Consider the following 55887-nt stretch of genomic DNA (forward strand, 5'->3'; position numbering starts at 1 on the left):
GAGGAGGAAGTCAATTTTGGGCCAAGTGATCGTTTGCCACAGTGTTTGGGAAATACATGGGGCTATGTACGTCACTGCAACAGAAGAACTGGCACAACGGACCTGCATTTAAAAAAAGACTCATTCCTGTTTCCATCTGTCACCTTATGCCTAACAGCACATTATATATTTCATATTTTCACATGATTAAGATCCCAAAGGCGTCACATATTTTAGACACTGTTTGCATCACACTGTTTAATAGCATTGTGCAGAATCCAACCCAGTATTAGCACTGGTGACACAGTGTGCAGGTTGGTGATACAAAGACTGACTGAATATAATTTCTTATCTTGAAGCTTTCTATTAAATTCCACAAAAAAAGAAGGGGAAAAAAATGTATCCCATAATCCATAATTCATAACCGAACCCTCGCAAGAGGCAACACTTGTCAAACATGATTAACTACGTCTGTATCTTACACAAATTTAATTCCTCTCTGTGTCTCTGCCTGTAAATCAGCAAACAATCACTAGCGAGCGAGCTCATAAGATTTGTGGCTGATGTTTTTCAGGTGTTTGAATGTCACAGATGGGATTTTAGGGTAAAAAAACAAAAAAAACCAAAAAACTTTCAGGGATGCAAACAACTTTGAAAAGCTGCAGAACAGTTTACATGCTCTTGTTAAAATCTGGGCAGATGTTATTGCCATCTACTGTCTGCAAAAGACAAAAGAAACCCTCAAAGCACTCTCTCACACATACACACACACAGCGAGGAAATTACTATGAACAGGTATTAAAAATAAACATGCTGGCATGAAGATAAATATAATGCTCCATATTAGAGTGTGTTGAATACTAATAATCTTTGCCTAGAATTATGCAAGAACAAAAAATAGACCCAAGAGTAGATCACTTTTAATGTAATCGAGCTTTAATGTGAACTTTATATTGTATGCATGATGCATGATTCATCCAGCTGAGAACGAAAGATGAACTGAGGTCAGGGAGAGAGAAAAAAGTGACTTTTCTTAAGATAGTTTGAGTGTATGAATGTGAGCACTCTTGACATAAGAATGTTTCTCCTATCGAATAACTGTCACCTACATGATCATATATGTTTTATACACACACGTTAGATATCTGAGTGTAACATTCATCCTAATAGGCGTCACCAACTCTTTTCAACAAAACCCGCTGAGGCAGATTAACGTTCTCAGATGACATTATAGTCATTCAATCATGCAAGGTAGAGTCTTCTCCTCAGTACCCACCCGCCCATGCGTGCCCCTTTTTCTTGATACTTAACCCCCATCCACCCATCCACCCACCCACCTTACTTCCTTCCACCCGTCCTTTACACTGACATACATCTGAGCAAGGACCCTGCACCTTTTGTCTTGGTCTCCCTCTTTTGTTAGCAGCTGGTGGACAGAGCAGCAGCCTGCAGCAGCAGCAGCAGCATCATGTATACTTTAGAGTAACGACAGCACACTGCAACATTAATACTCTTTGGGGGGGAAATGTTTTATTTGAATAAAGATGATAAATCTTTGAGGGGGAGTGTGTGATCATTGGATGGGACTGGGGACTTTTATACATATGTTTTATTATGAATGTATTATGATATATTTATTATTATATTTCATTTTTTATTTATATAAATTGATCTATCTATCTATCTATCTATCTATCTATCTATCTATCTATCTATCTATCTATCTATCTATCTATGTATGTTGTCTGTCTGGTTGAAGTGTGAAGCAGTATCATCACCACCAAAGTGAACTGCAGATAACCCCATGACGTGGCAGACACAGTATGGAAAGCGTATATAAAATTCACAGAGCCCTGCGTGTATCTGGTGGTGGTCTGAGCCGCTGATAAGGCTTTGCGGGGCTATCTGACTTCAGTCTAGATGAAGGATGAGCTTCTCAGACATAGACGTTGTCCATCCTGCTGATGCTCCCTCGTCTCATCGTAAACTCTTGTGCACCCTCTGGTGCTTGCTAGTCTCCCAAACTTCTTTGTGTAGCCTGCTTTGCAGATTGTCTTCCTTGTCTGTGTGGTTGCTCATTATTCAGAGACAGACGGATCTCAGGTCATCTGCAGCTGCAGCAAAGGAGAAGCAGGAAAGATGGCGATCATCCATTAGACCGACCGGGCGCACGCATGAAATACGAGGACAACTTTTGGGAGGATCGCTTGAGGAGAAGATTGTACCAGTGAGTTTTTTTCCCCTCACTCTTGCACTATATTTCCAGTTTCGCCAAGATTTCGGCTTTGGGCTTTCAAGGTCTGCGAGAACGTCGGTATGGTAGATCATGGGATATAATTTGGAGAGCGCCTCGTGAATGACCTGGAAAGAGCTGACCCCCCTCCACCGTTTCTCCTTTTTTTTTTTAATAGTCCAGGTCCAGCAGACTTGGGAGAGGAAGCCGGGGCGAGATTTTTTTTTTTTTTTAGTCGGGTGGGCGCTCCGGCTGGCACCCATGCAGCCAAAGTCAAGTGGGTCTTCTCGCTTCCCAGTTAATATCCTAACCAACCTTACCTCGCTTCCTCGCTATGTCGCCTGTCGGTTTGTTGTCAAAGTGACACAAGGAAATGGACGCGGTGGTGTAATGTATAAAAAGAGAGAGAAGGGGGTCGCCTTGCGTGTTTCAGCAGCACCGGATCGGAGGAGTGTTTTGTTATTCTGACATGTCTGGTCAGGGGAATTGCTTTTTTGGCCCCGGTCTGTTGTGCGTCCCCGTCCCCCCCCCTCTCTTCTCCTCTCTCCGGCCGTGCGTGTTGTTGCGCGTTAGCTTCATGGAGAAGCCATTGCACGGATTGCTCTCCTCTCTCCAAACCAGCCTCCATTAGCGACACAGAGGAGCTGGCATAGCCGCTGGGTCCAGTCATACATACACACACTATGCAAAGCCATGTCCAGTGTGTGGAAGCTATATGTGCAACCTCTCTCTCCCACCACCACCAACACCACCTCTCCACACACACCCCCTCTCCACAGCTTCTTTTTTTTATTTTTTATAAAACCTTATCTGGTGGCGATTTTGAGTCGGTTCTCCACAGGGTTGGAGGTAGATATCTCTTGGTGGTGACATGAATGTAAGCGCAGTGTGGACTTGATCTGCTTTATTTTTTATTTTTTTTTTATTATTATTACTATGTTTTTGGTGCTTTTTTTTTTTTTTTTTTTTTTTTTTGGTGTGTGCCTACATTGTTTAACCCTGCACTGTTTGGATGCCTTGTTTGCTGTCACTGGTCTCAAAGTCAGGTATGTCATTACTAGTCTAAAGGGCTTCACCATAAAATGGAGGAAAGCAGATGAGTCTCCAAGGAGAGCCCTGGAGTCAGACAGACAGGATCTCACGCCAGAACAAAGGTTGTGTTCAAGAAAATAATCGGCCACAACCACCTCCTCCTCCTCCTCCTCCTCCTCTTCCTTCTTCTCTTCCACCACCTCCTCCTTCTTCTTCTTCTTCTCCTTCTTCTTCTTCTTCTTCTTCTGCTGCTGCTGCTGCTTCCTCTTCTTCTGTTGCTTTTTTTTCTTCTGTGTTTTCAGCTCGGAAGTTTAGTCATCTAGAGGAAGCAGAAGAACTCTGCAAAGTGAGGTTAGGTCCCTTTAGTTGGGCTTTCAAGGTTAACTCGAGTGTTTTAACTCCCATCAACTTGCTGCTTTTTTTATTTTTTAAATTTCCGCACAGTTAAAAACAGCATTTGTCATGTGAATATATATAATTTAAACATTTTTGTAATCTATTTTGATGTATTGCAGGTGACACTTTTGGGACAGTGTTGTGTTTGTAATGATGGCTGAGCGGACACATGAATGAGAGAGGAATTTAAATGCTGAATGATGCGGTGTGTGTGTGTGTGTGTGTGTGTGTGTGTGTGTGTGGGGTGGTCATGCAGGTAGTTAATGTTCAACAAAGTGGTCTCAGCATGCACACACACACACATGTGCACACACACTTCTGTGTGACTGTTGCAGATAGTTTCTTTAAGGAAGTTCTCAAGATGATTCTCAGATGAGTTTCCTTCTTTCTCTTGTTTGTCTGCACACACTGTGACGGCTTTGAGTCCGAAAAGCAAAGTGTTATGTTTGATATTCTTACTCATGTATGTATGTAGTCATTATTTATGAAATGACTAGTGGACCCACTTGTGTTTATTTGGCTGCACACGTGCCTGTTTTTGCAGGATTACTTGCCGTTTCAAGTACTTTAAAAGTTATTCAATAGATCAGCTCGTTGGTTATCTATTAACTAGTTCAATGTTGTAATGCACTCTGTATCCACCTGGTGACTTTTCACACATTATATCCTTAAGGTGTTTGTTGACCAGCCTGTCAGGAGAGTGAAGGAGGTGCAAGCTGTAGTGTGCTCCTCTGTGTTTGTGTGTGTGTGTGTGTGTGTGTGGCTGTGCTACGCTCTGCAGTTCCCCTGGCCACTGTGTGAAATCTTGCTGACAAGGAGACTGTGAGCTTGACACACTGTGCTGCGACAATGCTGGGGCTGAGAAGAGCAATCAAAATGGTGGCGATGCTCCTTCTCTCTGGCATGGCAGCAGGGCAAACAGGTTCTCAAGGAGGGAGCTGATAGAGGACAGGCCGGACAGGAATCTGCTGCGGTCGACACATTTGTCTCGCGGGCGGGTGCGGTGGCTGTAGTCTAGTGGATGTTCTGCAAATGTGCCCAGTGATTGGGATGTTTCTTTATTGTGGAGAAAGCTCTCAGATTGTTTCAGCGATACTGACACCGTGCGCCTGTGTTTCTTTGAGCTTTAAGTTTCTGTAGTAACTTTCACCAGTCTTCAACACATTCTCGACTCTTTTCTCAATTGTGAAGCTTATTCAAGCTCCACCAGAAGCTAATCTGTCTCTGCACAGGTTTTCACTTTAGCTCAACCAGCTAAGGTCATGCAGGTCAGGGATGTTTGCTTTTGCTGTGGGTGAGATGGTATTTCCAGTAGTTTGTGTTTATAGTCAAGCAAGGCTGGATTACTGACAGGGCAAAGTGTGCATCTGACCCAGGGGTCCCAGACTCTCAAGAGGACCCCAAAGTTTATCAGAGCGGCAATTACTTTGTTGTAATTTGATTATTTAGATAATTACCTGGTAATATACACCACTAATGTCAATGTAAAAAATGTAAAAACACAGGGCCCTTGGGTCCAATCAATGGTTTGATAGACAGAAAATGAATCTGCAACTATTTTGACTATTGATTTATCATTTAATTCATTTTTTAAGTAAGAAAACCAGTTCCAGTTACTCCAATATGAGGACTTTATGCTTTTATCTGTTTGTAAACTGATATAATTGTACACAGTTGCTCTTATTTTTCATATTGTATCTTAGTAAATTGAATACCTTAATATTTTGTTACTGTGAATCAGACAAAACAAGACATACAAACCTGTGGCCTTGGGGCAGTTCTCACTTTTTCTTCCAGTTTTTTGAGACAAATATATTAAGAGAGGAAAAGAATAATCATCATTTGCAGCCAGACTAACTCAATTGGATTTAATATCATGAGCATTTTAATAATATTCTGCTTACATTGTGCTGTTTTAAATCATTTTATCACCACCTAACCGGGGCTGGATTGGAGTTTATCTGGCTCTTCATGTTTTTGAAGTTTCTGTAATTTCTTAAACAGCCCATTTATAATATATTAACACAGCATCAATCTATTAAGTGGATAACATAGCATCATGGTGCTTGTAGTTTTAACTGTAATTTCATGGTTTATATGTGTGACTGACTAAACATTGTTTGGGGTGGTTTTGCGTTAAATCTTTAACACACATCATCGCTGGAGTTCAGCTTTAAGGTGACAACAGGTCAGAACCAAACTATGGTGGATAGTTTTAGAAAAAAAAAATTACATAACTAGATTTTTGCGAGGTTTTTTCAGGATTACGCCTAAAAAGCTTGCCGGAGAGAGAGAGAGAGAGAGAGCACAGAACACAGGATTAAACAAGAGAGACTTCTGTGATGGTTTGAATGCTGGAAGGAAGTGGTTGTGAAGCTCATCACTCACCCTGATATTCTTTCTGTGCCTCTTGCAAACACACACACACATACATACACATACACACCCTCCCTCCTTCTCTCTCATTCACTCACTCACATTGGGTGATGCACTCCTCCATTCTTCTCTACCTGGGGCAGTGAAGAAGGCTAGGGAGACACACAAAAGCAAATTGAAATGCTCCAGTGAGTGCTTTCTTGACATGATGCATGGCTCATGAGATGCAGCTTGGCCCTGCTGCTACACTTGTAAGTGTGCTGAGACACACACAGGTCTCCAGATCCAAAAAAACATAGTCTTTACAATGGCAGCATGAAAACACTACGCATTTCTACCAACCTTCCTCATTCCGTATACAGGTTTTTTTCTTGATTTGGATATAAAAGTGGCGTTACAGTCGAGTAGTTGAATACTGTGTAACTAAACGCTGATGTGAAAAACTAAAAAGCAACATCATGTCAGAGTTTAAATGGAACAAGGAAGTGGCTTGCTAGAGGTGTCATTCCAGTTTCTGTTGTCTGTTGCCACGTCACATCGCTGCAAAACTGGTTCCTCCTCTCTGCTTTCCATCAGAACATCAACAATTCAAACGACACCTTCCCCCCTCCCGAAAAAAGAATGTGTGTAGCTCAATGTAGCTCCCAGGTAGATCTTTTCCAGTCCTTTCAGCACATATGTTAAGCATGTAGAGGGTTAGATTGATAGAAAAGTATGTCTTCAGGTATAAAGTGGCCATGCTGATGAGACAGTGTGTCCAGTGAGATAAATTAAGCCATCATGGCATGCTCAAGTTTCCAGCCTAAATTCAGGATTTATGTCCTTCTCTACGAAGACACAGTGAACCGACTCTGTCAGCCTTGAGCTGCCTGTGGTGGAAAAAAATCCTGAATTCTTTGGAGACGCCCGTTCCTTGGGCAGTGTGGTGCCACCGGACAAGGCCTTCATTGAGCAGGAACAGGAGTGGTCTTGTAGAAGGGATCCACACTGGCTCGGCCTACGAAGCAACAGAGCTGTCCAAGGACGATTAAATATTTAAGAGCTTGGAAAGGAGGTCTCAGTGGTAAGTTAATATTGATGGGTCTCTCATCTTTCCCTTCTCAAACTTGTTGCCTCAAGAGGTCGGTTTGGTGAACCTGGAGAGGTTCTCTTCTTGGATAGACTCAGCTTTAAAAAGCTGTCCAGAAAAAAACCCTGTCTATCCTCCATGTTAGTTCTACGTTTACTGCAAATAAACCAGGCATGAGTTTGACTTTTCAACTCTTTTTTTATTGCTTCACATGTCCTCTATTGGTCACTCTGAAATACTCCATCCTGACTAGCTTGTAACCTCACCCACTCCCTGTAACTGAAGTAACTGCCATGTCAGGCTTACAAGGAAGTCAGCATTGCAGTGTTTTCTGGCAGTTGTCCACTGAGCACCACTTACAAGAATGCCTTCAGTGCATCTCGCTGCCTTTCCTTGTCATCTTTTGTTGTTGTTGTTCTTCTTCTTCTTCTCATTTTTTGGTGAATTGCTGGAATTGGATACTGCCGAAGGCATTTTAATAGATATAAACAGGATGGAAAATAGTAATGAATGAAGGCGTTAAACTGTTGATTGAGATGAGATAAGGGTCCTTCCATGGAAGATTGTTTTGTTCGTAGCAAGGAGGAAGTGGCATCATACATACAAATCATAGTTTTACTTAATTACTACCCTTGAGTTTGCTACCTAGAGAGCTGAACGGTGTAGTTTGTTGCCAGTTATCCATATATGTTGTCTGAGATAATACAGGGTTTATTTGAGATGGCAACAGATTGATTTACATCAGGAAATGGTTTCCTAGGAGAGATAGACTACAAGGCTGTGTGGAATGTAAGGTTTCCTGGAGTAATTGTCTTTGTGGAAAAACACTTCCTGGTTTCTCTCCAAGATCTGTCCTTGGACATCCTTCACTTGCCCTCGACTCTTCAGTGGTGTTTATATAGCCCATGATCCTAGTTTTAGGACATCTGAATAGAGCATATTTTGTGAACACGTATGGTTTAAAGACTTGTGTGTTGTGTTTGGAGTGGTAAAAACATGTTTTATTTTGCTGCAGTCTACTTGTGTACAGTACTTGATAGAATTCCTTTTCTGAGAGTTTTTCTCTTCAAGCTCGAGGGAAGAAACCTCTTGAGAAAACCAAATATATCTACCTATTCCTTCCCATATAAAACTGTAAAAATAATCACGCCTAAGGCTATTAATTAAATTGTGCACTTAATAATTTTTGGATGGAATATTTAATCATGTTGCTGAGGGTTGCCCCAAGTTTTTATCTTTTATGCTTTTCAGTCTAGAAGAAAAAGAGATTTTACCTCTCTCATAGAAGCACTGACTGCACCTGCATCTGATCATGTTATCTACTGAAGATTACACAGGTATGTCTTCTTAGTGTTTAGTAAGGCAGGGTTAGTAAAAGCTCCACATTTAGAGGCGCAGTCCTCAGATCTCTTTAGGACGTTGCCTTCAGCTTGTGAAGAACAGCGGAGCCGCACTCTAGGTGGCCATCTTTGCAGTGAACAAAACCACACATCTCTCTTCTGCTTTTGCTGACTGCCATGACAGTCTGCAGAGGAACAGACAGGAGGGGAAGCTGGTCCGTGCTCTTAAAGTTAAACACTTCCATCTGTGTAACAAGATAGCAGAAGCAAGCAGAGGCAGCTCCACACAGCTGAGCTGAGAGGACAGTCAAAGACCTTGAGGAGCGCAAAATGGTGGATGGCCGTGCCACTGATACTCCTGCATGATTGGCTGTGTCTCCTTGGCCACAGTGGGGCCGGCTGTGTGAAATGGAGTCCTCTGTGTGGAGCGCTGGCCCAGCCTCAGCTCTGATGCAGAAGATAATTCTGTCAGCCCCGTGAGAGAGAGACGAGAGAGCAGCCAAGTGAGGTGACTATACTAAGGGGAGGTTGAGCTGTAGACATCTAGAGAATTCAAACTCATGCGTCTTATCCCAGTGACTTGATGTCTTATGGTCTGACTTATGTTATTAACTGCATTTTTCATGTGGCGCTTTTTGCATTAGCTGACACGCGGTGGCTACAAAAAAAAAAAGAAGAACAGCTCAGATAAAAAGATTCATTTTTGGTTTTGTTAACAGGAATGAAGAGAGAACTATGTAAGGGTATTCATTATCTAACCTTCACACCCAGCAGGCTTTAGCAGAGGGATTTACCAGCCCCCTGTTTTGTTGCTTTGTGAGAATTTCAGGCTTGAAGGTCACATAACTATCTCTCGTGATTAAAACGTAAATGCAGAAGATGCAAAACACTGTAAGTGCTAGAATTTTGAATGGAGTAGGGTTTTTTTTTCTTCTTCTTTTGAGGGGGGGGCGTGAGTGAGTTTTCACCATGACAACCTGAAGATAGTAGCCAAATGGAAGATGGCCATTAATGCTTGTCTCCTTCTAATCTGCTTGGTCATTATCTTCTGTGCAAAAGAGGTTAAATGTTGCTATCGAGTGCTCTGGGTTGCAGCCGTCCTCCTTTTCAGACAGAACAATCCGAGCCCTTTGCCGAAGACAAAGGCTACCCTTGGAGCAAGGTTACTTGTACCATGATGGCCAGCTTCTTTCTTTCTTTCTTTCTTTCTTTTTGGTGCAGCTTTAGAGAGAGAAACATATAATTAGCAAGTTGGATATCTTTGATTGAGAGAAGAAATGTCTAGGTTTGCAAAGGAAGAATATCCATGAGAGAGCGAGTGCGGTGATATTAAGTATTAAAGGCTGTCTGACTGGGTGGTTGATGTCAGGTAACCATCTGTCAGAGAGAGACAGGCTGACACAAGCACTGTCTGACCTTGTAGTATGGACGACACGCACATAAAATAGAAAAATTATCTTCCCTTACTAGGATTAGCGTGGTATTGCAATTCGGAGCCATGCTAATGGCATTCCTCCTTCTCTCTTTCAGCTCCTGTCTCTCTATTTGATGTGAGTGCTTGCTTGAAGGCCTCAGTCAGCAGAATACTTTGAGGTCCAAAGATCAAAATCCTCCAGTCCTCGAGACTCTGCTCGTTGTCCTTTATTACAGAGGTGGCACATGTTCCTATCATGAAACGCATTAACTCTGATGTTTGAATCAGATGACATCCCATGTATGATTTTGATAAATAAACCAGTTTTAGGGGCAGCGAAATTGTTCAAACACCCATTCAGTGATACAAGAAAAAAAAAAAGGATTCAGTTCTGCATCTCTAGCTTCATTTTGTTCCATTAAACCTCCTTCAGTCAACTTAATAGGATGGTGGTAAGCCTACATGATCTTCTCCTTTACCCAGAATCCTTAAGGGTCGCCTGGGCCTGCAGCAGTGAGGTGTTTCTTTTTAACGCCCTCTGAATGTGACAGCAGTGAAGGTCAGGCTGCAGACAGATCAGCAAAGCTTGCTGGATTGCAGCGTCTGAAAGGCTCTGCACCTGTATTTACCAGTCCTCTGAGACAATGTGGGATTACTGAGTTGGTTTCCTGAATGTTCACCAGAAATCCAGACTTTTTTTGGTCTCCTTCATTCTGTTAAAGTAACCAGTAAAACACAAAAGGCTGCTGTTTGTCGTCCCTTTGTGCTAAGAATGGGTAAATATTTTAACTGCATAAGTAGGCGCATATGTCATTAATTCATGGTCGTAATTGTGTTAAGATTGTGTTTCTCGCATTGGAAATCAAGAAGTGAGCTATTTTTTCTTAAATTCAGTGAAGGGATTCCAATTAGATCAAATAAAACTAGATTTTCAGTGAAGGTCAAAGCGTACAGAGATTAGCGGGGCAGCAAGGAGCCAACACAACATGTTTGAGATGTTACCGCTGCAAGATTCAGATTTGGAAACAGACAGAAAATCTGATTTAAGAATCTTTTTCTGCAACAAAGTGAAGACAAACTCAAAGACCTGGAGAAAATATGGCACCATCAGGACTTTATCTAGATCAGGTCGTGTTTCTGTGATGGATGGTCATGTAAAGAGGAAGCTGTAAAGGAAGAACTACCAAGAGGCCAACAGCAAGCTAAAAATAACCCAAGGACTGTATAGCAGAGTCGATCCACAACCTGCACTTAGAAAGAGTTTTATGTGTTCTTCTGAGCTGAGGGACAACAAAATGAAGAGTACTTCTCACCAAAAACCACATGTTAATTTTGCAAGCATGTGCCTTGTTCCCATGACAGGAAGTGGAACTTGCGATCAGATGAAGCGTTTTGATCTTATTTCCTAAATATAGAGCGAAGACACATGGAGTACAGGTCATCACCTTAAGGACAATGCTTACTGAAACACACGCCCTAATACTGCACAGCTGTTGTGTTGGCTCGAAGGAGAAGTCAGTTTAAGACACCAATATGTTTCCCTATTAAGTTAAGTTAAATGGAGTTTCATATTTTATTGTGGCTGAAAAGAAAATCCACACATGCAGCAAAGCAGAAGATGTTTCTCCTTTTTGATGTAATAACTGAGAAGTTGAGGACTTCTTCTGCAATAATCATGCCACTGCTCAGCCTTAGTACATGGGGCAGATGCTCTACCAACTGAGCTAATCGACACCCCCTTTAGCTTCATTTAAAGTGATCCTAGATGTAGGTTTGGCTGAACGGCAGCTGTGGCAAAACATAGCTATTATGGGATGATGCTAAAATGTAGATTAACACTAGCACAAGCAGAGAAGAATCATAAGGTTGGAGTCATTTACAGAGCAAATGTCTGCTCACATTAGTCACCATAAGCTACTGGCCATACCAGACCAAGTCAGGCTGTAGCAGCAAAGCAAAGTGTACTGATCTGGGCTAGGGTGTGTTTTATTTTTATTTATTTGAAGAATGTGTTATTACTCATTTGATAAATTACATAAGATTGCTTTTATATTTTTTGCTCTACATGAGATATTTCAGCTTGAGATGAAGGAGTGCTAGGAAAGCTGTTTCTGGTCAAGGCCTGTTAGATGGTTAATGGTTGACCTACTTTTTTGAATACCATATGCTTCCTGAAACAGATTTGTAGACAGATTAATACACAGTTTTTCGTCAGGTTCATTATTTCTCATGATAATGTTGATGATTTGGGATGATTTAATGTAAAACTTCATAGCTGGTGAAAGATGATGCCACATTCCATATTTATTCAGCACCTTCAGACCTCAGAATCAAAACCGAAAGAGAATCTATGAAAAAGACGATTAGGGAAGTACAGTAACATTCGGATGTAAGCTTAAAATGTTCAAAATAAAAATATCATACCATAGAAATGTAAGCTGACAGTGTATAGGGGGTTGTGTGGTGACATTGCTGTTGTATTTTCAGCTCTATTCTGCCTTTTTTCTGCTGTTCTTATCCCTTTCATCCCATTCCACCAGATATCTGATGAATGTTATGACAAAACGTTCATACCGAACATTATTGATTCCTCACATCTCATGAGAAAAGGTCTGGTCCATTGATCGGCCAGGTGGGATCGATGTCTCATCTCTGTGTATTCAGACTTCCTTAAATGAGCAGCACCATGTGATCACATCATTTAAGGAAGCTCTCTGCTCTGATCACAGTCAAAGAGTAGTGAGGTCGCTGTCCAGCTCACTGTTGTTCTTATCACCAGACAGCTGAAAAGATTTTGTAATGAAACAGATATACTCATCAAGACTACAGTAACAAGATATCATTCTGTCTGATTCAGGTAGTTAGATTGTGGTATTGTAAATTAATTCCAAAGTCAAAGTCTATTGGATTACCTATTAGATTAAAGTGGATTATTATTACATGTTTATGCCTATAGAAAGTAACACAACTACATACGTATGGGGTTCCAGCCATGTAAATCTGGTGACACGTTATTATTTAACATCATTAATGTATGTATTATATATCTTATTATCACTCTTGTGTAGTACTAGAACTGTTTCTCGATTAATCAATGAGTTGATCGACAGAAAAAATTATTAAAGATTTCAATAATCAGGAAAATCCATCTGTCTTAGTTTAGCTTGTTAGCATGTCAACATAGTAGAACAAGTGGCACTAAACATGGGAAAGTCATTAGCTTTGAAAGTGTTTGGTTATAAACCAATGTAAATTTTGACCTGTTGGTGGAGCTAGATGAAAAAAATCAAGGGATCAAACCATGACCAAAGTCATTAGTATTCATTGCAATCCATCCAGTAGTTGTTGAGCTATTGTAGTCCAGAACCAAAGTTGTAGTCAGACTGAGTGACTGATCATAACATGGCAACACAATTGCTGGTTTGAGCTCCTTAAATGTGAGGATTTATTGCTTTTCTTAGTTTTATATTGTTGTAAACTCTAATCTTTGGGGTTTTGGGCTATTTGTTGGCTCAGAATGTGTGATTTGAACACATCACATTGGGTTCTTGGAAACTGAGATTGAGATTTGTCACTAATTTTTGACATTTTATATAAATAATCAATAGACTAATAATGAAACACTTGTTGTAGCCCCACTCTCTCAAAATAAGCATCTAATTTGCATTTTTGTCACGGACATGGACTGCGTTTACTGTAAACTTGTCACAGGAAACTCAACCCTTCGCACCCAGAAAGATAACAAGCAAAGATACATTAAAATTGATCAGCTTTTTCATAGAAATCTGTAAAACCCTAAAACGAGGATACCCAGCACCTATGTATATAATCTCCACTTTACATGCTTACTATTACAATATGAGACTACCATGCAGTGTTGTGGTTGTATCTGTCAATATGTTACTCTTCTATGAAGGGATTATTGGAATATGAAGGTCATTGAAGTCGGACCAGCTTTTCTCTTTTGAACTAGTGTTGTTATCTGCTACAGTGCCGACAGATAAAAGCCTAACTGCGAGCCAACAAGAGCATAAGCTGCAAGCAGGCCAAAGAATCGCTAAAAACCAGACGCTGCTATTTTGGCTGGCTTGCATTTGAGGGCACCATTCCTAATCTGAACCAAAATAACTTCCAAAGTGTGTAGTACGAAATTCCTGGGAGATCCTTTCTAGGGAATAATGCTCTGTGACATATTCAGAACCAACTCCTTTTATGACTTTTAAGACCTTCAGGTGTGAAGAATCCAAAACAAGTTGACACTGGAATTTAGATCTTTGTGTGTGTTTGAGGCAGTGATGGTGCTGGGTAACTGTGGGCATGGGTGTGTATTTGTGTTCCACAAGAATATTGTGCATCGTTGGCTGAGAGAATGAAGGTGCACACACATATGGTTGCATGTAAGCCAACAGTCTAACTGTCCAAACATTAATTATGCTTCCTGGTTACCCGTTGGCTGTGGTTTCAGCACTCTTAGTAGCACTGTGTCTGTCCACCATAAATAATACAGAACGGATGTGCCGAAAATTATGACATAAACACTGTTACAATGTCATGTTATTGTACATTTTCATTTGTCTGATTTTTTAGGAACACAATCCTGGCGTGTGATCACATTTTAAGTTGATATGGTTGATGTATATTTTTTTTTACACATCCAGAAGTTATGAAGCAAGATAATAATTTTGTTGGAGTTATTTCTGGCCAGCTGATGAATGTAAGTCCAGCAGTCATCCTCTTTTAGCTCTGTCTTTGGTTTCTAACACCTTCTGTGGAAAATATCTGGCTGTATATAAGCTGTTAAATACTTCACTGCATAACTGGATCTGTCTTGTGCTGAGCAGGTACGGTGGGTTTTTAAAGGTGCCTGCTGTTGCCGAAAACAATGCCACGAGAACAGTGAAAGTGCTTGAAGCCACTTTAAAGTGTGTGTAATGTTGACGGAATAGATCATAAAGGTTAGCAAACTGAAAATGAAAGTTATGCCAGACAAATTATACTGCAAGCAGTATTATTTAATAAGAACTAAGAGAGGACTTTTTAATGCTGTAAAAAGGCGAATTCAACTTGTTATTCATACGAAGAAGTTCTTTCTTCTTTCTATCTTAGATTTTGTGTTTGAATTGAGGATTAGCCGCTTTTATTTGTCGTGTATGTCAGTGAACTGTTTATCTTTGGCTTTTGGATCAATGGTCAAATAAAACCATGAATTTTAAGATGCCACCTCAGGCTGGGAAATTATAATAGGCTCCTTTTTTGGATGTTTTATAGACAAAACAAATAATCAGTCATTGCTTCATGCTTTAAATTCAGTTAACTATTGTGATTTCCATGAATACGGGCATTGAGAACCTTGAGTAATCGTTTCATTAACCTGTTTTATATACAGAGCTGGGACGAAATTGAATGTGCGGTCGCTACAGATCAAACTTTTTTGTGGTTAAAAAGGATGCTAAGGTTAAGTGAGTTCGCTAAAGCTCAAACAGAGATGGTGTGTTAAGATTTCCCACAGATGTGGAAGGAGTGACTCAGTTGTCCTGATCCTCTAGTCAGCGTCTGTGGTGGCTTTATTTGCAACTCAGGGCAGTCCGGATGATGGTGGCAGTCACCAAGTCTGAACTGTTTTGCTGCTCCATCCGAGTAAGCATGTTTCCATCGTTTTGAGAGTTATGCCTAATATAGTTAGAACCCTGTCAGGAGTCACATACTGTCCTCTTTGAAAAGATTAAGTGCTCCCTTCAGCGTGCTGGAATTTTCTTGAAGATGTCACGTTTTGTACTGAAATGCAGCTTGCACATCGTTTAGGTGTCTGTTACAGTCAAAGTGGAAAACTTGTGGTGGAAAATGTTTCTCAAGTAGCTCTAAAAAGACAGACAAATATTTTCTGTGATAAGTGCGGCACATAAAAAGGAATCTGCTTTTGAAGTTTGAAATACTTCTGTTTTCAGGCAGAGAACACACACGCTCACACACCCACACGCTAATCAGTCATCTGCTCTAGAGCTGACTACGATTAATAACTATTGGTTATCATTGTCATCTATTAATCTGGTGATTATATTATATCTCAGTTGTGTAATTGTTCTCCGTACAATGTCAGAAAATAATGAAAAATGTCCATCACAGTTGTCTCGAGTCAGAGATGATAACTGCAAGTCACTTGTTTAGCTCAGGCAGCTGTTCAAAACTCAAAAATATTCAATTTATGATCATAGAACGCAAAGAAAATTTACAGTTGAGAAGCTGAAAAATTATCCTATTATAAAAATGTTAAACGATTTTCTGCCAAACGTCTACTATCACACCACAAAACACTTTAATATTGTGACATATTTACTGTATTTTCGCAAATGCAAGTCTAATTGTTTATGTAACCCGGCATATCTAACAGACAGGCTCCAACGCTCACTCTGAATCTTACACCTAATGATGCAGTCACCAGGTGTAGGATGAACAACACACACACACACACACACACACACACACACAAAAACATTGCCTTTGAAACTAAACCCTTACTTCAGTTTTTTGGTTTCAAAGTCCCTCAGTTGTGTCTGGTAAAGAGAATGATTTAAAGGTTTGGTGCCAAAATAAATATTTCTTGCTGCTGCTTGACTTGGCCCATACTTGCATCAGCAGATGTTGGATTTCATGAGACGATGATTTGAGCGTTCAGATACTACAAAAAGCTAAAGAAAGGCTGAACTGAGGTTTGTCAACAAAAGATGACCCTTAATGTCCATAAATCAGTTTTTATTTCTTGCACGAAGAAAGTCGATAACCATTGACCTTTAAGAAATGTTTAACTACCTAATAAAGTTGTGTGTGGTGTGAGAGGCCACGTGTAATGGAAAACATATTTAAAAATTAGTGTAATGGTGATTCAGAGACACATAGGCAGAGTTTGCACATTCAGGAAAAGCAGGTTGTACCATTAAATGTTTGCTAAACTTAAGACAAAAAGTGTGATAACAAGGGTTGGTGAGGAGGCTTGCACACAGCGTGGGAAGACAATATCCCAGGAAAATAAATATGCATCAACAACTTTATAATAAGGAGTGAACTGATCAATATTCACCCACGAATTAAGTTTAGATTGAACACAAGTGCCGTTAGTACTACATCTGGTGTAACACTTGCACTCTCTTAGGTAAGGTCCAACTGTGTAAAAAAAAAAAAAGATTACTGCGATGAGCATCACAGTCAACACATGTCCCCCTTCTCTCTCAGAATAAACTAGAATTTAAAAAGATTGATAGGTAACAAGGAAGTCAGGATATTAAGTAATAAAACCACACAAAGGTGTAAACATGTACGCTTCAGTGTAGCACTGAAATGACTAATTGATGAGTGAGTGAATTGAAACTCAGTTGGCAACACATTTTATAATCGATTAATCAACCTTTTGAGTCATTTTGCAGCACAGATGCCAAAAAAAGTTTGATGGAATATTAAAAAAGTTTTGAAATTAAGAAGATTAATTGATTCAATTAAGAATTAATCAAAAAAAGCCCTTCATTGCTGCTGACATTATATAATATAATGCATGTAATCAATAGTAATGCATATTGTTATAAAAGTCACGCATTTAGCTGCTCATGCTCAAATTCATTTTTTGACCACATGTATCGCAGACTTATCCTGTCGCTAGTTGACATATTTTTTTTGCAGAAAGTGTGTTAAAGTGAAATAATGTTCCCAAATGACAGGTTCATATTATTACTGCGAGGGAGATGTTGGGGAGTGGAATAGTGAGAAAAGGGATTTGGCACTGATGAGATTGTCACAGAATCTGAATGTTACTTATTTACACAGAGAGCCGGCGTGCCAGCTTGCAGAAGCTGCTGCTTATGAACCTCGTGTCTTGTGTCTGCGATGGATGTACGATAAAATAATCACAGCAAAGAGCCAAATTCATGTAAACAAATCTCCCTCACACGAACCTTGTATCAGGGAGGTGTCCTGTTCTCGAGATCCAATACTTGATTTCGGAGCCAAGTTTTTAGACATTGAAGCCAAGTTTTGCTGTTTTTGGATATTACCTTCTAACATTTACAGATCTAATACACGTTGCCTATGGAACAGAGATGATGAATTTTCTATTTGGTGTTTTTTTCTAATCTAATCATCAGAAGTTTCATTTTCTGTTTATAGTTTTTGGAGCATTCTTAATGAAAATGTGAGCTAAATGCAAAAATCATGTGTAGTTTCACCACAGATAACACATTTATTTGTGAAATTTAAACATCTTTTAAAGTTGATTTTGTCATACAGCTTCACATATGTCCATATAGAGCAGGTGGACATTTGAACATCTGCGCTATAGCAACCAGTATTCTGGTTTGGCCATAGATTTTGCAGTGAAATGTATTGCCCTGCACTTTGCTGTGTGCTATTTGTGTATTTGCAAGTGTGAAGCACACTATCAGATCCGGTGTGTTGAGTTCTCATGTTGGTCCTGATGACATCAGAGGAAAGGAGTAACCATCTTGATGCCCAGCTCTCAATCTCCTGTTTGTGCAAGAAGCCAAATTCTTGCCAGTGCTCTGACGCAATGTTTTCTGCTCTCCTGCAGACGCAGCGAGATCTTTCAGGAAACCTGGTGGAGACTGCAGGCTCAAGAGATCAAAACTTGAAGCATTATAACGTTTACCTTTGCACCTTGCTCCCTCTCTCTTTTCATAACTTTCTTGAAGCAAAAAAAATATATCGATTTTTCTCTGATGTTGTCATCTCTGCAAAAAAATAAAAAAAAATAAAAAATCAATTTCCATGGATCTGGTTACCTGCTCTTATTGCCACTGTATTTTCCATTTAAAAAGCAGCCAAAAGTCATTTTCAATCAATGGGTCATTAATTATTGAGTATGTGCAGGTTGACAAGATGCACGTCTTGTCTTGTTTGCCAGACGAATTATCTGTAGCCAGGATGCTTGCCGTATAATAATATAACCAACACGTCAGTGGATTTTTCTCTCCCTGACAGCATGAGATGGTAGCACTAACCAACAGTTAAGGACAAAACCTCTGTACTCCTAATCAGCTTAATGCTGGCTTATTCAAAGGCCCTCTTTCAGACAGAGCAGCTGCTGTCAGCCAGTTTGAGTAGAGGGTGTGACTGCTGGCAGAGCTCGCCGATGCAGAGAGACCGGTTGGTGATTAACAAATGTCAGTAGACTTTGAAATCTGGGGAGCCCAGTCGGATGGCTTTGTCCTCTGTTACTTACTGCTGAAGGTCTTCCAGGTGGCTCTGTCATGCTCTCTCGCTGCCTCCCTTCTCCTCCCACCCTTCCCCTTCAGGGCCCTGCTCTCTCCCCTTCTGCTTCTCTCTGCCCTCTTCTCTTCTTCTCCTCGAGGGCTCAGGGTTTACAGAGCTCTGAGATAAAGAAGTTCAGACATGCCTCACATTTTTAGACCCCCCTTGTGGAAACGTAGTTGGCAGCTTCTCCACAAAGTGTTGGTGCATGCCGCTTGCGCTGACCTATTCTGTCTTTCTTTGGAACGCGGATTGTTGTAGCATTTCCTTGAAAAATCTCTTGATGTGAGAGATAATGTCACTGAGAAATGAAAGGACGAGGCAAAGTCAGCCTAGCAAGAGTGCGAGATGTTTTCTGCTGAGCTGTGTGGGCAGAGGCCTTGGGTACAGAACATGTACATCTGGCAGATAGATTTCTGTCAGCAGCTCTCCAGTGTCAGGCTGCCTGCCTTTGAGGAAGAGGATCAGATCTGTGGGTCCATGTTGTGTGCTGGCTGAACACCTAAGCGCACATAGTCAGCTCCTAAAATGGCTGCCCTTGAAGCTCGGCTCAGAGGAGGATCTGAGCAGCTCAGTCGCTGCCTGTTAGAGCCCCAGCTGACTAGATGAAAGCAGTTACACAATCTCACCCATTAACTTGGTGTGGTACAGGGACTGACTGGCTGAAAAGACACAGCCAACTCTAAGGCAGATGGTGGTTGTGTAGGAGGCTTTTTTTTTTCTTCCTTTTTTTTTTCCTTCCCCGGGCATTCCTCTCCCCTTCTCTCCCTCCGAAAGGATTCTCTTGATATCCATGTCAAGGAACCTGGCATTAGGAGGCAACTTTGTTCAAAACAGCAGTGAACTGCCAAGAGAGTAGGGTGGGGCCCCGTGGTGAGGCTGTAACCTGACCCTGAACAACAATGGATCCCCTGGTTGCTCAGGGACATACTGGCAGCTTGGCCGGCTCACATGGAGCTCTCCATGGCCGGCCAGTTGGGTGTGGGAAGGCAGGGCGGGATTCCCAACTGTCTCTGGCTTGATCTCTCTTAAAATTTCTCGGTTTCAGTATCCAGATCAGTGGATTGAATTTGATCAAGGCGCTAAAGCGACGTTACGTTGCAGCTCTGTTAAAATCAGCTGACTTTGTAACACTGTACAGTGACAGACAGTTTCTATTTTTTTTTACCAGCATTGCATAATTTGTTGTTTGATTGTTTTTTCCTGAAAACAAATATTTTGAAATGTGGATTCGTCAGATCAGTGTCAACACCTCACATTTGGAGTTACTTTGTAAATATGCTCGCAAATACTAATCATTGAAAGCATGTAATTAGTGGACAGAGCTTCAGGGTCAGTGACGCGAAGTCAACATAGAAGTGTCTTTGAAGACCTTTCTACACTGAGGTCCGATTGTATTGAGTTTCATGGGGAAATTACCTTAATTCTCAGTAAACAGTCTCCTCATGAGTTTAGTTCTCAATCACTAGTTTCAGTATGATGTTCATATTGTACATAATGGTCACTGGAAAAGTTACAGTACAACACACCAGGCTCACATAACTCAAACTAGGCAGTGCTGATCAAATATGAATCAAGATTTTGTCACTGCATTGCCCATTCCACGCCCCACATGTTTTTAGAACCATTTTTTTGTTACTGTTTAGCTGTAATACAAGAAGTTCTGTGACCGAGCAGGCCATTATTTTTTTCTCCTGCTTGAAAAAGCGGTCAAAACCAAGTGCAGCCCAACTTGCAGTACGCCATCCCACAGCTCAACAATCTCATCCAAATATAGACACTTTTGGCTATAAAAAAAGCAAGATGGCAACGGCCATAGCCAAAGCCTTGCATTTTCTATAACTCTGCAAATTCATGTCAAATACAGCAGTGTTTTTGTTTCAAGTCTGTATTTCCATGAGACAGTAGTAGTCTACTACTAGTCAGTGGTAGTAGTCAGTCTACTACTGACTTGTGTGGACAAAGGGCAATGCGAAAGGAATGTTTGCTTATTAATGACAAGAAGACATAGCAGACATTAAAACAGTACTGCACCGCTTTATACTATAATAATGCTGCTCTTGCATATTAATGTAGTAGGTTTTGTTTATGATCGTGATTTTTTAAAGTTTTTAGTCATTGATAAAATCCTCATTCTGTGGAATTTCTGCGAGAACGGATGGTCATAGTTGTATTCCAGACACGAGCCATGGCTTATTGTGATGTAGACCTTTGTCACTGAAAAGAATGGATCGACAAAGGTCCGTGTTTGCTGTGTGAACCATTAATCCTCTTTGAATACATGCAAAATAGCTGTCTTTGCCTAATAGAAAAGATGGAACGAATTCAGGTTCTGAAGTAGTAGTACTAAGAAGTTGTGACTGTCAGCTTTTAACAACACATGTTTTTAGTTTGAAAAGTGCAGCTACATTTAATTTCGTTTAAATGAAAGAGTCTTCTTGGGATGTTAGGATGGATGATAATGTGTCCAGTGTTTGAGTCATTTGAGTCATGCCATGTCATCCGCCCTCTTTCTTAACTTATTTGTGTATGTACATTTAAGTACACATCCTAGTGTGTGCACAACTTTCCATGTGTAAACTTCATTGTTGTTCTAGTCTTGTATTTCACCTATTTGCTCCATCGTTGACGTACGGGGGAAAACACCTGGCTTTATATCAAGGAGTTAATGAAAAGAACGGCCACCTGCATCTTGAAATGTTGTAACAGAAGGCGTAGCTCTGTGCTCGTTGTAATATGTTCATACCTGAAAGGTGTCCACATGAAAGCCTGCTGATTTGGGGATGTTTGTACCACACACATCTGATCCTGTAAAAAGCTATTGGCCATTTTGCATCTATAGAGAGGAATCCACATCCCTAATGAATCACACAGCTGACACATACTCACAGTATAATTAACAGCCATACAACAGTAATATGATTCAACTTCATTACTGCAAAGTTAGTCAGTTTCCATGTGGTGTATGAGCAACTTTGTCTGAAACACTCCCAATACGATATGTTCCTTTCCTCCAAAAGAATGCCAGTGTACACCTATTGTATTAATATGTTCACAGAAACAAGTAACTATTAGTTGTTATTTTCCTTCAATTTATGTGTTATTGTGTTCAAAAGAAAGTGTGAAAAAAATGATATTGATTGGGTTTTGTAAAGCCCCTTAAATACTCATCTCAGAACTGGTGTCATATTAGATAGTTTTCTAGACAAAATGACAGTTGATTAGAAAGCCATGATGAAAGAGCTGTGAAATGATGGCCACATCATCAACATCAATTTTTCTGGCCAAGTCCAAACTGCAAAGCAGCCCAGAGACACAAAGCCTTCATCTCTCAGTTGATTCATTCAATCTTATTTCAGAGCAGTTGATACAATCTGATGGAATAGTCTGCTCTAAATACTGAGCTTGTGGAGCTGCTCTCCAGCTGTTGCTTATCCCAAGGTAATAAAAATGGGACAAATCAGCCCATAATCCCTCCTCAGTCCCTCCATTGTTCTTGGAATGATGCTATGCTAAAAAATGGGACCTTCTTAGTATTCTGAGTAACATCAGCATCTGCTGAATTCTCCTTTGTTATGTTTTTGTGAGGCTTTCTATGAGAGTTTGTGGACAGCTCTAGGCAAAAATATTTTCATTTTTTTTTTATGTATTTGCGACTCTTCCATGTATCAGTGTGGTTTTGCCTTCATAATGAGACAATAGAAATGTGTTGCAGTTGTGTGCAATTGGACAAATATCTCTTCTTTATTTAATTAAAAAAAATATGAGCTCAATAATTTCAATTTGCATGGAGTTGGTGGTTTAGATTTTATTAAAATTTTGCAAACTTCAGCCTTTGGTTTACCATATCATCACTTCCACAGTTATTCAATATCAAAGCAATTATAAGGAAAGAAATGCTCATCATGTTGTCTTAATTAATCCTTACTGAAATTACAGTCACACAGTGTAATCCAAAAAACATTTTTTACCCCAGTGCCAAATTGACAGCATTTTGGAAACGGCTCTATAAAAGGAGCAAATGACACTCTGTTTTAGAAGGATGTCTTTTGAGCACATAATCATGAACATTTGAAAGCATTATATCTTTCGCTGGCCACTGTCTGACTTGTTAGTGGAAACGATGTGTCATCCATCCTGCTCTTGATTATTCTTTGTTCACAGCAGGAACATTGATAATCATGCTGAACCATCACAAAGCTTATTTTTGTGGAAGGGATTGTTCACTGTACACTGAATATGGAATTATTACAGGACAATATTAGTCCTGAAGTCCTGTTGACCCTTACTTGCACTTTAAATGGAAGTTCACCAGTGGATTCAAATATTTTAACATGATTCTCACAAATTACTTTTTTTTAGAGAACTACTGAAAGTCTGTGTAAAGTACAAAATAAATATGTGTTTTGAGTTTGTCAGACTAAAGAAGAAAGTGTTATTAACCACCAAGCCAAATTTGAATGCTTAGTTTATGAAATTAGGTGTCAAAATCAGGTAAAAATGGGAAGTACTCTCAGCTCCAGGACTGTGGGGTCATGTCCACTGAACCGTCTTTCTTTCTCTGTCTAAATGTACATAAGTCATGTATCTCAGTGAAACGCTGTCTGTCGTCACTTTGCGGTTATTGGTCTATTGCGGTTTTTTCATGAAGCGAGGGGGGAGATCACCGGCAGCACGGCACACCCAGCAGGTGGTCAGACCCAGGCAGGTGTCTCTCATCCGTGTGCGCCGTTACCGACAAACGTAAACTCAGATCTGACTACATATATTCCCTGTCATAGCTACAAGCTACTGTTGCATATACATCCCGTGTCCCGTTACCGGTGTTACATTAACTGACATTAGATAACACACATGAAAATGATGAGAAACCTTAGCGTGATTATGTTAATACACGATATAAAATCACATTACTGTGCACCACGTCACCTAACGTTACCGTAATTACTGTATTATTTTCACGTCTCCATCAATATGGCCCTTCACAATCCACTTCTTCTTCATCACTTAGTTGTTGTTTTTTAAATTAAAATGAAGTAATGGAGCTGTTTCATGTTGATGTTGAGGGCATAGCTAGCTGTACGTATAAGTGTTGCAATTCAAAAATATTCCATCATGTTTCCAACATTTATTGTGTTTTGAAAGAAAACATGGAATTGCATTTACACAGACATAGACATCTATTCTACCGTGTACTCTTTTGCTGCTAGCCCTCCTGATTACTTTCTCTGTCTGTTTCTTTGTAGGTTTCCCTGATTTTCCAGGGAGTGCTCCCCTTTTTTAGTGATGGAGGTATTGCAGTGTGATGGCTGTGACTTCCGTGCCGAGTCATATGATGACTTGAAGACCCACATTCAGGAAGTGCACACTGTTTTCCTCCAGCCTGCAGATGCAGATGAGTCTGACTCTCTGAAAGATGAGGAGGAAGAGGAGGAGGAAGAGGAGGAATATGAGGATAAGCTTGACAAGGATTATGCGCCTTCTAAAGCTGGAATAAGTATGCCTACCACATGAATTCAGATGTTACAGTTAATTTGTTCAGGATTAGAAAATATTTCTTTTTCTGTTTCATAGAACTCTTCACAGTCACATAGTTGCATATTTTATTAAGTAGCATGAAATGTTTGATGCTGGTTTTATTGAAAGTCTAAATAATAGTAGTCAAATGAACTGACTTACTGATGAACCATTCTGAGCTGGCATCTCGCTTACTTTCTCTTCTTCTCTTCTTCTTTAGGCCCCAACTCTACTGACAATTCCAGCCAAACATCACAAAAGCAGACAGCTGAAACCCATCTGCCGTTTTACCAGTGCAAGTTCTGTGTCCGTTACTTCAGATCGAAATCATTCTTAAGAAACCACACCAAAAAAGTGCATAATGTTATAGAGGAGGATTCAGATGCAAGTATCTCCTCACAGACAGCTAAGCAGCCCAGCTACACCGTTATAATGCACAATGACCATTCAAAAGTGTATTCCTGTCAGTATTGCACATACAAGTCTCCACGCAAAGCAAGGATAGTCAAACACCAACTAATGTATCATAACAAAGTTCCCATAGAGTGTGCTGATCCTTCCACAGAGGCTGGAGATGAATCTGACTCAGCCGGTGGACTCATGAAGGGAACATTTGCCTGTGAATGGTGTGACTATCAGACTGACCAGAAGGACAGCTGGACTAATCACGTGGTGAAAGAACACAGCGACAAGGTCAAGATAGTTTCCTGCATTGCGGAACTGGAAGGGGAGGCAAGTGCAAGCTCACCCAAACCAGATTCTCCCTCTGCTTCTCAAAGTCCAACTAGTTTAAAGATGAGTTTAACTGGAAATGAAGAGTCAGCAGGAATAACAGCAGAAAACACATCGGAAAAACCACTCCCTGAGATCTCATCCTTTGAATATGCACAGATGAGTGCAGTAACACCAAACAGCACAGGTTCCTCGATTTTGTCCAAGAGGTTTGCTTCAACTGATGTCTCCAACAGTGTCATAGAGATGGATGCCAACTTACTCAATGAGGAAGACTCTAGGAGCAGCTTAGAAGATGACGATGACGACGAAGAGCTGGGTGACATGGATGATCCCAGCTATACTGGGACTCTGTCAGCAGATGCAAAGCAGCTTTTAACTGATGATGATAATAAATTACTGGAGACTAAAGGAATACCATTCAGAAAGTACATGAACCGATTTCAGTGCCCTTTCTGCTCCTTCCTCACCATGCACAGGCGGAGCATCTCCCGCCATATTGAAAACATTCACCTTTCTGGTAAAACCACAGTGTATAAATGTGATGAATGCCCGTTTATTTGCACCAGCCCTCTTAAACTCGGCACGCACAAACAGAGCCACAATTCCACAGATTTAGAGACCATGGACCTAACAAGTGATAGCCCAGATCCTCAGAATGACAGTGCTGCAGAGCCAGTTAATGGAGGTAATGTAAGTTCCAAAGTCAATGGAAAAAAGATAACCAGCACACCGAATGACCAGCAGAATCCTCATCGCTGCACCCTCTGCAGCTTCTCTACCACCACTCTGAAAGGTCTGAGGGTTCACCAGCAGCATAAGCATTCCTACTGTGATGACCTAGATGCAACTGTCTTTGAAAGCCAGCTGACTGACCAGCCAGACTCTGAAGTGGACGCTTCTCCAATCTTTCTACAAAAAACCCAGACCTCCATTTTAGGACTTGCCACCAAAAAGCCCTTAGTAACAGGGAAAAGAGCCAGGAAGTCCATTAATGACTTACCTTTGGATTTGTCCTCAGTTAAGAAGAGAACTAGAATTGATGAAATTGCCAGTAACCTTCAAAGTAAGATAAGCCAAAGCCAACAGGACATGATCATAAACCTAGATGACATGGATGATGAAGATGCAGGAGAAAACCATGCCACTGCTGATAAAGAGGATAAAGACCATGACAATAAAAACCCTGTCTTCACCTATAACACTCAACATCATCATGCAAGAGAATCAATGATCTCTCAAGAGGGAGGCAGGATAGGAAAAAGAAAAAGCAACCCTAAGTCAAAACCTAGAAACATTCCTATATCCCTGACCCTCTCAGATGATAGCGAAAACATCTCTGTTGACCCAAGTGACAGTACTATCCAAGAGAACGCTGATTATTCAGAGGAACCAGGAACTACACGTTTCTACTGCAAGCACTGTGATTACCACAACAAATCAGCTCGTAGCGTCAGCACCCACTACCAGAGGATGCACCCTTACATCAAGTTCAGCTTTAAGTACATTTTAGACCCAGAGGACCAGAGTGCAGTCTTTCGCTGCTTAGAGTGCTACATTGAATACACAAATTACAACGATCTACACCAACACTACATGGATCACCACCCCGAAGCAAGTAATGTGCTCAACTTCAACCAACCAAATCTGGTATACATGTGTCGCTTTTGTTCGTACACAAGCCCCAATGTCAGGAGCCTCATGCCCCATTACCAAAGAATGCATCCTACAGTGAAAATTAACAATGCTATGATCTTCTCCAGCTATGTAGTGGAGCAGTCCCACAAGACAGGTGAATCACAAACCCTGAGGGAAATATTAAATTCTGGCCCCAAAAATTTTAACTCAGCTACATCAACCCCCAGGTCATCCTCCAGCCCAGTGTTGAAAACAGTCTCCAAGACCCCTGAAGCCACTCCTGAGACAGACCCTCTGAAAGAATCTGTGGGTGGCAATGTTGTTGTCTATGATTGTGATGTGTGCTCTTTTGCCAGTCCCAACATGCACTCTGTTCTAGTCCACTATCAGAAGAAACACCCAGAGCAAAAGGCGTCTTACTTCCGTATACAGAAAACCATGAAAGTCATCTCAGTGGATCAGTCACAGTCTGTTGGAAACTCTTCATATAATCTCAGCATGTCTACACCTCCGAAACAACCAAGCGCAGCACTGTATGGATCAGATGAAGAGATGTACTACTGTAAACACTGCGTGTACAGCAACAGATCTGTTGTTGGGGTATTGGTCCATTATCAGAAGAGACACCCAGAAGTAAAAGTGACAGCAAAATACATCAAACATGGTGCCCCCACCCCTGGTCTGATGAAATTAATGGATGAATTGCAAATTGCAACTCCCAAACATTTTCTGAAGCAGTTTCAAAACAACGGTCACGATGGAGCTAACAACTCAAGTCCTAAACCAGGCAGTGGTGAGAAAGGTGAGGATGAGCTGTTCTTTTGTCAGCACTGTGATTATGGCAACCGCACTGTAAAAGGAGTGCTTATTCATTACCAGAAAAAGCATAGGGAAACCAAGGCCAATGCAGACCTTGTACGTCGCCACACTGCCGTTGTCCGGAGTCAGCGTGAGCGTGCACAGATGGTTCAGTCGAGCAGTGTATCTTCTGCCATGACTCCAGCCCCTCCAGACTCTGAAAACGCTACATTGCTGCGTTCCCTTAAGTGCAGACACTGTTCCTACACATCTCCTTATGTCTATGCCCTAAAGAAGCATCTGAAGAAAGAGCACCCCACTGTGAAAGCCACAGCCATGACCATTTTACACTGGGCTTACCAAGATGGCATTCTGGAGGCTGGCTACCACTGTGAGTGGTGCATTTACTCCCACGCTGAACCCCAAGGCCTGCTGCTTCATTACCAAAGACGCCATCCTGAGCATAATGTTGATTACACCTACATGGCCAGCAAGCTATGGGCTGGTCCAGAGACCACCCAACAAGGGGGAAATATGGAAGCTAAACATTATAAATGCAAAGACTGTGCCTTTGAGGCCTGTACAATATGGGACATCACTAGTCACTATCAGGCAGTCCACCCATGGGCCATTAAAGGGGATGAATCTGTGCTTTTGGATATCATCAAAGGAAATGGCTCAGCTGAAAATATACACCAGCAGGTTGTCAAAGAACATGTGTCTTTGGATTGCCAGCCTATTGAAGATGATGGAGCATTGGTCATTGCTACCCCACCTCAAGAAAGCAATCCCCATCCTTTGCATCCACGTCTTTCCATCTCTAACAATCCTTATCAGTGTACTGTATGTCTGTCAGAGTACAACAGTCTCCATGGCCTCCTAACCCACTATGGAAAGAAACACCCAGGCATGAAAGTAAAAGCTGCAGATTTTGCACAGGAGGCAGACATCAATCCCAGTTCGGTGTATAAATGTCGTCACTGTCCTTATGTCAATTCCCGGATCCATGGTGTCCTAACTCACTATCAGAAAAGACACCCATTAGTGAAAGTCACTGCAGAAGACTTTGCAGATGATATAGAGCAAATTGCTGACTTAAATGAAGGAGATGACAAGTGCAAAACCCAAAGGCAGGGCTATGGCGCTTACAGATGCAAAATGTGCCCGTACACACATGGGACACTGGAGAAACTCAAAATCCATTATGAGAAATATCACAATCAGTCAGCCTCTGATATGTTCGCTCCCTCTATGTGTTTCTCTCCCAGTAAAGAAACAGAGCCAGTAGCTGAATGCAGTGCTAGTAATATATCAAGTGCAGCAAAAGTCCAGGAGGTCAGTGAATTGGACCTTGCCCTCTCTCAGTTACCCATCAATAAGACTGAGAAACATGCTATATTCAAGTGTCAGCTCTGCAAATACTTTTGCTCCACCAGGAAAGGCATCGCTCGACACTATCGTATCAAGCACAACAATGTCCGTGCTCAGCCAGAGGGTAAAAACAATGTTTTCAAATGCGCTCTGTGCTCGTACACAAACCCTATACGCAAAGGCCTGGCAGCACACTACCAGAAACGGCATGATATCGATGCCTATTACACCCATTGTCTGGCTGCTTCCAAGACCATGACTGAAAAGCCTAACAAAGTGGTGGCAACCCCACCATCAGAAGGGGAGAATTCAGAAATGAGTGAGGACTTGCGTTTAGCTGTGGAGAGACGAAGGTGTTCTCTTTGTGCCTTCCAGGCCTTCAGCAGAAAGAGCATTGTCTCACACTATATTAAACGCCACCCAGGTGTCTTCCCCAAAAAGCAGCATGCTAGCAAGCTTGGTCGCTACTTCACTGTTATCTATGCCAAAGAACCTGAGAAGACTGCTGTCAGTGCAGCGGCAGAGGAAGACAAGGAAATGCTGGAGGTTCCGCTTGAACCTGAGCAGGACAGCGAGGTTGATTGGCTGCCATTCAAGTGTCTAAAATGCTTCCGGATGTCCTTCAGCACAAGTGAGCTGCTCTCTTTGCACTACAACGACCACCATAGCATTGACTTGAAGAGAGACTTTGTGGTATCACCCGGTCCCGGCGATGAAGACTCTGAGTTGTACCAGTGTTCTCACTGTGAGCTGAAGTTCTTGGCTCTCCCAATTCTCGCTAAGCATCTATTGAACCACAATGAGGAGTTTCAGAAGAGGGCCATGAGACAGGAGAGGAGGAGGCAGCTTCTCAGCAAACAGAAGACCACAGAACTACCTGAGATCAAACCTGAGAAGGTGAGCAGGGATATAGGTCTCCATTAAACCTTGTAAATGTAAAAATCGAATTTTTCTTTTACATCAATGTCTGATAACATACTCTGAATCTTTTGATGTCATACAACTACCAGTGTCTATCATACTAAAGGTGTTCCTGACCTCTTTGAAGTCTTAGGCTCCCATGGTGTTTAAAAAAATCCATGGAAAAGGTCTTATAGAGACATAATGTTTCACTGAGAGTATTGTTAATTTATCATAACATGACTTTATAAATCCATAATTACTGCAGTTGTACCCAAAGTAGTCCCATTCTGCCAAAATTAAATTAAAGAGATAATTATGTGTTTCGAATTGCCCCTTCAATGTCACCAGGAACATATAACAGTGCATAATGATAATGAGGTGTGATAATTGGTTTCATAATAAGTTCATTAAAAATACCATTTATCTAATTTTAATGTATATCTGAGAACAGTGACAATCTCTAACTTCATGGAGAACAAGTAAATCTCATACAGAGAAAATAAAAAATAAAATCAGCTGGCTTAGATTGATTCATAGTCATTAATGGCACTGTTGATGTCCTTAAAAGGTTAAATAGTTTAATTAAAGTTAAACATCTCCCTTCATAAATCAATGTCGAAAAAGGTGTCAAACAGCTAAAACAAGTTCTTCCTGTCATTCTTTTTCTGTGAACAGGAAAGCCCTGTAAATAAAACACCTATAGGATTCAGGTGTAACTTCTGCATAGAGGTGCACCCAACCCTCAGAGCCATCTGCAACCACCTTCGGAAACATGTTCAGTATGGAGAGGTCAAAGAGGGACATATCAAGGTAAATATATTTGTTTTTTCATTCTCAATTGCTGTTAGAGTAAAATGTTTGTAAAATGCATTGAGAGACATTGTTTTTGCAGAGTGTTGGCAGTCCTGCCTCTTCTGCCTCCCACCTTGTCTAAAGATCATCAAAGATGTGGATCATCGGTGGTATTAAGGCAGGCTGAATAACACCTGGGTGCTCAAACAAGCCACCTGTAATGGTGCACACCCATCAATCAAAGGGGCCACACTAATTATGTAATTATGTGTAACTTTAAGCCTTAATATAATTTGAATGGGTAAGGTAAATAGAAATTCAGACTCAGTGCAGCTAGCTTTACTTCACAGCTTGTTGAAAACAGGGGAAATTAATATGTGATAGTAGTACTGGTTGGCAGATTTTGTTAGATTAGCACCAAGTAAGCTGTTTCTTTGCTAAGTTCATTTGTAGCCAGCTGTATCAACATTAGATTTTCTTAAACAATACTTACAATACAACAATACAAGACACATTTTATCAGTCCCCAGTGCTTCTGTCTTGTAATCTAACCCTCATCCTCTGAGCTCTGCAGTGATCTGTTTTACTGAACTTGAGTTCTGCTTCCCATTTTGTTTATTACTGACAGGGGCTTCTGGGTAGACAGTCTGTCAGCTTCCCCCAGAGGAAACAAGCAATGCTGTCCCATTGCAGTGGAGGGGGGAGGAGTGGAGTGGTGAGCCATAACTTTTAGGGCAGCGGCGGGTAACCGTTCGAACATTAGTATTCCACTGAGGCTGCCAGTGAGGGGAACAGGCCTAAGGATCCAATGCCTTACCCAAACGGAGGCCTGGTTCTTCTGTTAGACACTCTGTCTGTCTGTTACATATTTAAGATGAGATGGCTCGGTGCCACTGAGAATGACACAGTGAAGTATTTCTGTTGCAACGCTGACTTTTAGGTATAAGTATAGTGGATAACATGTTAACTAGTGCAGCTAGTGGCTCTTACCCTGCAAGGCTTATGAGTTAGCTCCAAGCATTCATGGTCTACAATACAATGACCATGATGATGTACAACATTTCTACCAGATGGAATATACTGTATGTTTTATACATTGCAGAGGGTAAAAATGAATGTTGCTTTTTATAGTATCATGAATACAGTTTCATTTCTGCAATGGCTTCTAATATAGTTGGATGAAGAACAGGCTGACAGTGCAGTCAGGGCAGACTGGATGGCAAGGTTGGGCCTGTGGATGCCACATCTTATTTATGGCTGCATGAAGTGCAGGGTCAGGTCCTTCCACTGAAAGAATGAGCTTCCTTGGGGCAATAAAAAAGTCATGGTGATTGTCTGTCCACTTGTGACGACTACAGAACAGAGCTTGCACTCCAGCAGATGGAGGAATAAGAAATAGATGGTGGAGTTTTGTTGGCTTTGTGTTATTGTTGGTAGAATGTGCAAGGTCTTCTGGTTTAGCTCTTTATCTCTTTTGTTGTAGTTGTATTCTTCCATTCCTTCTCTGGATGATTTAGCAGCAGCAGCTAGTAATGAAACAGGTGTAGAAGCCAAACAGACAAAGATTATTAATCACTTAGAATAAATGTTTGTGTTTTTGTATAAGGTAGGGTTGGTTGGGATTGAAGAATTTTATTGTGGTTCTTCTACATGCTCTTCTTAGAGCAGTTGAGAGATGCATGAAAAAAAAATATGGAGGAATGATAAGTATCAAAGCTCCTAGACGGAGATCATGTCACATTCCATTTCAATAGTGCAATCAACTCATTATTGACGTAAACTGGCAGACTACATAGTTTCAGGTCAGGGGATGAGTTAGCCCCTGTTGGGGCTTGTCTATACTGGACTTAATGTTTTTTAGTCATTTGCTCTTGGACCTGAAACATTTTTGTCTTGCCCTCATGTAGGCTGACACTGCAGCTTGAAGTGTTTTGCACAGAAAGGCTTTCGGGTCAGTGATATACCCACATGTTGATCTTCTAATAGTCAGTACTCAAGCATAAATGTATTCATCTGACAATACAGCAGGTGAGAAGAGACAAAGAAAGAGAGAGAGAGAGCTGTGACTGAAACTTACCTGAGAATGATTGTGCTGATGCAGCAAAGACAGAAGCAGAGCTGTGAGACAGATGCTTAACTGTTGCTTATGCACTGTGTGATTTGGCTGATCTCAGGAAAAGGGTTAGAAGTGCCAGACTCTTAAGTGATACTTGAGTGAACAGGTATTTTTGTCATCTGGTAGTTGGTTATCGTTGGAATATCAACATTGACTATCCAAATAAATTGTTACCCTTAATCTTTTCTTTTATTGCAGCGGTGTGCATCTGCAAAACAAAAAGACCTTGACAGAAAAAATCAGCAGGCACAGAAAGATTATTCAACAGCTTCTCTTTGTTTTGCAGCAAGAGGTCAGCGAGGTTCCCCTGACACTGCCTTCAGAGAGCCTAACTAATGGCGACCTGGAAGAGGATGAAGCAGCTGAAGCGGATGATCTCGAGAGACCCGCATCCGCAATGATGGGTCCACAACACCTTTCCACAGTGTCTGGTGGTGTTGCTGTTGCTGCAGAGACACTGGAGCCAGAAACGAATGTCGTGGAAGGAAGGGCGGCGGCCCTAGTGGCTGCAGCAAGGGCTGTGGTGTCAGAGGAGCAACTTAAGCAGCGATTAACTGCAGGGGGACACCCATGTGCCCAGTGCGACCGAGTCTTTATGTCCATGCAGGGACTGAGGTCCCATGAGAGGAGCCACTCAGCCATGGCACTGTTCAGCAGAGAAGACAAATACAGCTGCCAGTACTGCCAGTTCGTCTCACCCTTCAGACACAAGTAAGTAGGAAGGATACAATAGTCCCCTACAATAGAGTCCCCTTACTTATCAGAAAAGTTAATTGAAGTTTTAATCCTGGTTGATATAGTGACACCTGTGGTTACCAGTGGTACCAGCAGGTGTGGTTGACACTTGACGCAGATGCAAACATTCATTAAGCAGCTACATTTTCAGAAATACAACAGAGAGTGTTGCTTTTGTGGCACCTTTTTTCTTGTTCTATTACTCCCTGCATATAAAAATAGAAACAATTTTACAAGCAATTGTAAATGATGCTGCGGCCAGCTCTGAACTTAAACTCAGCTCTGAAGCTCTAAACTGTGTTTTTCTGTGTCGACTTCACAGTAAAAGCACCCTTGTGGTTTGCCAGTTGAGTGCTTTTAATGTGAAGGTGCATCAGTAAGAAGTATTTGTTTGCATTAGTAATAACTTACTATTAATATAGCTGCGATATGGCTGTGAGAGAGGGGACGGTAAACATTTTCTGTGACTCCTTCATGCATGTAAAGTCAATTTAAATCCAGTGTAGGAATAGTGGACCCTGCCACAAACAATAAAAAAAAATACAATATTTTGAGGTAGAACGTAAATACCTTGAATGGCAGTTGTTGAAAACATACTGACTGGTTTGTTCTTGTGGTAATCTTAAGGATTATAACTTTTAACTTCTAACTATTTTGTTACCTGGCAGACCTAGAGGTTTACATTTTGAAAGTTAATTTTTGGACATTTGAGCCATGATAATTTAGCAGCAGGAAAATGGCTAAAGATCAGCTGCCATTTATAGAAAGACATAAAATAATTGCTGATATTATTCAGTAATAGATCACAAGCACCCTTAAAATGTGGGCAGTACGTAGTTTATATACCTTAGCAGTCTTACACCAGCTGTTCTGCAAATCAACAGGATGTTAAACTCATTTTGTACACAGTACAATTTTACACCTTGCTGTGTTTACCCTACCACAAAGCCCTTTGAATCTTCAATCTTCTCTAAGATTTCCTGCCTCCTAGGAGAGTAAGACAAACATTACAGAGAGACAGGCATTTTGGTAGTGTGACTTGTTTTATCCATCACAGAGCGAGAGGGGAAAGAGAGAGTCCTCATCTCCTCTGAGCTCCCAGGTGTAATCCCTCTGTACTGTATGTGCCCTGACCCAGAAAGAAGCCGCATTCCCATGCCACCTAGGAGGCTGGCATTAAAAACACAGCCACCGTCCCCACAGGCACTCACGCACTCATTCCCACCAGGGGATTGTGGGTAGATGAGTTCACCCCATGGCTCCTTGTTCTGTAGTCATTGGAAATTGGTGGGGCTGTTAAACAGACAGGTAAACAGAAGTGAGCGCTTTAGATGCTGCTGAAAATCCCTGCTGTTGAAATCACCACAGTGGATGCCATGGAGTAGAGCTCTCTCTCTTTCTTTCCTCTACTAGTCTTGTCACTTTCTCTGTCTATCTGCTATCCTTTTGTCCCGATTTCATCTATTTATTGTATTTTATTTTTTTTTACATCTTTTGTCCTCTTATCTCATTTTCTGTGTTCTTGTTTGTGTGTGTGTGTGTGTGTGTGTGTGTGTGTTTTGTTTCCAGTCTGGACAGACATGTGCAGTCTCACCACGGGCACCACAAGCCCTTCAAGTGCAAACTCTGCCCCTTTAAATCTGCCTACGTGAGTCGCTTGAAGAGCCACCTGCACAAGGCACACACAGGTAAACACACACACACACACACACACACACACACACACACATACATTAAATTACGTCTTGCAGCTGTATCCATGACTAACTAAGTATTCCCGGGCCAGAATAGCAGCCTCCTGTTTATCATCTTCCACATAAAGACACTGTGCTTGATTTAGCTTATCCAGCACAATGCAACCAGTGGATAAGCTGGAGGAGCAGCTTCACCATTCACTGGGTCCATTAGATACACCTAATTACACATCCAAAAGAATTATATTTGGATTGTAGCACAAATAATCCAAATGAATTTAGTCTTAATATTGTTTCTTTGGGAACAGCATGCTACAAAAGCATACAGGTGCCTTTAGTTAGATGTGATTCTTCGCCTGTGGTTGTGTTTTTAGTTTTTGAGGGAGCCCGACAAAGCAGACAAAGGCACAGACATTCAAGCTAATGCAAAAAAGATACACCTGAGTGGTCAATACAGGAGCAAAAGAAACAATCTTAAGACTGTCAAACTAGAAAAGCCATATGAATGCTCTCACTGTCTGATTGGAGAGAACAAGAAACAGCAGTAAGAGTTAACAACTGCTATGGATAATTGACACAAACCAATTTTGACTGTGTGATTTGCATTTGAAAAGTAAAGTTTGGGTGATTTTGTACATTTTGTGGCAACTTTGGATTGATTGTCTTTTTCCTAATTAAACCACTTCTAGTAAAAATATTTATCAGTCAGATCAGATTTGGTTGCCACTTTATGGGCTGTATTCAAACAGTTACAGGAAGCAAGGTACTATAAATCTTCCAGGGTATCCAAAGTATTTAAAACTCTAGCAAAGTGTTTGCCAACGCACACAGTTACAGCATAGTCATATCCATGGCTCTCTAATATGTACAACACTTTATTCAGTGTCTTTTATTCACTGACCGACTTTTGCAATCACTTGTCCTTTGCCATTTTCACTGAAAAACAACAACAAGCAGCCGAACTAGCTAACAAGCGTACCCATCATTAATAAATGGTATATTGATAGTTCATTTAACTTAAGAGAAATGTTTAACAAACACTGAAATGACAATTAATAATGTTACTATGTTTACTAATTCTATAACATAAGCCAACCACATATGACAGTTTAATGTGATGTTAACACATACAGCTAAAAAGCTGGATACTGGCCTGTTACGTCATGTTTATGACAGGTTACGTCTTAATGTCAAGTTGTCATAACAAAGACATCTCAAACAAAGTCAGTGTTACAAAATACATAATTTAATAAATGACAACAGTCAAACATTCATACTCATTCATAGCAGATGCCATGCGATGATCATGACAGCGTTGTGTCTGTCTGCACAGCCCATCAAATAAAGTGTTACTATTGTAAACATCCGTTGCAACTTTATAACTCACTCAAATATTTATGTCTGCTTTACAAAGCAGTTATTGTCCGTTTGCCGTATTGTAAACATGATTTTCAGCTTTATGATAGCCATTCAAATAATGTTTATATTTGCTTTACAAGCCATGAATTACGCTTGCCAAAGACAGACGTGCTTTGTCACGCTCCTCTGCATCTCATACAGACTCACTGAGCACCCTAAATGTATGACATTCACCAGAGAGGCTTTCTGACACGTGGTTAATGTTGTGAAATGGTTGCACTTTGGTTAAATCTGGCCAGCAAAATAACATAGTTAGGTTTAAGAAAAGATCGTGGTTTGGATTTAAATAATTACGTTAATGAACTTTAATGTGTGATGTAAATACAGAATGGGCTGTGTTCATAAAGGCACAACACATTTTACATTTTACAAAGCATTATGAACGTCTGTTGCAACTTTATGATGAACATCAACCTAACATTATGTTTTTTTTTAACCATTTAACAAGAAATTACATCTTTAAACATTTTAATAGCTGTCCAAATAATTATAATAGTTTATGGACGGTTTACACACACATATTAACCATTAACAAAGTGTAACAAATATCTGGTCCATTTATCTGTGTAATGTTTGCCAGAGAGAGGCGAGCTTCATGCGAATCAGAAAAAGTTCCCCAAGAACATTTTACCTCCTCTCCAGACTCGCCTCCCTTTGGCAATGTGAGATTTGTATATATCTAACATAGTGCACGGTTGATTTTTGTCCAGTAAATACAAAATCAGTTTTGTAACTTCTAAACTGCCTACAAGGAAACTGCATGTTGAGCAGTTAGAATGTGGATCCGACTTAATATATTATTTCCAGAGATCATGTGTATGTGTGATACCTCAAGACATTTCTGTTTGAATTTTAATGGAACTTCAATAAATGTTGCAGCTCAACACTTTTTTCTATTATGCTTAATTAGTCCAAGGGGAGCACTAAGTGAGTACAAGATGACATATTTGTTACAGATTGGCTCAGGGGGGAATAACTTTGTGTATGGTGAAGGATGTGTTTATTATGACTATGTTTTTTATTAGGAGTCTTCAACCATTTACAAGAAAGCGACATTCAACACTGTATAGTCAATTTCAGTTTCGTATATTAGTGAAGTTGTTGACTTATGCTTCTTGATTTTCCTTCAGGTGAACAGCACATGTACAAGTGCTTGTCGTGCCCCTTCTCCTCCATGACCATCAGCCAGCTGAAGGAGCATTCTCTGAGAGACCATGGTGAGGCCCTGACCCTCCACAAACTTCGGGCTGCTACCCAGGCTGCTCATGCCACCCTCAGGCCCTCCCGGCTGTCCAGTAACACAGAGCAGACTCCTTTGGCTCCAGATGGTAATAATATCATTGTAATACTGTAGATATAAGATGTGATAGGCTTGTCAAGCCAGATTTGGAAAAGTCTCAATTAAGCATAAAATCCATTGTTTGTCCATTGTTCTACATAAATCTTTAAAACAGAGTTTCTTAGATTTGGAGAAAAGGCACCATATTATTCATATTATTTCCTTTTGGTCTATAAAATATCTAATATCTTTCATTTAACATTTATCATTAACCTATGACAAAGTAAAAAGATCAGATCCTCACATTTGAGAAGCTAGAAAACAGCGAATGTTTTTGCATTTTTGTGTGAAAAATTATGAAGAAGTGATTATCAAATATCCAAATAGTTGCCAATTTATCTCCTATAATTGTAACGCATTAGTTGTCTATTGTCTCTCTCTCTCTCTCTCTCTCTCTCTCTCTCTATACTATATATATATCTATATCTATATATATATATATATATCTATACTATATATATATATTATATACACACACACACACACCACACTTATATACATATATCATCAAATATATATATATCAGCAAATAAAAATTTAGAGCCATTTAATGCACTTTTAAACAACTAAAACATGTCCATTTTCTGCCAGGCATTTTCATCCAAGGTTATTTTATTTTTTATATTATTACTATAACACATTACTAGATATAAATATGGAAAATCAGCACTTAGCGTCAACAAGTCTGTCTTTGGGAAGAGGGTTGTGCGCTCAGACTGAATAAATAATGAGGAGGAGTTGAGGTCTGATTCTGACACCTTTCTTAACAGAATATTTCTATCAAAGAGACACCTTCACTGTAGGGCTGTGTAGCAGCAAACTCCTTGATGCCATGCCGTGTTGTAGGTGTTTTAGTGGCTGTGCAGGCACGGCTTTAGCTTGCAGACTGTTCTTGGCAGCAGCTGTCACCTTGCTGCTGGAGCTGTGGAATCTTCCCTGGAGCTGAAGCAGGGCAGCATTCCTCAATGCACCAACCACCACTGTCAGCTGTGCCCTACCAAGACAAGTGAAGCATTGAGAAAGAGCAGAGCTGACATATTGAATGTCTCACTACCGTGCCAAACTAACTACCTTCAGTTGAATGTCTAAAATTCTGAGATTTGCAGTGGAATAGAGCTTTTGTTTTGAAATGATTAACATTTGATTGGCTCTTTACATTAATTTCTTCAGAAATGGTTTGAGTATAGCTGCAGTTATACTTGTAGCTGCAAAAACCTCCCCAAGTTCTTTGAACTCCAACCACATCCTCACTTTCTTTTATGCTGCATTGAAGTAAACCTTGAAATATTTTTAAGGCATTTTCCTCCTCAATCTCCACCTCTCATTTATGCAATGCAGTAGACAGTTTTGACCGTTAATCCATTCAAGAAGACACATCACCACCTCATGACAGGCTGTGCTCTCCATCTGCTATCTCATCTCCATACATCTTCACAATGCAGAGAGGATATTAAAAGCATGAATCAACTGTGGCATTGTTTGATTCTTGTGAATTCCTCTGCCTCCGCTGCAAAAGTGAGAAATTGGATCTCAGGCATTTTATAAAATTAAAGTTTAAAAAGAAGTTTTTTTCCCCCCCTTTTCTTCCATGCTTCCTCATACTGTGAGTGCTGAAAGAAGCATTTTTCACATGGATAGATATTCTATTAGTGTCACTGTGGTTTATTTATTGATGTGTTGGAGGCTCAAAGTAGGACGAGAAGATGAGCTTGCTCACTGATATTATAAACTCTTGAGAAAGGGAGAGACGTAGGGGACGAATAACAGTCGTAGTGATACTTATGTATCTGTGAGGGAGGTTGGGGGGGGGGCATTTTGTGTGAGCATGATGGAATTCCAGATAGTCTTGTCTTATTGTCTTATTTAGGGAGGAAAGGATCATCTGCTGCCTGCCAATAACTTTTTATTTAATATTTTGGATATGCACACAGATACTCTGAGAATATATATTTTTTAAATTCCAGTCATTGTTTGAATGGTAAAAACACAATCATGAAATATGTTTGTAGCTTGAACAAATTTTTCCTCCATAATGTCCATAAATATCTCCGGAGTAAATGTGGATAAATAACACAGACCCCAAGAATAAATTTGTGTTCTGAGTTTGTAAGACCAAAGAACAAAGTTTTATTAACCACCCAGCCAAATTTAAATGATTAAAAATATGTATGAAATTAGGTGTCAAAATCAGGTCACAACAAGCAGTATTCTCAGCTCCAGGAAAAACAGAAACCCACCCCACTCGTGGAAGCAGTCAAGCAGCAATTTTGAAGCATTTGAAACATGTCAGATGAGTTCAGAAAAGGACATGACTAACTTTGAAACGCTCTGAGCGTCATCATCTATCTCTCTGCTAGGGGTGCAGGGGCGTGCTCAGGGTGACCTGAGCGTGCCATCGAGCCACCCTTTAGGACCACCCAAAGAATACTGGACTGAAAAACTTTTTTAAGGTTTTAACCTTTTAACTCCACATTTCAGTAATGTATCGTTCAAAGTCTTTTCACGTGTTTTCAGCAACTTTTTCCAACATATTTAATGTATTTTGAAAGAAATTTCAGAATTGCCTTTACACAGACTTTAAGTACCAATGCAGCAATGTAAAAAACACTAACACATACTACTAAAATAAGTAATCAGTAATAATCCTCCTGCATTCAAAATCTTACCTAGTTAAAGTGCAGAAATTTATCAGCTCAATGTAATTAAGGTATCTAAAGTACTCATTCTGCTGGAGAATGTCCCCTGTGACTGATAAGTTATTATATATGACATTATTAGATTGTGAGTACTGATGCGTCTGTGTTAAAGTAGCATTTCACTGTTGGAGCTGTTGAAAGTGGAGCTGGTTTTACTACTTTATGCACAGTTAAGTAGTTTAGTACAAGGCCCCTCAACCTAGGGGTTGCCCTCCTCCAGTGGGTGACTCTGATGTGCCGCGGGATGATTAATGGGTTACAAAAGGAGAAAATACAAAGTTTTGCAGCGTAAAAAGGCCTTAATTCTTTGGACTTTTCTCTAACCTTTGCCTCTTTGGTGAGAGTTTTCCCACTGTGGGCTTCAACAGTTTAAACGAAACCATCTGAGAAGTTTAGACTCTTTGAGAGAGCTCCTAACAACTTCTAAAAATCTGACATCAGTGGTCACAAGCCAAAGAGGTTGGAAACCAATAGTTTAATCTTTAATAATGTGTTGGATTTTATAAGCTGTTACAGTCTCACTTGAATCTTTACAGTGTGTTGCAATATAATAATAAACAGCATGTTCCTCTAAATTTCTTTACCCCACGCTCTCAGATCCATCATACCTGGAGCCAGCGGATGTTCGTCAGCAGCTTAGTCATTACCAGCTGGCCTCCCGCAGTCAAATGTCTTCCAGCTCAACACCTGGTGGCTCAACAGTGGCTGACAATCGACCAGACGGCATCCTCACTTGTGAGTTCTGCGAGTTCAGCTCTGGATACATGCAGAGCCTGCGTCGGCACTACAGGGACCGCCACGGTGGCAAGAAGCTCTTCAAGTGCAAAGACTGTGCCTTTTTCACCTGCTACAAGTAAGAAAACAGAACAGTGACTGAGATGTTGTATATTTATGCTTTATGCTGATGCTAGATAGACAAGCACTGGATAAATCCCCTCAATAGTTTAGTGATCCTTCTTTCTGTCTCTGAATCCATCTCAGGAATACTTTCACCATGCATGTGGAAGCCGGTCACAACAACAATGCACCTGACGACCTCCCTAAAGACCTACGCTGCCCTCTCTGCCTCTATCACACCAAACACAAGAGCAATATGATTGACCACATTGTCCTGCACAGAGGTACACATCATGCAGAATGGAACCAAAGACATAGTAAACTCTACTTCTTAAAGAATAGGTCATTTTTTGGGAAATGCGCTTGTTCACTTTCTTGCAGAGGGGTAGATGTGAAACCTGGAAACAGCTTCTGTTGGATTATTTTTTGGCCTGTGGGCAGCTCCTCCTAAATTAGCTGAATAGATTGCATTAGTGTTAATGTCAGATTTTATTTCGATGTACCGGCCAGTGATGGTGGTATGCAGCCATGTTGGCACCAGTTTGCTTTCTTTTCACAAAGTGTGAGATACCATCACTGTTACAAAATACTGACACTTCCGACTCTGAATTACAAGTTGGATGCTGCTCGTAACTGCAGTTTGAACAGTATGACGTGATATTTGTATATCATATTTGTATGATTAAATAAAAGAGATATGTGTTAATCAGTGAGCTTTAGGAGTGCTGACAGGCAAACTTTTTTTTTTACATTCTACCAGAGCCAGGCTGGCCATTTCATCACACAGACATATCACAGAGTGATATCAATCTTCTCATCTAACTCAGAGCAAGAAAGCCATCACGGATATTTCCCAAAACTTTTGCTTTTAAATGCTATCGCAGTCAAATAAAAATGTCATCACCTTAGTGCTGGTAGTTGAAATGTGGTGTGTGACTTAAAGGTTTATGGAAGTTCTAGAGCGCTCGGGCTTATCAGACATATTTTCGGAATAGTTTACAAACTGATATGATATGCGCAATACCAATGGAGCTATTCATCATGTGCAGTACATGAGAATGTTCATGAGAACTGAGAGGTGACACTTAAAAGCAAGCACTCAGAGGAGAAACTGATGTGATGAGTCGATGAGACACTTTTTAGGGGTGTTTGAGTAGTTTCTATATGAGATCTTCAGTTATCTAGAGGAAGTGTTTGCCTTCAAAGTGAGAAAATTACAAAACCACAAAAAGGTAACAGCCGCTGTGATTACTTTCTTCTCTACCACTGTATGTGTGTGTGTGTGTCTCCTTCACCCCCGCATCTCCTCTTCCCATCCTCTAGTTAGCTCTCTTCCCTGCCCTGCTCTACCACCATTTTCCTCCCCTCCGTCCAACCTAATAATCCACTTCGCTCTCTCTCCTCTTCCTCCATCAGAGGAGCGTGTGGGGCCACTGGAGGTCAGCCGCTCCAAGCTGTCACGCCACCTTCAGGGCCTGGTATTCCGTTGCCACAAATGCACCTTCACATGCTCCAGCGACCAGGCGTTGCAGCTGCACCTGCAGAAGCACGATGAGATCAAACCATACCAGTGCCAGCTCTGTTATTATGACAGCAGTCGACGGAGCCAGCTAGAGGAGCATCTACGCCTTGAGCACAAGGTCAGTTTGAGTCCACATAAAGTTTAGCCTTACTACATTTAAAGTGACCTCACGTAGTTGTTTTTTTTTACAATATGATTTGAAAAGCAGGAAAAATGCGGACATGAAGCTGTCTGGCTCATCGATGGAGAATCGTATTTAAAGTGGATTACTCATAAGAACAGGTTTTAATAATCAACCTGCTTAATGGCTGGTAACATGAGATGTTTACAGCTTATGCACTGTAATTTCAAACTGTTCAATTAATTCTGTATGGCCTTTGCTGGTTTTATGGGAGGTAATCACAGGGCCTGTCTTCCCCCAGTATCAAGTTATTATGCCAACAACGCCTAAATCAAACTTGTCCACAGTAAGATGCTGGATTGTACATCCTGAACACATTTAGATCCCATAGTCCCAGAACTTTTAAAAGAAGTGATCTTTATAATCAGGCAAGTAAGTAGCAGTGTTTCATCTTTGGCTACCAAAGTCCTAAAAAGCCTGTGGCCTTTTTATCATCTAATTGCACAGTAAAACAAGAACTAGAGATAACTCTCATGATTTGCATTTCTATTTTGTAGTCATCCCATGAAGCAGGTAGGAAAATGGTTCACATAGATTGGAACAACAACAATCGATGCTCAGTGAAGTGCAGCAGCAGCAGCAGCAGGAGGAGCAGAGGAAATGAATTTGCTTATTTTGTGATTTTAGGTTCACACAAACTTCAGCAAGCACTTAGCTTAGCATGTACACTTGTGTAAAACAGAGCAAATTACCTAAAAAAAAAAAAAGAGCTGAAATGTAGTCAAAACATAAATCAGCTACTTCCAGTGAATGCTTATACAGCAGTTCCACATTAAAATCTATATCAGCCCACCTTAAATGTAGGCAGGGAAAATCCTGTTAATGATTCGCTCACAGCTGCCATTTAATGTGTGCGTGGTTTAATGTTTTTGAAAATGTGTAATAAAACTTTATTAGTTGAGAAATGATTAGAGGATTCCAATTACAGTTGAACCATAAAGTCAGTTGGGATTATGAAAAGTACGTAAACTGTCTAATTTGTTTGGCCCAGAGAATGGCTCTGTTCTCCCCTTTCCTATTTCCCAGCTTTCTTCAGAGTCCTTAAAAGCGATACATGGAGAGGATTTATTAAAACAAGATACGCAAACTTATGAAGCCCAAATTAAACTCTACACTCCTCTGCTCTTGACAGATGAGGAGATAAAAACATCAGTTGAATGGCTACTGAATGATACAGTGGGCTATGATGACTTGGTACATGGGTATCAGATTGCCGGAGCTTCAGTGTATTCTAACCACATCCAGGAGGGAGAAGGTTTCATCTCTCAGCCTCCCTCAAAGGAGATAATTCATGAGATAATGTGAGAAAGCAGATTGTAGTTTAGAGTACATTCAACATTCAAAAGGGCACCGGGTTATCATTTTTCATTCTTTACATGACAAGATCCATGATTTAACCCGATGCATTCTGGGATAAGGTCCAGCCCTCCTGTTACCTAAAATAGGAGTAAGCGGTTATAGATAATGAATGAGTTTAGTGTCAAGCGATGGATGGATTGTGGCCACGAGATGACGACATTACCACCACTGATCAGTGTGTGTGTGTGTATGGGTTTTTGAAAGCCAGAGCCATCATTGCTTCAGATTGCTTGGTGGTAGGATATCACATCTGTAGACGACAGCAGGCGACCTGCAGCTGTCGCGACGTTGAGAGGGAAATTTGTAAAAATCTAATATTGGTGAGAGGAGGCAAGAAGCACCTCTGGGACAGTGACAGAGTCATCACTTTTATGTCCATAGTATTATTACACATCTTTCTCATTCAGATCATCATTTGGCAAAGAAGTCCTTCTATTTAAGGTGTTATGTCGATCAAGGTCACAGTTACTACAGAGTTACTGCAGCGTTGGATGAAAATATCTTCCTTTGACAAGAAACAAGGATCAGGTACACTGTCTATCTCACTTTATTGTCGTCAGGTAAAATTCTGTGACAAACAACAGCAGTAATATATAATATTATAAATATATGTAAACATACGGTACACTGCAACATCCTTTGACACAGTATTTTTAAAGTATTTATATGTATTTGATCAGATTACAAGTTGACATTTGTAAATTTTTCTTGTTAACAATTAGGAGAGTTTATTACAAGGTTTGTTTTTAATTAGAAGGGCGCATTGACCTTAATTAGTATGAATACTGAGCGATGATGATTTGAGGACTAAAGCAATATAAATACAGTGAGTACACATGATTTACAGTGTGCAGTGTAGCTGAAGGTCAAAATGAGTCCAGAAAATAATGAAAGCAACCCAAAAACATTTCTTATACTGGATTAATTTTATTTCTGGGTGAGACAGAGAGCGAAATCTCATTCGAGTAGGAGTGTAAGAGCAGGCGTTGTCCTGTTGCAGGGCTACAGCTCTTGAGTCTTCAGGGAGGAGGGGATTGCTCAGAAAGAGTGACATCATTTGTGACAAAATACATAAGCCACAAGATGATGTGGTTCTGTCATCGAACGCCATCCTCTCTGTAAAAATACTTTTGTTTCCGATCATTTTAATTGACTCATGATCTTATGCTGCTGTATCATACAGTACACAAGTACACCTTTGGCCTGAGAGCTGACAAACAGCATCAGTAATTTATATCTCATAATACTTTAAATATTGGGTATAGGCAGGATGTGGTACTAGAGTTTATCATCAGCCTAAAACTCTAGCTCAATATAAACATAAATGTAATGTTGACTTTTCTGCAAGGTTCAACACACACAGTAGAAAAGAAAAGGGAGTTATCCAAGATAAAAAAAAAATTAAAAAAAACTTACCAAAATGATTCATTAGTCCTGTTTCTGATCAGGTTATCCGGAACTTTGAGCTGATGGGCCGGGTCAACCTTGACCAGCTGGAGATGATAAAGGAACAACAAGGGAGCAGCGCAGAAGAGGAAGAAGACAGAGAGCTTGTGGAGATGGTCGAAGGTGCAAAGGTAGCTGCTGCAGAGGAGGAGGAAGAGGAGGACGATGACGACGTAGGAATGGAAATGATGGAAGACATGGCGGAGGAACGGAGAGAGATGGATGATGAAGAGATGGAGGACAACATCAAAGAGGAAGAGGAGGAGGAAGAAGAGGAAGAAGATGAAGAGGAAGTCAAGGAGGTGGAGGAAGAGAGGCCCGCCCTACAAGGTAAATACATCGCTCTCCTGCTTATTATCTACTCATCCTTACTTTGTTGATAGACCATGTTAATGTAAATATGAAGAGAGACATTATTTTATTTTATTTGTTTTAAAAAACATGCACAGACATTATTAAGCAACAACATGCCCAATCCTGGGTGCTGTGTTCACTACAGACCAGAACAGTGCTGATACTATTTAACTCCTCTCTATGAGCCAAAAAACACATTTCTTTTCCAAAAACCTTTTGGGATTATGCAATAAATCTCTTTCTGCTGACAAGTCATTTTCTGTCTTTTTCTGTTCTCATTTATTTCATATCAAATTGTGATCTGTGTGAAAAATCTCCTGTGTCTCCCTTTTTAAGGAAGATAAATGGGCCCATAAGTAAGATGTAATGTATAATGTGTTTTAGCCATTCTTCATGAGCAGTGTTTGTCTTCTAACATTGTCTCAATGTAATTCGGAATTGATTTTCTCATTTCATTCTTCTATCTAATAATTCACTGAGTCACTTGACTCCATATTTGTTGCTCACCGAAGGATCATCCCTACAGTGTAGCCAATATAACAATCTTTATGCTGTGATTGATGTATAATTATGTATAGACTACTGATTGTCTGATAATAAATAATTTTTATATTGTACTAAGAAACAAACAACAACAAACATTTAAACTCTATTTCCCAGAGGTCCTTGCATCTCCCACCAGCAGCACCAGCAGCACCTCTGGGCCGAGCGGTGTAGAGAAGCGTCTCCCGTGCGAGTTCTGTGGCCGCTGCTTCACCAACAGCCTCGAGTGGGAACGACATGTCCTGCGTCACGGCATGTTAGTATTTCTTCTTTTCCTCGCTCTCTCCTGATGTGTGAGCTTGTTTACTTTCCCTGCACACTAAGCCACCCTGGTGCTCTGTACCTGTCTTTCTGGTATTTGTACAAACAATAAGGTCCTTTAGCTTTATTTAGTGAAGTCATTCAGATGTCACGGTTACACATGGTGAGGAAGCTATCCCTCTAAATACTGCACTGCAAGGAATGGTTTTTAGCCACACTGGCAGCATGGCTTTATGAATAGTATTGGTAATAGTATTGCCATGAAATATGATACAGACTTGTAAGGCAGGGGAGGACCAAACTGGTAATGTAACATTTTGTTGCATCTAGTCAGAAAGGCAAGAATCAATAAGGGGTTGACATGAAAATTAAGGCAAAATTATCCAGCAAGGGAACGGGCAAAAGGGGCAGAAGTCCAAAAGACAAGCAGGGGTCCAAACAGGACCAAGCAGAGAAAAAGTCTGGACAACTAAGCAGCAAGCACATTAGATGATCTGAGTGCATGGAAATGGGCAGGTGATTTACTGAAAGACTAATGAGGAAGTGGGAGCAGGTGTTTGGAGGGGACAGGTGATGTGAGTGGCGAGAACACAGGGGTTAACCGCAGGGCAGAAGAAAGTGGCAAGACGTGTAACAGACGGATAACAGAGGAGTTAATGTGTGACAAAGGCAGAGAGCAGATAGTAAATATAGTAAATAATGGCGCAATAACTGACGTTGTGACGTGTGGACCCCAGAGAATGAATCCTAGTGACTTTATTTTTCATCTAGGGCCACCACGAGGTTGACGTTTGTGGTCTTGATAACTAATGAATTGCGGTTATGCTAATGAAATTTGGTTAAGATGTTGATGTTCACCAGAGGATGAATTGTAATAATTTGGTTCATGACCTGCAAAACCATTGACATTGCTATCATTCTGATGTTACCAGGGAGCATACCTGCTCAACAGCAGCATTTTTTATAGAGCCTCTAGCATGGCTGTAGCCTTTTAGTCTTTAGTCTTTTATAACTGTGTATCTGCATATTAAAAACGTGCCACCCTCTGTTGTTAGCATTATGTTTCTTCATATCTGTCCACGTTTTAAATGCAATTATTTTTGCTCCCTTAGGACGGTTAACAACAGCCGAATGGACACCAGCACCACCTCCGCAATGGAGGCCTCAGCTTCATCTTCCACTGGTTCCTCTGTCCTGATAGACTTGTCCAGCAACAGAAAGGAGGAGGACGCTGATCTATCACTGAGAAGTCAAAGCCAGTATGTGGAAGACAAAGAAATGCTTGACACCAAAAAGGATCAACAGTTTGGTTGAACTGATTGTGGCCTCTTGGGATATTGATAAAGTTGGGTAGGATCAGCACTGAGTTGGATCTTAAAATAGGACGTCAAAGGAAGCGTAAAGATTGAATAAAAAGTGACTTCTTATGAGTTGGCACATTACTAGATTTTAGGTGTTACATATTTAAGTATTAGGTTGTGCTGCATAAAACGGCTGAGCTCTTTAAATGGGCAGTCCCCTAGGACAGATCTTAATATATTGGTAACCAATAGTGAACAGAACTCTTTATTGCTGACATTCTGGTCAAATCTACAGTGAAAGATCCCACCTAGATAAAAACGAAGCTATTTATAAAGAATGTTGTCCAAAATGATAAACTAAATTTAGCGTTTTATTATTTGAAGCACCTTTTACACACACACACACACACACACACACACATCCCACCCACTCCCACTCATCTAAAACAGGGTTACTGTAAATTGACCTAAAAGGAACAAACAAGATATGAAAGCATTTACAAGCGTGTGGCCCACTGTAGAGCTACCTTTTCTTGTTTCTTGTTGAAATCTGAGATTCTTTTTCATCGTAGCCTTGTGTTAAATGTGTAGAAGTATTCCTTGAGCAAGAGTCGCACCTTATCTTTTTTAGTGGAAATCACAAATAATGTTTTCTTCAATTTCCCCCCTCCCCCCCAATGGTTGTAGCAAATTGCTATATTTTAGGTCCCTTAATATTATACTAAGTATAAGCCTTCAGCCTGTGGCACCCTTCACATTTTGACTGTACTACTTTATCGTCCAGTTGTGTCACTGATGTGATGAAATCGTGGAAATAATGGGATTAGTTTTAATCTCCCCTCCCCCTGCAGGATATGATGTTGTTTGTACTCCAGGTTAAACCATGTCACAGTTAACCTATGCACTCTGCAGATCATTATAACAACAGAGATGTGTTTAATGTGTCATGACTGTATGATATAGGTACTGTATCCGTTAAAATGAGCATAGCAAGAGTAAGCCTGGAACATAACTACAGGTTTTAACCTCGGTGGCGTAATATCATCATAATCCACAGACAGAGATTACACTTGTCTTTTTAGTGCAAAATTTATGATTGGCTGTGCCAGAATCCAGCTCTGTCACATACTGAAGGTGCACCCACAAATGATAAATAAATAACATATTACCGATGTGTCATACCACCATGACCAGGTCGCCCCTGGTTGTGGTCTGGCAGACTGGATTACACTGTGTACAAACCAAGTGTCAACCACCAAGGCTGAGTGTTGAAGCCAGTGCCTAAGTGCCTTAAAATTCAGTTCCTCTAATAGCCGTTATAAATAGCTTTAATTGCTTTTTAAAAAAACAACTTTTAACTGGTTTGAAGTAACCAGAAAATCACCAAACTTCTCCCTTAAAATCTAAAGTTTTTTCAACAAGAAATATATGGCTTCAATTGATAATTTCACTCATTCTAATGTGTGCCTTAGTGGCAATTTGGAGTCTTGTTTAATTAAGATCAGATAAAATGAAATCAGATTTGACTTAAATGTAATTGCGTTGTAAATACCAGTACAAAGTAATGTGGTTTAGCATCTAATCAGTTGTACAAAGAGGATGTTGCGGCTTACAGTGGGTTAGTTCAACCAGATAACCTTATATACTGTATAGTATATGGTATTTGGCAATAGCTTTGGTTTATTTGCCAAAGTTATGAGACATCTGTCTCCAGGATTTCTGCTGATCCAATGGAAATGAATGGAATTTCATTTGTTATACTCACAGCATTGAAAGATTTTAAAAATTTCAGCAGTTTTCATCAGAACTCTTTCCTACAAAATAAATAGTTCCTATGAAAACTGTTGACAGTGTGTTCTGTGTTGTACTCTATTATCTGGAGTGAACAGCGATGCTGTTTATAGAAAGAAATGCTGCTAGTGTGTGTGTGTGTGTTTTTTTTAAGTGTGGTTTTTAATACTTTGAGCACCACAAATGAAATTCCATGAAACAGGTATGTTTGGAGCCATGTGTGGTTGATTGACAGATGTCTCTGCCTTTCACAGTTAGCCCTGGTGATTACCTTAACTCCATCCAGGTTCCTCCACATCACCTAAATTTGTATTTTTAGGCTCCATATGACTGACAGCCTGGCATCAAGGATTAAACTCAAATCTAGTGCTTCAAAACGTCCCTTAAGAAACTCATGGCTGATGCCACAGTTTTTCTACAGTCTATGATCCAGTTTTGACGGGATGGGATACACTAAGAAGACAAGTGTAACCAGGTCAGAAAGCCCTAAAACCAGTTATTTCCATGCATATATTGCCACTGGGACTATATGTTAAAGATTGACTTTTTAAAGCTGTTAAATCCCCCTTTTAAATTCTCATCCTGTGTTGACACAGCCTGCATTTGTGTGCTTCTTTTTAGACAAAGTTGTCACATTGTTGTTGATACTCACAAAAGGCAGAGATTGTATTTGTTGGAAGTTGCTGCTTGAATGCCCTGAAGCCTTATAAGATTAATAAATAGCAATTAAATCAAATTTATGTACAATTCTGATAAGACCAATAAGCAACGTTAAACTGTCAGAAATAAAATCACTGATAACTACAATGTCAAATTAGAAGAGGAGCACAATTGACATAATTGTGTTCTTGGTACCAAAATATTTACCAAGCCTGCTGTGTTTGCTGCTGTGATTGTCCTTCCTGAGCATTGAACCATTGATGGAAAATGGAAAATCTGGGTTTGGACCATAGAACTTTGGATGTAGAGTTCTATGGGTGCAACCCAGGTGAACTACATGTTTGCAGCCATGTATAGAAAACAAACCTACTCGTTAAGTGTTTGATCTGTGGTGTTTCGGAAAGGATACTTTAACCTTTTTTTTCCTTTAGGTGTTCTCATTTTTAAATAAAAAAAGACGAGAAAAAAAAAAAAGAAATCTAAAGATGATAGCTAACCCTTAGGGGCTTTTTGAGTCCCCAATCCAACATTATTACACTGTTGTACAATGTCTGGTTACAATGAAAAATATCTCCTTTTTGTACTGTAATGGGAATGAGCAAATAGGAAGAGCAGTGTGGTTGTACATTATTTAAACACGTGAAGGAAAATGATGCAGTTCTTTATTAATTAACAGCCAGGGCTTTTATTGTGAAGGAGAAAAACATGGCAGAGTAAGAGACAAAATTTGTTCCTTTGGGGGCATTTACCTAAACTGCTTGGATATGGGTTCCCAGTCAGCCTGTAGATCCCTCTGAGATCTAGCTCACTTATGTCCAATCCGACATCTGACACTCCAGTATCTCCTATCCGTGACCAGTAAGGGCATCAGCTCACTGCCCGTAGTCTACCCAGCCAACAATAGGTGGGAATGTAGCAGCCCCACTATGCTCCTCAGTGCTTGTAATACCTGAAAAACTGTTTGAGTTGGTGCTGAATCTCAAAGCCCTGTTTCTTTTTTTCAGGATCAGCCTGTAGCTTTTTGAAAGTAAGACAGTTTGAAAACTGTTGTTGTAGAAATAAGCTTTGTAAGGCAGCTTGTTGCCCAGCTTGAAAGCCCAGTGTAAACTAGACAAACTGGGATGATCTGGGTTAATGAAACTGTCAACCCAAAATTGTTTGTTGTTCTGTGATCATTTGAATAGAAAATGACTATGAATCCCTCACTGTGTGCAGTCACTCGACTGTAATATTCCCAGTTTACCCAAAGTTACACCCCTGCTGACAACACACTGGATACTTGTATATATGTTTAGTTTGTTTCCAATGCATTTCTCTTTTCAGACTGTTGTCTCCATAGTTTGACACTAGAATCTCTCCTTCTTGCCTTTCTTCCCATATAAATCTGATTACCTGATGGTGGGTTGTGATGTTGCCTAGAATGATTGTTTACAATTTTATTCCATTTATCTCTGGATATTCTGTAAATATTGTAATTCATTGTCTTTTTTTAACTTGATAATAAAGTTATCAGATAACGGTTAATTGTGTTTATCTCTTCTTTGTGCAGACACATCATATAAATTTAATTAAAGCTCTAAAATGTGACATTTCCTTGCTTAACACCTAGATCTAAGAGTTAAGGCTGAACTATGTGATCCATTAAATATATAAATATATAACTGTGGGGCCGTGCTACACTTTTACATTGCAAAATAACTTTTTATTTTCTGCAGACGTGATATACTTGATATTGTGCATACATTATTTCCTCATGTATGATAAACTTGCGCTGTCTCTAAATCCATGAATTATGCATATGCAAACTATTAAAATTCCCTGATAAGCAAGCTTACCGAATAGCAAATTGAGAATAAAGTGCATCATTGTCAAGGGCAAAGTGATGCCAAAAGAACTAGTCAGAAAAAAAACCTTCAATGCCTTTAATCAATATCAAATTTGAGTCTTTCATGTCATTACTTGTAGATTATGTTGAGGAGATGTTATAATTATCTGCTTCATTGTATTTGTTTGAACAGCCAGCATCTGTCTCCATGAGGCAGGACACTGAAGTTAACGTAGCTGCTTTATCTTGATCATAAATGGGGAAAAAAGTGATAGGAAATCATTTACAGATTATGGCAGTGGGAAGGGCTGAACCTCTGCTACATTTGCATTTGAGTTCCCCTCAAAGGGCCATGAGGAAGTAACAGGAACAACAGGGTTTTTTTTTCCATAACAGCACAACTCACATGGAATCTTTTCAGTTCTGATTTGGGCCACGTTCATAAATATTGTCCTAAATCAGATAAAGGTCTGATTTTTTTGTAATGCAACCTCAGTTTAAACTGTCATATCAGTAGCTAACTGGTCTGTGTTTGCTCCAACTCCACATCCACACACACATACCTCTGTCACACAGAAGTAGCAGCTATAATTAACATTTTGTCTCTCTTTTGCCTCACTTCCATCCTCATTATTATCAGCTTACAAATTCATTGATTTCTACTGCACATCAGCATATAAAATAAACCATAAATGCTGATTCCTGTGGTCTCCATGTTTGTGTGAGACTTTAACATTAGAAACATTAGAATCTGATATTGGCTACATTTAAAAAATCAAACAAAAGAAAACCGTCCGATATCTCAATCATTTCGGTATAGATAATATATCTTAACTACTACTACTCCCCTGAATTTTCATTTAGCGCAATCTTTAGATCAGAATTAAATTGGTCAGCCTTGTCATTGCCTTTAGCATGAGCTGCAACTATTAAAATGCTAAAACACCACACTAATGCTGCATTCATATGGTTTAGGAAGACTGTTGCCAATAAACCTTATAGCCATTAAAAACAGGAATACCGTCAACAGTAATGGTAGATTGTAGTAATGGCATTGCTGTTCAAAATGTAGAAATGTAAACATTCTTCACGGGCAGAATTCACCACCAGATGTTACGTTACTCCCTCACACAAAGAGAAAACATGGGTCATCTGGACAACAAGAAGCTAATAATTAATTAATTAGAAAACACTGTACACACAGAATGGGTTTATTTCTTCTTCTTCTTCTTCTTCTCCTTTCAGCTTTTCCCTTCAGGGGTCGCCACAGCGAATCTGTTGCCTTCATCTAACGCTGTCTTCTGCATCTAACTACCTTCATGTCCTTTTTCACTGCATCATAAACCTCCTCTTTGGTCTTCCTCTAGGCCTCCTGTCTGGCAGTTCAAAACTCAGCATCCTTCTACCAATATATTCACTATCTCTCCTTTGGACATGTCCGAACCATCTCAGTCTGGCCTCTCTGACTTTATCTCCAAAACCTCTAACATGTGCTGTCCCTCTGATGTACTCATTCCTGACCCTATCCATCTTGGTCACTCCCAAAGAGAACCTCAGCATCTTCATCTCTGCTACCTCCAGCTCTGCCTCCTGTCTTTTCCTCGGTGGCACTGTCTTTAGACCAAACAACATCGCTGGTCTCACCACAGTTTTGTACACCTTTCCTTTCATTTTAGCTGAAACTCTTCTATCACACATCACACCTGACACTTTTCTCCACCCGTTCCAACCTGCCTGCGCACGCTTCTTCACCTCTTTTCCACACTCTCCATTGCTCTGGACTGTTGACCCTAAATACTTAAAATCCTCCACCTTCTTTATCTCTTCTCTTTGTAACCTCACTCTTCCACTTGGGTCCCTCTCATTCAAACACATGTACTCTGTCTTGCTGCGGCAAACCTTCACAGAATGGGTTTATTTAATATATTTTATTCCATTCTTTGTTCTTTACAAGATGAGTTTTGCCATTCTGTCGGACTGTTTGTTCTTCTTGTGCCAACTTGAAGATGTTGTCAATCTGCCATGTAACGTCTGAATCCATGTGAGTGCAGCATAAGATGGTGAACATCATAAAAATTATACCTGCTAAACATTAGCATGGTAATATTGGTATTATAAGCATATTAACATGTGGATATTAACATTTAGCTTAAACCACCACTCTGCTTTCGTGTAGTATTTTGCTGGTGACACCCTAATCATGAATTACTCCTAATCCAAACAAACCATTAGCTTTGTAAAAAATTCTTCATGGTTATCTGTTCTAGCTTTTGTGCAACATGTTTCCCATTTTCAGTGACACATAGGATTTCCTTTGTAACAGGTCCACAGAGCCCTTGGAACAACCAATAATAGTCCCAGCAGCTTGTCCACAGGAAATAGCTTCGGGCTGAGAAGGCATCTCAGTGGCCTTCACTTTGTGTTACACCCTTCCACCCTTCTGTTGCTCTCTCTCTCTCTCTCTCTCTCTCTCTCTCTCTCTCTCTCTCTACTCTACTTCACTCCACACCATGTAAAAGCTCTGCTGACCGAAACCACAAACCCTGCAAATGCCAGTTGTGAGTGTGTGCTGTGTACGTTTTTGTGTGTCTGCGTAATGTACAGGCATGCTGAAATGCTGCAGCCCTTGCACCATGAATACCACATGTCACTGAGATCAGCGAGTTCAATCAGCTATGTTTCCTCTTTATCTTTTGACTGTTAGTCTTTTTTTTATTTTTTTTTCTCAGCATCTCCCCGTATGACTAAAAAACTGCATGTGGAGTAGACTGTCTCTGGTGTCTTTCTATTGAAGGTCTCGATTTCACACATGTCGTCTGCATTTCCTCTCCTTCCTATTTTAGAAGGGGCTAAGTCTTTATTTCACATGTCTAACATCATCTCTTAAAAATATCTCCAAGTCACCAGGGATCAGACTGTAATCTCTGTGGCTCACCACTTCAGAGAGGGCCGACTGGCAGACTGAC

The 55887-nt window shown here is 40.3% G+C and overlaps 1 protein-coding gene across 1 annotated transcript; it reads left to right on the forward strand.

Moving 5' to 3' along the window:
• The first annotated feature begins 1719 nt into the window (after positions 1 to 1719).
• Positions 1720 to 52621, forward strand: znf462 (zinc finger protein 462). The gene is made up of 13 exons (XM_019275533.2): positions 1720 to 2206; positions 24338 to 24588; positions 24829 to 30044; positions 30726 to 30860; positions 33245 to 33669; positions 35263 to 35381; positions 37937 to 38134; positions 41439 to 41694; positions 41823 to 41962; positions 43095 to 43318; positions 46189 to 46516; positions 47201 to 47339; positions 48457 to 52621. The coding sequence occupies exons 2-13, from the start codon at positions 24378 to 24380 to the stop codon at positions 48656 to 48658; spliced, it is 7593 nt and encodes a 2530-aa protein (XP_019131078.2). The 5' UTR covers positions 1720 to 2206; positions 24338 to 24377; the 3' UTR covers positions 48659 to 52621.
• Positions 52622 to 55887: the final 3266 nt, after the last annotated feature.

Source organism: Larimichthys crocea, chromosome IX, assembly GCF_000972845.2.
Source record: "Larimichthys crocea isolate SSNF chromosome IX, L_crocea_2.0, whole genome shotgun sequence".
Taxonomy (NCBI): domain Eukaryota; kingdom Metazoa; phylum Chordata; class Actinopteri; family Sciaenidae; genus Larimichthys; species Larimichthys crocea.

What these genes read in the sequence shown, in the direction of transcription:
- znf462 (XM_019275533.2), top strand. Translation starts at nt 24,378, where the DNA reads ATGGAGGTATTGCAGTGTGATGGCTGTGACTTCCGTGCCGAGTCATAT. An exon ending in CCACATTGTCCTGCACAGAG is followed by an intron (nt 41,963 to 43,094) that starts GTACACATCATG and finishes TTCCTCCATCAG; the next exon opens with AGGAGCGTGTGGGGCCACTG. An exon ending in ATCTACGCCTTGAGCACAAG is followed by an intron (nt 43,319 to 46,188) that starts GTCAGTTTGAGT and finishes GTTTCTGATCAG; the next exon opens with GTTATCCGGAACTTTGAGCT.